Here is a 67,500-nt window from a genome sequence, read left to right as displayed (position 1 = left end):
TCACCACCTACAGGTGAAGTGAATAACATTGCTCATCTTCCAATGGCACCTGTCAAGGGGTGGGATATATTAGGCAGCAAGTGAACAGTCAGTTCTTGAAGTTGATGTGTTGGAAGCAGGAAATATGGACAAGCGTAAGGATCTGAGCAACTTTGACAAGGACCAAATAGTGATGGCTAGACGACTGGGTCAGAGCATCTTCAAAACAGCAGGTCTTGTGGGGTGTTCCCGGTATGCAGTGGTTAGTACCTACCAACAGTGGTCCAAGGAAGGACAACCACTGATCCAGGGACAGGGTCATGGACACCCAAGGCTCAATGATGCATGTGGGGAGCAAAGTCTAGCCTGTCTGGTCCAATCCCACATAATATTCCTGAACCAATCCATCCATGACTAGCATTTGAAAGATTTGTTCGCGACAAATTGTTTCGTGAGTCTTGCAAAACAAATTATTAATACAGTGGTACCTCGACCTACAACTGTAATTTGTTCTATAAGAACGGTCGTATGTTAAAACAGTCGTATGTCGAAGCAATTTTTCCCATATAAATTATGAAATCATGAAGGGTGAAAATAAACAAAATACACAGCACAAACACAGTAGATATGAAAAAAATATGGATAAGCCACGAACTACGTGCACACACGATGTAGGTCGCCCACTGACTGACTGCTGACTGACTGCTGACTGACTGACTGCTGACTGGCTGCTGACTGACTGCTGACTGACTGCTGACTGACTGCTGACTGACTGGCTGCTGACTGACTGCTGACTGGCTGCTGACTGACTGCTGACTGGCTGCTGACTGACTGCTAACTGACTGCTAACTGGCTGCTGACTGACTGCTGACTGACTGCTGACTGGCCGTCGACGCACCAACTGCAAATTTCCACGGTCGTATCTTGAAGCAGTCGGTCGCAAGTCGATACAAATTTTCGTGACTATCGCTACTCGTATCTTGGATTAGTCGTAAGTAGATGCAGTCGTAAGTCGAGGTTCCATAATATGCACAGTTATATGTGTTTCTGAGGTTTTGTAAGTTGTTATGGGGTTTTTAGTGGTTTAGTGCAGTGGAAGTATTCCATTGCAAGAAAAACAGTTGACATGGCAGAAACAAGGTTGGGAAACACTGCAATGGGACTAATTTGGTCTTTATAGCAGGTCCAATTGGTTGGGGCCCAACACGCTAATGAATCATCTTATTTACATAGGGGATCAAAGCTGCAGGGAAGCTGGAAGTGGGTTTTCACACCCGCTGGAGGAGGTACAACCAAGAAGGACGTAAAACCACCGCCCAGGAACTTGCATAGAAACATGCAGGGTTAAAATCGGGGCTACGGAGATGCTTGGTGAAGCAGGAAAACAAAAAGTCCTTATCTTTGTTTTTTTTATTCTTTCCAGTCAGGTGGTTTCGCTGTCATTAATTATGAAGCAGTGTGTTATTAATTCATAATTAGAGATAGGGTTCAGATGAGGGTAGCAGCCTGAACACAGCCAGCGCAGAGCTGGCGGTGCTGGGGCTCACAATGAGATGACGCAGGTTGGGTCCCGTAACAACCAAGAGACAACATAACATGATACTAGGACAGTGCTCCAATTATTTCTCTTTTTCACTTCTTCACACAGCTTTCTCACTTTTACACACACACACACACACACACACACACACACACACACACACACACACACACACACACACACACACACACACACACACACACACACACACACACGCACGCACAGAGAGAGGGGGGAGTAAGCGCAATTATCTCCTTTTTCCCTCTACTGCGGCAGAAAGGTTAATTAGAAAGGTCTGAAATAAACAAGAAATGTAGAGAACTCATGGATGGATGGATGGATGATGGATGGATGGATGGATGGATGATGGATGATGGATGGATGGATGATGGATGGATGGATGGATGATGGATGATGGATGGATGGTAAGATGATGGATGGAAAGAAGGATGGGTAGATGGGTGGACTGATTGGTCATTGGTTGGCCAATGGGTGAATGGATATATGGATGGATGGATGGATGGGTGAATGGATGGATGGATGGATGGATGGATGGATGGAAAGAAGGATGGGTAGATGGGTAGACGATTGGTCATTGGTTGGCCAATGGGTGAATGGATTTATGGATGGATGGATGGATGGATGGATGGATGGATGAATGGATGGATGGGTGGATGGATGGCTAGACTGATGGTTAATTGGTAGGCCTACAGTTGGATGGACAGGCCGACGGATGCATTGACAGATGGATGGATAGATGGGTGGATGGACAGATGTGTGTACTGATCTGGGTCATTGTTGGCCAAATAGCGGATGCACTTCATCAACCATGATTAGGATCATGGCTGGAATGGCCACTTTCTCTCTCTTTCTCTCTGATTCCCCATCTCTCTCTCTCTCTCTCTCTCTCTCTCCCTCTCCATTCAATGCAGCAGCGGAGCGACAGAAATTTAACGATTCACGCCCAACAAAGAGTCAAAGAGTTGATGTAGGAAAAAGAATAGGGGATGTCACTCATCAATTTAGTTGTCAGTGCAGATCTCTGATCACTGACTGCTGTGCGTGTGTGTGTGTGTGTGCGTGCGTGCGTGCGTGCGTAGGCACGTGCGTGTGTGTGTTGAATAATATAAAGCGAAATCCGGAAATTAGGAAATGATTAAATAGGGTCACTCAGGAAATTTCATTCAATTTGAATTTGAGAATGAATGGAAAAAATATTCAACTATCAAGATAAAGCCTGAATACCACTTCACAAGAACGTCAACTTTGACGGAATTCGTATCAGCTACTCCACCATGAAAGAGAAATTGTTAAATACGGTGAGATTGTTTGTTCTCGACCAGTTGAACCTTCATGAAAAAAAAGAGAGAGAGAAAGAAAAAAAAATATATATATATAGTAAGTAGACAAATTTGACATCATAATTTAAAAATGGGTCTCGAACAGCTAAAACCAGTGATGAAAAGTTAAAAATTGGAGGGGAAAGTTATATATATAGAAAGACCAAGTTCTATCCATGTATAGTGACTGATGTTGTGTTATTGTATTATTGTTATTAATGGAATCATCATAGGAAAAGCGTGGCCATGAATGAACACATTGATTTCATATAACAAACGAACGTGATCATGGACCGTATGGGAGAGCAGGGTCAGTCAAAGCAAATTAGCGCCATCTAGTGGACAGAGTGTATAATGCATTCATATTATTATCATCATTTTAACGTTATTTATCACGGGGTTTTTTGTCACTGACAGAAAGAGATGGATATGCAGATAGATTTATAGCATACGTTTTAACATTATAATTTCTTTTTGTAAAGCATGTATTTGCAAATTTGAGTTCCTTTTATCCCTTAAATTCCTCATTTTGAGCATGTCAGTTTCATCATTCATGATCACTAATCATGATCAAATTTGGATTGATACACTACAGAGTTATTTGATGCTATACATAGTGATTCATAATTTGTGTTAAATATGACATGTTTTGAATAGTTTCATGATAGCCTGCATCTGAATGCCTTGGTAGATGTGGTTCATAATAAAGTTTATGAAAACAATTCCATGGTCAGTTATACAATTGTGTGAATAATATTTACTTATGCTGTCGCTTGTGCGTAGAATCAAACTTCCTAGAATATAATATCTTTGCATTTCTGGCTATGTGTGTTCTGTATTTTGGACTATTTTTGTGCATTATATATTTTTTAAATTGCTTTCTTCTTTCTCTTAAGCTATTTTTATGCAAATTGTCTGTATAAAAATGCATACATTTATATATATATAATCTAATTAACAACAACAACAACAACAACAATAATAACAATAATAATAATAATAATAATAATAATTATTATTATTATTATTATTATTATTATTATTATTATTATTATTATTATTATTATTATTATTATAGACTACCTTCTATTAATGTAAAGCTCTTTGAGCTGCATGTTGTGTATGAAAAGTATTGGCAAAGGTTATATTCTTCTTATTATTGTTATTATTATTATTATTATTATTATTATTAGTAGTAGTAGTAGTAGTAGTAGTAGTAGTAGTAGTAGTAGTAGTAGTAGTAGTAGTAGTAGAAGTAGTAGTAGTAGTATTATAATTATTACAAACCCTGAAGCTCTAAAAGCCTGTCTGGGAGTGCTGGGATCACTGCCATCGTGGGGTAATTGGCAGCAAAGTGCAACTTTACAGAACAGCCACTATATTTATATTTTGTTTTGTTCACTGAGAAACATGGCGTCCCTAAGAAGCCTCTGTGCACCATGCTAATCCTCAAAGGCCAGGGTGCGAGCTGCCAGACCTCATTATTTTCATACTGTTCCCAGATGAACAATACACTCTCTGAAACGATGGAGTGAGAAACAAGATAGAGTCTGAGTGGCGGGGAAGTAAATCTCCATCATTTCAAGGTCAGTTGGCTCTGAAGGCAGTAAATGTGAGCTGAATGTTAAAAAATATCAATAAACAAGAGTCCAACCTGTCAAATGTCATAATATCTAAATGTTATTAAAAAATGTCATTATTTTCCTTTGAGATGTTTTAATTTGAGATACCTGAAAGAATGAGTAGTCTGTCATTTGCGTATCTTAGATCAGTGATGTTCAAAATAAGGGGTAGATCACTTGGGGGTCCAAAATTATTTAATTTCATTAAAACAAGAACATTAACGAAACCTTGAGTTTTCTTCTTGCTTATCGTTTTCAAAAAATCACGCCTGTTATATCAAAGTGGTAGAACATCCGTCTTGGGTGGATTACATTACAAATTCCAGACTTCCCTTTAAACTTCCTCCCTGTGGCGGACCCCACCACAAACAATAGAAACAGCATATAGAGAAGCATCGTCATAATGAAAATACATTGAATGGGTAATTCTTAAAAAGATGCCAGCTGGAAAAACTATCAAATGTATATATTTTTTACAAAATCATATTGCGGATTACCACTTTAATTACTGCATTGGTAGAGGCTCCCCAGCAACACAATCTTAATTATTTTATTTTTATAATTGTTCAACTGCTTGACAGCAGTCCACAATCCGTACCATCCCTGTACAAATGCATTCTGTGAATCAATTCTAAGCATAGAAATAAGATTATTTTACTGAATAACGAATAACTATTTGATTAAACATGCATTAACCAAATTTAAAGGAGCTGCACAAGCAAAACCGACACGATTATATAGCTACATAGTAATATAGCTAATGCATACATACATATCTTTTTTCATTGTGATTATTCGGGGCAGTTCCGAAGCGTTGTGGATGGAGTTTGAACTCCTTGCATGCATACGCAAATTGACGCGTGCACGGATCACGTGACAGCACTTAAAAATCCTTGCATCCGTGCGCCTGCAGGAGCGCGCACACTTAAATAAATATAAAACTTCAAATCATTATTAGGTTAAAAGGTTATATACGGTTCATTTCTTTCAAAAAAAACCCCCTCAGATGTAATGTAGTGGACGTCTTTGTTTGGTTGTAATTAATATAAGAAGACTGAGTTAATATGAAGAAAGTTCTATTTTGATACAAAGATTTAAGTTTATTTATTTACAGGTTTACCAAATTATTTTTTGTGAAGGCAGTTTTCTGTTGATTTAAAGAGTGCCATAAAATAATTCTGCTTCCCGAAATGGCTGAATAATCGTGATAAATAATCACGATCACAATATTCAGTAAAATATTTGTGATTATTATTTTAGCCATAATGCAGCCCTACTTCAGAATGATAACCAGAATGATAAGTTGCGGTGTAGGAAACCCACCCACAGCCACAAACACCGCCCGATCATAGAATTACTGTAACCACGCTGGAAGGAATGAACTTCTGCAGTCACAATACACACCGGAACAGAGAGCCAAAGCACACACGTCTATTGAACTTTAACGAAGGACCACCTACACTGGACTTTGCGTATTGCTGCCTGCAGCTATATTTGATTATAGTTTTTTTCTCCCTGTATATGAATATATACATATATTGTACTTATAGACAGTTTTTCTGATGATTTTATTTTATCCCTTTCGTCCTACTTGTTTTTCGGTCTTCCATATTTTTTTTATACAGAAACAACTGTGAATAGAATATGACAATAGATGAATAAGGTTTTGATGATCCAGTGATCCAGGATCTGCAGTAGATGTTTCATGTACTTTATATAATCTGTTTTTCCCCCTTCTTTATTATTATTGTGCAGTTCAAGAATATGCTCCTGGGGGGGGTCTTGTCAAAATTGCCAGTAAAGTGAAAATTAGGCTCAAAAGTCACCTGGAGTTTCAGTTGCTCCGGACATTGAAGCTCAAAGATCAAAACTCTCTAGTGTCGCTCATTTGCACAGCCATGGGCAGACCTCGCCCTGTTCTTACACAATGAAACGATACTTACTGGCTGTGTGAGCTGATCACTTGCACACATGTATTTAGCATCACCATTGCACTTGAATGCAATGGATTTGAGTCTTTGTTGCAGTGATGATGTCTTGGTCCGTCTGGTTGAATAAAAAAAGTCTTAAATTCTACTGCAGCACATGTCCCACTCATGGTAGAATCAGGATGTTAACTATATCTAGTTGGTAAAAAACATAGAATTCATGGGACATCATTATTCAAATGCTAGTATTATTTTTTGTCCGTTTATCAAATATTGACACTTTTCTTTCTGGTTTGTCAGATTTCAATGTTCAGATTTGTTGTGTATTCTCTAATTTGTTTTTTATCTTCTAGTTCATTCTTAGGTTTATTGCATACTGCCATTTTCTTTTTTCCACATTGCTATTTTATTTAGTTATTCTAACAACTTAATTATTGCCTATTTCAATGTGAGTTGCAATGTACACCGCAATTTCCCTTTGTGGAAGAACAAAATATTTTTGTATCTAATAATCTCTTATGAGACACCAATTTATTGAATATCCGTTATGCTTTTGGTCAATTTATTAGCTTTAATATCTGTCAATTCCTTAAAACAAATTCAGATTTGGGATTTACTCCAACTTGAACTCCAGAGGCGTCACCTGGGAAAGATGTGGACCTTGTCTGGCGTGAGGTGTTTGGATTCCAATGTCTGCCAGTCCCTGACACACCCATCCCTCCCTTCCTTCCCTCCTCTGGATGAGCCTGGCCTTATCATCTCACACACCTCACGCGTCCTCGCATACAATTATCCCCCAACCTCCAAAAACCTTCGATACCTCCCACCCTCACCCCCAGTGCCTTCATTAACATGAGCACAATAGCTACAGGCCGAAGGACACCAATGAGAGAAAGAAACGAAAAACAACAACCAAAGTGTTTTAAGGCACTGGGAGATGTAGACTGGAATGCTGGGCTTGTATGGTCAATCTTTGTGTTGGAGAAACGTGTCCAATTCTTCTATTGTTTTAGGTGATGTGGAACATTTGGGATCATTTGGAAATGGGGGGTGGGGGGCTGGTCTCAATGGCCCATTGCCAAGTGACCCATTGATTCACATTGTGGTTAGGTCACATAGGTTTGAATTATTTACCCCAAAGACGATCTTGGTCAAACTTCCCTATGGATCCCTGGATAAGACTTTCTACTACAACATAGATACACAATACAGAAAAATGGTCAAGGAGTGAAAGCCATGGGTGGGAAGATGATTTATTGACATTCTGCCGTCCAGTACAGTACCAAGGCCTTAAGTTAGTGATAACATACACACACATAAGGCAAAAGCTACAATGTAAGTAATGGTAAACCTTGTTCCAAAAAAAAATAAATATGCAAAGCACAAATTTAAAGTGAAAGTGTAATTGTGAAGGCAAATTTAGGACTGAATCTGTTTCGTATGTAGAGAAACTGAGCTTCCATAAAAGGAGCTTCATAATGGAAATGCATTTAAAAGCCCAATAGGTAGTATTTAAAAGGGGAAATCATACAAAAAAAAAAACAGAAAATCTTTTGAGTCAGTTACAAATGAATAAACAACATCTGCCACAAGTTAGAGAAGGTGATTAAATCTTTGAGCAGTACATTCAGTAATGTGACATTATATTTAGTGCAAAAACAGTACCTCACAAACCAACCCCGCCACATGTTAGTCTGTCTTAATTACAACGCTCAAAAAGGAAAAACATCAACGCATTTGTGATACAATAGCAAAAAAAAAAAAAAAAAAAAAAAAAAAAAAAAAAACAACAACCACAACCCTGAGTCACCCACAAACTCTGATCCACTGAGTGAATTCCTGACATGCCTACATTCAATAATCAAAAGTTTTTGTATATAGATAAAAAATATATATATACCTTGCACCACATTTTTGGCCTAGTCAAAGATCGTAAATCCTAAAAGGTTGGTCAACAAAACGGTTTGGCAAAAAAGGTATATACATGTTTTGTTGTCACCCTGAAAAGGGCTCTGGAGACAATGTGAGGCAGGCATTTAGAAAAAAATGTAAAGAAACAAAGTAAAAACAACCTCAAAGAAAAAGCCATCAGAGCAGTGACTTTGAACTGCCTTTTGCCTGCAGGGCTTCATGCAGGGCAGGAGTGGAAACACCGAAAACCTCTTTTCACAAAGGTGCAAATGTCCATGAAGTAGCAGTGAGTGGTGGTGGTGGTGGTGGTGGTGGTGGGGGGGGGGGGGGGGTGGGACAAAACCAAGTATTTAGTTGCAAACTAAAAACTACAAACCAAGTGGAATACGCCTGGTCAAATGTGCACAATTTTCGAAAATCTTCAAGGGATTCTAAATCAGATTTCTCCCAACTACCCCTTTGTTAAACCAGACTTTTCTTTACCCATGAACCAACGACACGCCATGGTGTAAAGCTCGTTTCCACATATAGTAGGTGGAGCGCGGCGTGAATGGGAAGTAGGACCTGAATTCTTTGAATGTGGGGAAGGATTTCTCTTCAAAGCGTTGCTGCAAGAACAGCTTGGCCTTGGCCTTGAAGTTGGCCAGAGCAACCACATCCATCACAAACGTCTGCTCGTCTATGGGAGTCTGACCAGGGAGGGAGTACCTCAGCAGCGGGCCATTGGGGGAGGCCATGGGGAGGCCTTCCACAACTTTTGGGCTCCCTTCATCAGAGGCCCTATTAGGAACATTTAACCTGACCTCAAACATCTCACCTTCCACTTCTGTGGTGGGGCTTCCCGGAATCTCAGGTTGATTCACATCTGCACGGCCACTGATGATTGGGTATTTCCTGTTGTGCCCAGGATTGCGGCGCCACAGCCAAAAGAAGCAAGGGGACAGGGATGGGTACCTAAGCTTGAACTTGGCCAGGGGCATTCTTGACCTCTGTAGATGGAGCTTTGCAGCATCTCTGATATGCTTCTTACTCAAGTAAGCCAGTCTGGACACCTTGGAATTTCTCCCATAAACTCCCATCCTGGGAACAATTGATTGATTGGTGTTGGCCTGGACTGGGGACAAGTAACTTTTTGGGCTCTGGCTCTTGTCTGCATCTGAGCTCTCTTCACTGCTCCCGCCACTGGTTTTAAAGCGTCTATTGAATAGCATGGCTTCCCTCCTCCAATTGTAGTAGGTTGATCTGGAAATTCCTGGGAAATTTCTTTTGAAGACCCTGAAGGGGAGGGAGGTGTTCATGGCAATGCAGTTCTGCAGGCACCGCTTTGCCTCCTGCATGTGGGACACATTATGGGCCCGCTCTCCTTCCAGCTTGCCAAGGTTAAGGCCAAACATACTGGCCACACTGACATGCTGGTCCGGGTAATCCTGCCTTGCCTCAGGTGAAGACCAGGACTCCTGCTCCGTGCTCTCGCCGGGACTTACTTCTCCAGCAGAGGAGGTGGTGGAGAGATTACCTCCAGAGATCATTGTTAGTTCCTGCTTCCAGTTGTAGTAGGTCGACCTGGAGATCTCTGGGAAAAAATGCTTGAAGGCCTGCAGGGGGATGAGCTTTCCCTCCTGGTAGCAGGCCTGCAGGAAATGCTTGGCTTCATACCTGGTCGTCGATTTTTTGCAATGCTCCTGGCTCTGCCTTCTCCAGCGGTAGAAGGTCCTCTTGGTGATGTTGTATTTGTCCTTCAGATTAGAGTAAGACACATGTGAATCTGGATTTAGCAGCTCCACACTCTTTTCTGTTTGGAATATCTGCTCATTGTTGGGTTTTCCTAATTTGAGGTCACTTTCTTTGACCAATCCTACAAAATGATTGGGCTTGAAGATGGACCCGGACTGCAGGGCACCAGACCACATTATGTGCAGGGTCACCGGCTCCAAATCCTTGGGCAAGGTGCGGGGGCGTATGAGTCTGTTGAAGTAGGGTCGAATCTTCAGGTTGAACATGGGGTAGATGGAGTAGATGTTACACTGAAGGACCGAAGACAAGGCGTACACATGCCACATGTTGGCGTAAGAGCCGGGAAAACAGGAAGCCTTGACGTCGGCATCAAATATGGCTTCCAGTACGGCTATGGGCAAGTTGAGCATGTCCTCGGATTCCTCGGCACAGAGACTGAAGCGGGCCGCCTGAAGCATCATCTTGGAGTCAATCATCCCACACAGGTAGTACCTCTTCCACAGCAACATCTCCACCACGGTCCGAACCTGTTGAGGAAATCATTTGGGATGTAATCATACCCATTAATTATTAAATATCAAATAGTCCCGGGTTCTATCGCATCATTCCAAATAATATAACAACAAAAAAAACAAAAAACCCTCTTTCTCCATCTGCCAAAGGGTTAAATTTAAGGCCAGTAATTTTCTTCACGTTAACATAAAAACAAACTGAAGACACAATTTTTACAGAACTTCTTCGATGCCATTAACTACTCAGAAGACAAGAAAATATGGCTCATTATGCAAATAGTGTAAAATAAACAGTTGCTGCTCACCTGTAGCTCTAAACTGAGGCTGGTGGTGCCCACCAGCAACATGCTGGTGGCATCGAACAGCAGGTTGCCTTCCCCTTTACAGGAGAGTGGCAGAAGGTCTCCAGGGGCGTCGGCTGGGTACAGGCTGTGGGCGGCTTCATCGATGCCGGTCCACTCAGGGAACTCTTGGCAGGGGCCGTTGGGAAGCTGGAAGGGGGCGAGGACCCGGTCCACCTCCAAGGCCACTCTGGTGAGGGCGTCCAAGCCAACATCGTCCGTGGCCTCCTGGAGCTCGCCCAGGACCGACAGGACCACCCCGTTCCTCTGAATCATGTTTCGGCAGGATCCAAGCAAACAGGGAGCTGGGGAGAAGATGTGTATTAGACCTGGAAAAGGTACAAATAATTGTAAAAAAGAGAAAAAAAGCTATCAAAAGCTCATTGTGGAGAGTTGGACTTTAAATCTGGCGGATTTAGAGCACGTTTGCAATGAAGCGACTGTGCAAAATGTAGTACTACAAAGCAGGAGTAGAGTAGATTAACATTTAAATCCAGCCTGGTAACAAGGTTAGCCTATGCAGTCCATTATCAGGGTAATCTTTAACAGCGAGTGAACCCAAGCATATTTTAACGTAGCTTTATATATTTAAGAAGGAAATAACCAATTTAAACACACCTGGCCCAGCAAGTAGTGGCAATCAGTAAAAACAATCACAACAGTACGAAGTGGAGGCCACACATTTAAATTTATCCATGTCGCCTTTGCGCACTTTCCAGCATTTGTGGTCGGGAATTTTAACAGGGTGCATTTACCTTCATTCAAACTTAATGTGAATTAACCTTGCGAAAAAAAAAATAAAGTAAGTAAAAAAACTGAAGACTTATTTGTAGAATTTTAAAAGAAGTTAACTAACCAAGAGAATGAAATTAAACGAATTCACTCGGCCACCAGCACCAACTCCACACAAAAGTAGATGTGGTCGGTTTTCTTTTTTTTTTTTTTTTAAATAATATAAATAGGCAATTAATCTTATTGTTGTAAGCACCGTGTTCCTAAATATAACAAAACAAAATATATAATATTCAAATTACAATTGAGTAATCTAAGAAACACATTCAAAACCACACGTCCCCATGTTTAAACCACACCAGCACTGGAACACTTAACCTCACCTCAAGCGTTGGATGGAACGAGGAGGAGCGCGTCTGGGGGAAAGGCGCACTTTAGGACGGAGAGGAGAGAAACAGTGTGTCCCCGATCCAGGTCAGTCCATCTTGGTCCGTGCGTGTGGAGTGGGTGGCGGAGGATCTAGGGGGGGAGTGATCACTAACCGGCACCACCCTTCAGGAAATTGTCAATCACAAACACCCCCACTCCACTCCACCCCTCCACCTCCAGGGTCAATTTCAATGTGAGACTCTGGACTGTGTGTTAAAACAAAAGCCAAAGTGCCGTGTCGTGCGGGGGCCTTTCACCCCCCAAACACCCGAAAGGAGGGAGGGAGGGAGGGCTCCCCCGGTCCCGCAGACATGCGTTGGCTTCTCCATCAACGTCAACACGTGGGTTGCTTTTCTTCCTTTTTTTGTCTTTCTTTCTTTGTCTCTCAAAGCAAACTGAAGATGCCAATGATGTCAACAGTTCAGTTTCAAGGTTATTTGTCAAAATCCTCTCAGCTGTCAAAAAACAAAGTGATTTGCATGAAGTTAGAATAACAAAAAAAAAAAGTTGTTTTAAGTTGCTGTAAACCACTTTGATTCTTGAGTCGGTGCCATGATTTAAAAAAATTATATATATACATATATATATATATATATATATATATATATATATAGATATATAGATATATAGATATATATAGATATATATAATATATAAATATATACTGTATTTATTAGTTACTGTACTTAAGAAGGCTACTGTTACTAAACTAGACTTTAAACTTGAACTCTACTACATTTCTCAAAAAAAAATCCATATAAGTCGTTACTTTAACATGGGTCTTTTTTTCTGACACGGTTCCACTACTTTAAATCAGGATTTACAAATGTAAAAATCATGCTGCTTTAGGACTTTGGAGCTTTTCAACTTGTACTACACTACATTTTAAAGATCTGTCAAACTGCTAATGTATGATTGCTCATTGACGATTAATTAGTTCCATATGATTTTCAATAACTGACTGCACCCATAAGGTCGCAGCGTGACTTGATGGTGCATTCATAATCCTCGGATTTTTCAATCGTGTATTGTAACTCTGATAGCAGACACTTTATTCGGTAAAGTCTCTGTTATATCAGGGCACATGAGCAAGTAATCATATACGTATACTTATCTTGTAGTTATTTTGTGTCGGGGTAATTGTACTTTTACTTAGAGGTAGATGCTTTGTGGATTAGAGAGAAGGGCGTGCAGACAGAGCAGGCAGGAGGTTTTATTTTGGGGGGGTGGGAGAGAGAGAGAGAGAGAGAGAGAGAGAGAGAGAGAGAGAGAGAGAGAGAGAGAGAGAGAGAGAGAGAGAGAGAGAGAGAGAGAGAGAGAGAGAGAGAGAGAGAGAGAGAGAGAGAGAGAGAGAGAGAGAACGGGCTTATGGGTCTTTTTCTGCTCTTTCTCCAGGGCATTAGTTTTGACGCCTCCTCTGCTCCCGGCCCTCATTCAGGATTTCGGTAATCAGGGCCTTTTGTTCTACCCTGACACACACACACACACACACACACACACACACACATACACACACTCTCTCGCTCTCTCTCTCCAGGGGACAACAGCATTTGTCACCCCACTGATCTTCATCCTAAAAGGAGCCGGCAGACGAGCTGGTGCCTGGAGTTCACTGGAGTTCAAGACCCAAAATCAGTGTTTAGATAGTATTTTGATGTTGACCACTGGTGTTTGTTGTCGTTCCATGCAGATATGATTGATACATGCAGTGCTGGTTACACACTAGGACTACACTAGGAGGTGGAATTGTTGCCTTGAACATGGAGCCTAGCAGGACATCTTGGGGTATTAAAACACTTTGTGAAAAAGAGTCAAAGCTGTAGATCTAGGAGAAGGTTCCTTTGGGTCGAGACTTGACTTTGAACTTTTCATTGACCTTTTCCTTTTCTTCAACATCAAATTCTTGCAAAATAGAAATAAACTTAATTTTGTTTTCCCAATCAATAAAATGATCCTCATGTTTTTCAATATATTCAGTAGGATATTAAAATCAGGCCCGAGAGGTCACTTCACAGGATGTCCCCTCAAAATGGTCATTTTCATCAGCGGCCCTTCTACATACTCATACTCATATAAATAATAAAAATAAAACAATAGGCAAATATACAGAAATAGCTCAATTTATCCACCTTTATATTTAGGTGCTCACATTAACAGAAAACTCAATGAATGTTTGATTCGATGTAAAATAAACATGTTTTAATATAGTAGTAGCTTAGCTGAGCCTGATCTAAATGGCTTTGTTTGTGCATCCACCTTCTCTAAATTCACTCCCAACTCCATCGCTTTCTACTGCAATGAACTCATGTAAAAGATAAGTGGCCCTTGATGGCAGAGACAAAACAGGAGCTAAAACCGTCCTTCCTTCCTTTCTCGTCTCTGTCGTCCCTCCATCTTTCTTCTGCAGATGAGCCGTTCTGTACCTCCACTGTTTAAAATGCAAATGAGGGCGACACCGGCGGTGGCTCCGGCGGTCTCTCACCTGCTGTGTGTGTGTGTGTGTGTGTGTGTGTGTTTGTGTGTGTGGGTGTGTGTGTGTGTGTGTGTACACATGGACACACACACACACACACACTCATTGGAGGGGGTAGTGAGTGAGAAGTTACAACTGGAGGTCAGAGGAGGAGAGGCCTCATTGTCTGTCCTTCCATTGTGTTGTTGAACTTGGCTTTGTTCGCTTGAACGACACAGAAATTACGCTGTTCATGATTTACACACAATTTGGATCGAATTGACTCAGGAAAATGAAATGTTTTAGCGGAACATAGAGCCAGGCACGTTGTATAACAAGAATTTACCCAGTGCTATACTATTGCATTTTGTTTATTTTTTTATACATCTGACGATTTCTGTTTTGTATTTTTCAGGGAATTCTTGGGCTATTTGTATATATCTATACAAACATCTGCTCAAGCAAATAAACCATAAAACAAACCATAAACCACCTGTGGTTAAAAAAAAGTGAGAAGTCAGAACTGAAAAAAAACTGCCAAACCAACAACCCAAGACCAGAAGTTTGAATGTGCATGTTCTTTTTTTTTTTGTCATTATTCTCTTTTACTGCTTAAATTCCTCAGGTTTATACTACTTAATAAAAAAAATGTTCAGGTTTATTTTTACATTATCCTGCCATATTTTTTATTTATTTTGTTTAACCTTAATTGTCTTTAATTGCCAAATGTATCTTATTTGATCTTACCGTACCTTCATATTTATCTTATCATATCTTATCTTATCTTATCTAATATCCGTTATATTCATTACATTTCCTTGCGTTCTCTTTTATCTTATCTTACCTTTATCCTTATATTCGTCTTATCATATTTGATCTTATCTTTATATTTAATCACATTTTATCTTGTCTCATCCTATCTTATCTTACCTTTATATTTATATTTGCCTTATCCAATGAAACGTTATCTAATCAAATCTTATGTAATCTTATCTAGTTTTTTTATCTTATTTTATCTGATCTTATCAAAATCAAAATATGGAAAACAAGTGCAACTGGAAACAATGGGCACATCTCGCAAATGTCATAACAATCCAGTTAAAATGATGTAACTTGAGATGTGTGTTCTAATAACATTCAGACCACAACAGCAGTATCCTGTGTTGCACCACAGAACTTTGGAGAACAACCACAATCAACACAAAAACCAACCCCAGAAATATAATTAATAATAATATACAAATATAGAACATAATATATAATAAAATAAACTAAATATAATTACAATTATAAAAACGAAGATATATATATATATTATATATATATCTCTATATATCTCTCAGTGGCGGGCTGTGAATTTTACACCTAGGCGTTCAGTGGCGTCCTACCTAAATTAATCCACCTCTTAATACCAACATTGTGACAACATGCTTAAAGACACCATTAATATTATACAGAAACGCAGTAGAACAGGACATTGCATCACAGACAGGTATTTTATATAGCAAGAATGAATGCCATTATTAAAGCAAGAAACCTAATTAACACAATTCAACAGGTTTCCTTTCACTGCAGTCAGAGCTGCGCCACATACATATATAGCAGAAGCATCAATATTAACCTGATATGATGACAAAATGACAAAGATAAAGCTTTGAGGCCCCTTGAGTCCCCTTGCACTCCATTTAGTCCAGATGGCAAGACAGGTGCGCCATCGTAACACCTTTAGTATTTTGCCTGACGTCCCACTAAACACTTTGTTTAGTGGACAGGTGACAATGTAAGTCGGTGTTGTTCTCAGCAAGAAAAGGAAGAAGCTCCAAATAGTTGCCTCTATTTGTGGATCCAGCGCTTTCATCATGTCCCTGAAATGAAAGTTCCTGTTTACCCAAAAATATGACACAATCAATCAGTCCTTTCAATATTTCCCTATTTTTCTTTACCTTTTCGTTCCGTTTCCCGGCGCACTTGTTGGTTGAGCTGCCGGTCCACTCGGGTTTCCCCGAATGTTATCAAAAGCGCCGTCGCTTGCCGTGCTTTGGTGTCTCGTCGCTGCCTTGGTCAGAAAACTCAAGTTTGCAAACCCAATGTGGCTCCAAACAACAAGTCGATCCGGTGCAAATAACAGACATTCCCAGCAATACAATTTGCAGTGTTCCTCGGAGGCTGTGAGCCAAGGGCACCGCTCGTAGTTCGTGATTTGAAAGTGGCGGACAAATCCTTTCCCCTGCTGGGACAGGCTTGCAGGCTGCGGTGTTGGCCGACCTTTTCTTACGATGTCCAGCTTTCCTTGAAAAATCCGCCATGAAAATGGTGTTAAAGTTATATCTGCGACCGAATTAATTTCTTCTTCTCCTTCAGCCATTGTGAGTTGAAAAAACTATTAAATAACGGAAATATTTTAGCTTGTGAAGGTCGCTGCGAATGCAGTTTAGCTAGTTCTAAGGCTCTCTGCCCATCCAATCAAAGAACGGGAAAACGCCGACGTTATTGAACCCCTGCGAGATGGCTCTGGTGTCGCCAACTCGAAATCTGATTGGTTAAAGGAAGCTTCGTTGCCATTGATTTTAAGTTACAAGCGCCCGCACTGTTGATTCTGAAGGCCTCAAGGCAGATTTCTTTGACATGGCAACACATGATGGACGAAATATGATTGGATAAAAGCTCTAACATAAACATGGCAGCAGCGCAAACAAGAGAAAAGCTATGAAATGAAGATTATAAACATATGGGAATAATTAAATGAAGAGAATAGACATTTGGGAATAATTTAATACATATTCATGAAAATAAATATTTAATGTAATATATATTTAAATGCAAGTCAGTGATTCTGATAGTGAAATCGAATTAAAATTATAGAAAAATTATATATGTATGTGTGTACACACACACACACACACACACACACACATATATATATATAAAGGGGATCTTTTACATTATCCTACTATATTAGGCTTGTGCACATACATTTGGGTCTCTGATGGGCCTACTAACCGCCCTCCATCTGAGTAACTCCACCCACAGCTGGAGTGCGACTGGACCCGCTGGCATCGAAGCTAAGAGCTAATCAAGTGCTCTGTTGCCTGCGGAGACCAGCACAAATCATTGATACCAACTGTCAGTGACAAAACTTCAGATAATAGAAAGTCTTTAAAGAATTATACTGCTGTGTGCTTCTTTCTGTGTGTGTATTTGTGTGTGTGTCCATAGTAGGTTGACTGTACCGTAGGCTGTGACGCACGATCCGCTCCACGTTTCTCCAAACAAAACCATAGATGTATTTATGTCATTTATTTAGATTTAATTTACGACATTTCCGCAAGTGAATGAAACAAAAATGCCCCGAGCCCCGCCGTATCACGCGGCGCTCCAAGCTCAGGACACCGCGATGGAAGTGGGAACAAACTTTTAAATGAGGCCTTGTAGATCTAATATGACTGAAGATTCAGCAACTGGATTGCTTATTGTTGCCTCAAATTTGTTGAGAAATAGGTTATGGTGGACGGATAAGGTGAAATACGAAACGAAACCCGGAAGCCATGCTCAAACGCCATTGGCTCACAGGCCTCGGGAGGTGGCTCCTCCCACTGAAACAGCCCGTTTTCGGACAGGGTGTTCGCATGTTTGAATGATTGAAATGCATCATTTAAGTGGTATTTTCAGTATATGAACATTAAAATCATATTTTGGGGACCTCAGAGACCTATTTATTGTGAAAAGGAACATAATAGGTCCGCTTTAAAATCGCTTAAGTGTCGACTAGTTTAAAGTTTAATGCTGCGTTCCATTGAAGTCAGAACTTGTTGCCTGCTGCTCACTGACCGTTCAAGTTTTGGTCATTTCGGTGAAAAGTCAATGAAGATGATGTCACTTCCCGTATTTGCCAATATTCTCCATGTGCTGACACTACACTTTGCTATTTTCTTATTATTTCTGATTGAAAGCTTGGGAACAAATGTAGATATTACTCCTCAGGAAGTACATGTATTAACCAAGAAAGGTCTCAGCAAAGAAACATTCAGATAATTCATAATTTATTCAATAAATGTGGTCACCGGAAATAATATACTATATTTGTATATGCAGTATATTAAGTCTGAATCAATTGGTGGGAAAACAAGAAACACTGAACAGAGATACTCTCAGAATATTCAATTCTAAAAGTTGAATTAAAGACCAATAAAACAAAGCGATAAAAAACAACAACATGACTTTTACATATTTAGAAATTGAGAGGCATTTGATCACTGCTCACACGTCACAAAAACAGTCGGAACCGATGCAGTACCAATGTCTTTCTAACCATGATGTTTTATATTGGGCAAAAAGTCTGAATGGGAAAACCAAACAGACAAATCTCAGGGGATTTGCACAATAGAAAAGCAATTTGTCCAAATTGGGCTCTGCGTATGTAATCTCCGGTTGATGACACCAAGACAAAATTATGTTATATATTTCATGGATATTTTGAATTCCAAAACGGAAGTTGATCAGTGTACATATATATGCTTCTGAGACGGGAACCCAGATGCAATGACAATTAGTTTAAACTCAATCTAACTCTAAATCCAAATGAAAAGGTGCCCTGGGCTGTGGTTCAGGGCCTGGTCACCAGGGGGCCCCAGAGAGCCCGATTTGAGCGATGATTTAGCAGCGATTTATCTTGTCTTGTCTTGTCTTGTCGGATGTATCTCGTCCGGTAGTTGATATGCTGTTTGCGTTTGAGTTTCCCTTGCTATGGCCTATTCTTGTCCAGGTTCCCAGGCGTGTTTTTCCCACGAGGCGCGGTGACGTAAAAGTAGGAAAGTGGTGTGCAGAAAAGACACCATCGAGAAGCTAAAGCTAACAAAAGCTACAGCTAAGTTTGAATCAACTCCACTTTGTACCGCTGTCACTGGTCAGAGTGGACTGGTCACATAACTTGAATTATGAGTACGTCCAAAATTAAAATTTTTTGGCAGGTTTTTCTTTACTCCAATAGGAGAACAAGCATTCAAAACAGCTTTAAATAGCATCAAAAGTAAAGCGCTGCAGTTACCAACAGGGCGATTACAGATAATGCAAATTGAAAGTGGCAATTTGTTGCACAGTCACTTTCTGATATTAGTCATTAGTCCTTTAGTTTCGTCATCACTATGTTTTTGTCTTTTCGACACAAGCATAGACAACACTGACGTCACTAGCGTCCTCCGCTGCTGTCCTTCCGTTTTTATAAACCTCAGAATACACCACGTCCACATCCTGAGGCTGGAACTGAAACACCAAACAACATTATGTTTTGATATGTATTATATTCACAGAATACGTTTTCAATAAAACAGTGGCGGGGGAAAATGGCAGAGCCAAGGCAGCTTCTTACGTTTTCTTTCGAAGGTGCGTTGATGGTGGTGGTGTTGATAAAAGCATAAGTCACATAATCGTGTGGTTCAGCCTACAATGAGACGGTTGAGAATAAAACCCACAAATTCCAGTTAGAGAGAGGAGAAAGAATCAGTGAAAATACCTTCTCTGGACCACTAGAAATCTACTTTTTCCATAAATAGGGAACAGATGACTAATGGCCCCAGTAGAACCACAGTTCTGCTCTTTGTTACACAGTGTAGATTTTCTCCATTTTGACTATTTGCTGAAATGAACTATTTACTGTTTAAACTCATCTTAAAAGGCAGTAAAGTGATTTACCATTAAAGTGCTAATCCATAACATGGTCTGTGTTGGGTGGATACACTACAAGTCCCAGAATTCCATTTAAGACTGCAACTTTTACTTATTTTCTCCAAATGCAATTTGCTTATAGAGGATCACATGCATATCTCAAACAACGTCTGATTTGGAGATCTTAAAAAGTGCTAGCTCAAGAAAAGAATCAGTTATGGGATCTTTTTTTTTTTTTTTTTTTTAAACAAAACAACCTTCTCATGGATTACCACATTAATAGTAACTCAGTGTACTAATGGTAATGTGGAGAAATCTGGATTCGTCACTCACCTGGCTGCCATCTGGAGTTGGGGAGTTGAGATGGCTGATTCCGCTCATACCCTGAAGAGAAAATAAAAACACTGATATTAGACAGACAGACAGACAGACAGACAGACAGAATCAGTCTACTCACAGTCTTGTCAGCAGTAGCTAATTGTCTCCCTGAAATGGAAATTGAACTCAGTGACTTGTTTTGAATTGTCTTGCTGAACTATCCATCCGTCTGGCAACATTCTCACCTCTGGATTTCCTTCTGCAGATTATGAAGACAACAGCGAGCAGCAGGCACAGCGCTGCGGCTCCCATGGCCGCCGCTGCGATGATGGTCGTGCTAGAATTTTCATCGTGAGAGGAATTCATCCCTGAACCTGAGGTAGAAGAACAGGGATTAAAAAGAAAGAAACAGAAAGAAGGAATGGAAAGATTCTTTGTACCACATTGTCATCATGGTTGTACGCTACAATACGTTATTCAGTTGATCCTATCTATCTATCTATCTATCTATCTATCTATCCATCTATCCATCTATCCATCTATCCATCCATCTATCCATCTATCCATCTATCCATCTATCCATCTATCTGTCTGTCTGTCTGTCTGTCTGTCTGTCTATCCATCTATCCGTCTGTCCATCTATCTATCTGTCTATCCATCTGTCTGTCTGTCTATCCATCTATCTATTCGTCTGTCTGTCTGTCTGTCTGTCTGTCTGTCTGTCTGTCTGTCCGTCTGTCTGTCAGTCTACCATCTGTCCGTCCGTCTGTCCGTCACTCCGTCCATCCATCTACAAAAAGTGCAGACATGTACTGTACAAGGGGGTTAACCATGTGAGGGTATATTGATATAGAACTATTAAAATACCCTCACACTAACTGTTAGTATTTATTGGGCCATTGTGTAATGAATGATCACAATAACTTTTGGGTTATCCAACAACTTGGATGTTTTGATGCAGGTAGTTGATTTTGTGTCATGTATTTAATGTTTTGAGAGTTTTGCCAAAACAAATTGTCATTTTGGCCAACGTGTTCAAGTTTCGGCCTGTGTGTTAATTGTATTGAAATAGTGAATTCTGCTGGGACAAATGTGCTCAAGCGATCAAGAAAAAACTGTTATTACACCAATGATGAAATTATGGTGAAAAATAAATGACCAATATAGGAACATGTGGTAATCGAATATCATAGCAGCCCCCCACCTGTCTGTGTAAAAGCAATGTCATCTGATATTAACATATTTCCATTGGGGTCCTCTATCTGACACTTGAACTCTGAATGGGCTTGTTCCGGCAACAGCGTGGTGGTCAGGTAGGTGTCACAGTGGGTGGGGCTGGAGATGTGGTGCCGGTCGTCCTGCTGGAGATCGCTGTCTCCCTGCAGCCACCGCAGCTTCAGGTTGGTGTTACACGTTCCATCCTTCGTGATTAGGGAGCAGTTTAAAGTCACTTGACTGCCAGGCCTCAGCTCCGGAGGTGATGGAGGGGAGGAGGATACTGTGAGGAGGGCAGGGGGTGTGGATAAGTCATACTTAAAGATACATTAGCTGAAGAAATTGTAATATGTAATAAAAAGAATATGTAATAAACCGAAAATGGAATCGAGAGCAGAGATATTCGGCAATATACAAATAAATGAAAAGAAAATTTGGCAATATTCAGGCAAACTAAAACAATATATCAACTCTGTATCAACAATTCAATTTCTGTCAAAAAGGGGAAATTGTGCAAGCAAAATAAAATGCTTTTTTCTCCCTGGGTTATTGTTTATAGGTTTATTTTCATTGTTTCATCATAATTTGTTAGGTTTATTATATATTCTTGGTTGTTATTATTGTTGTTATTATTGATTAATTTCTTACGGGTTAGCACTGACAGATCCACGGTATTTCTATCGTAAAATGCTCCTTGCCCATCAAACTGTCGACATGTGTACGTCGTGGCCTTCTCCGGTGTGACCTTATGAAGAGTCAGAGAGCAGTTGGGCTCCAAACTCCATGTTTCCTTGTCTTTGTCCTCGAGCTTCCCCAAATCCACCAGCACAAACGTCTGACCTCCTGCCTGGTACAACCACGTGATCTGACTGCATTCATGCAGATTATCACACGGAAAGGTGACGCTACCTCCAGCATGTTGGTATAGCTCATACCTCACACCTAGGAAAGATAGATAGATGGATGGATGGATAGATAGATAGATAGATGGATGGATGGATGGATAGATAATTAGATAGATAGTTGAGTGGATAGACAGATAGATAGATAGATAGAGTAGATAGATAGATAGATAGATAGATAGAGAGTAGTTAGATAGATAGATAGAGAATAGATAGATAGATAGATGGATTGGTAAATAGATGGATGGATAGATAATTGGATAGATAGATGGATAGATGGATAGATGGATAGATAGATGGATGGATAGATAGATAGATAGAAAGATAGATAGTTGAATCGATAGATAGTTGAATAGATAGATAGATAGATAGATAGATAGATAGATGGATGGATGGATAAATATATGGATGGATGGATGGATAGATAATTGGATAGATAGTTGAATGGATAGACAGATAGATAGATAGATGGATAAATATATGGATGATGGATGGATAGATAATTGGATAGATAGTTGAATGGATAGACAGATAGATAGATAGATAGATAGATAGATGGATGGATAGATAGATAGATAGATAGATGGATGGATAAATAGATGGATGGATGGATGGATGGATGGATAGATAATTGGATAGATAGATAGATGGATAGATGGATAGATGGGTAGATAGATAGATGGATAGATAGATAGAAAGACAGATAGATAGATAGATAGATAGATAGATAGATAGATGGATGGATAAATATATGGATGGATGGATGGATAGATAATTGGATAGATAGTTGAATGGATAGATAGATGGATAGATGGATAGATGGATAGATAGATAGATGGATAGATAGATAGAAAGACAGATAGATAGATAGATAGATAGATAGATAGATAGATAGATAGATAGATAGATGGATGGATAAATATATGGATGGATGGATGGATGGATAGATAATTGGATAGATAGTTGAATGGATAGATAGATAGATAGATGGATAAATAGATGGATAGATGGATAGATAGATAGATGGATAGATAGATAGAAAGATAGATAGATAGATAGATGGATAAATAGATAGATAGATAGATTCAGGTCTACATTTGACATTACACTCTTAACAGTTCTCCTTTTTTCCTTCATTTTGTGTTCACTGTGTTTTACGGTGGCAAATTGACCTTGAAACAACGTCCTAGTCCCACAAAACAAAGTTACTTCATTTTGCCAGATTCTGGATTTGCCAAAGCAATGTCTTTTCAAATGGAATTAATAGACGACCAGTGAACAGGTTAACACTCAGTTTGACTGAAACGTACGACTATGTCAGACCAAAGACCCACGGCCCAATAAGTGAAGTAATAACAATAATAATAATGATTATTATTAATAAGCAACAATAAGCTCTAATAAGTGATCAGACTAAAATACTGGATGACTACACCAAATTAACTATCAGATTGGGAGACTCGGCAGAAAGTGTCACTATTCACGAAAGAGTAGAGAAAAACTTATAAATGTATATGATTTTTTCTCATTGTACTGGCATAATTCTGAACATATTATTTATATCAGTTATTAAGATTTAACCAACCAAACCAAAATATAACGATAATCAATAACCAAACAATAATCATCTGCGAGAGTGATGGATGAGTAAATCCATGGAGAAAGGGAAATGGACCACATGATCCGCATTGACTGAATAACTTCTGAATCATAACTGTACCTTCAACTTGGAGAAAAAGAGTTAGGAACAGCCACGCCTTTGCCAAAAAGTCCTGCGGTTGTGTCTTCACACTTTTAAAATGTTTTACACAAGGAAACATGGTTGCAACGAAAGAGCGTCGACCTTTTCCTCGAGCTTCTGGCCAAAATACCAACAATTGTGTGTGGCTTAAATTCTGACAGATTTTCATCCGGTTTTGGGAAAGAGGAACTTAACCGTTGGCCAATCAAATCTTTTTTCTTTCAAACACTTCTATTTTTACCAGAATGAGTGACATTATTTCATCAGATAACACAGAAGTTTGTTTCTCAAACTTGCAGTCGTAACCCCATGTGGGTTTACCTGATATGCAAACTGGGTCACAATAAATTTCTGAAAAATAAATATTTTTTATATTTGTTTATATATTTATTTATTATTTGCCATTAAAAATCTCTATTATTATTATCATCAGTAGCAGTATTTTATTTAGTTAATTAATTATTTTAAATTTTTTTGGTTACAAGAATAATTATTTAACCTTTATTTTAAGTCATCAATAATCATTGCGGTCACCCTCATTTGCATTGACGTTGAGATGTACAGACTTAAAGGGAAAAACAATAATGAACTAAAGTGAAATAAAAAAGATAAATCTGTTGAAATATTTTCTTTCATTAATATCATATCGTATGATAGTATTATTATCATTACTGTTAGTATTATTGCAATGCCTTGAGTAATTATCACTTGTTTACATTAGCTCTACAATACCACTGTTACTTTGCACTATTTACGACTAATAAAAAAATGTGTGACTTTATCGTACCCTCCACCATGTTGATGTTGAGTTGGCAAGTTAAAAGTCAGCTGCTCCCTCTGTTAACCTACTTAAAGGTGCACATATATTTTTGATTGTATTGTATTTCATTTTAGTAATCGGGTAGTAAATGCAAGTAAAAATGTCCAGTAAAAATGCAAAAATAGGAACAAATAATTGCCATAGAGTGAGTCAAACTTTATTAAGCCATTTCATTCCTCCACCAGACCACACCAAAAAAAATCAAGACAAAAAGGTGTAAGAGGCTTCTTCAGTATGTAACAAAAATATCATATTGCTAGGGTTTTTTTTCCCAGATCAACTCTGTTCTATGTAACAGCAAACCCAAACTGATTTAATAAGCCTTTTATGCTCAAATTCACACATTCATAGAACTAAAGACAAATAAAGACTGAAAAATACTTTGATTTTTCTCTTGGCCACACAAACAACCTATCAACCATCTAAATGAAACGGCGTCACATATAGTACATATTGCATTTTCTTCTTAATGGCTGGATTCTTTAGTTGCCAATAACCACATTTCATAGGCAAAACCGTGACTTAAATTAAAATAGGATAAAAAATAAACATTTGTCGAGTGATTTACGGAAGCAAAATTTACACCGGGCACACATTCTTTATTTCACTTCCAGTTTGTCTTCAACAAGCCCTGTCCCTGGAGACCAACCAATAAGAGCAGCAGATGCAAATCAATGTCCTTTAAAGTGTCTATGGGAGGAGTTCAGGTGCAATACATTCAAAGTACTTCTCCCTCCGATTTTTCAGTGTTTTCTCGCTTTCCACCGTTCTCGTAAATTGATTGATAGTCTTCATAACATGAACCCGAATCTCACACAATCCTGTACAAACGAAAAACAACAACACTCTTGTTCTCCCTTGTTCTTGGATGGAGTGTTTAAGCTGATGGCTGGGGGGTATTGCAAAATCAAATATTGATATTGATAAGATACACAAGAGACAGTTGAGAAATCAATAGGTCAGGGGTATTATAACTTAGTAGGTAGAGTTTAAGGACTTTCACAGTCTATAAAGGTCACATAGTTTTACTATAATTACATGATTGCAGTCACATATTAATTAACTATAATGCTGCCTTTAAGAACATGAACAACAACATTTTAACTAGATCACAAAGCAAAACCCCAGACAACTTCTATATCACAATATCAATATTATATTGATATACATGTATCGCCCACTGTATTTCACCACATGTGCCAATAACTGGATTAGAAACAGAAACAAACCAGGTAAAAATAGATCTTGTTACTAGAACAAGAACCATAAAAAAAAAAAAAAAAAAAAAAAAAAAAAAAATATATATATATATATATATATATATATATATATATATATATATATATAAAATCTAAAACTTTCCCAATTTCATATGTTTGGCAGTGATAGTTGGGGATACAGGGATTTATTGTTTCTTTTAAATTTCTTGGAATAAAAAAAAAACATACACACATCACAACTTCCTGGAACTTTGTCTTTCATCAGACCGGGACTCCAAAAACGTGTAGAGCTGCAGTATATTATATTTCACTCCAGGATTAAGAGGACATTCAATTTAGTGGCTAACCAAGACAAATCAGTTGATAAAAATACAAAACAAAGATACAAAACCTCCCAACGCCTAAATCTCACTTCCCAGTGAATTCACTGATACAGTACACGTTGCATTTTTTTCATCTGCGGATAAAGAAGTAGGATATACAAGTCAAGGAGTGCTTAGCATATACAGTATATAACCATATAACTGCAAAATATGCATGAAATAAACAATTTTTGGTTTCTCTGCCAGGGAGAAAGAAATGGCATCACCCTTACCACATTCTGTATGTCTATATCTCAGACGTCTTCCACCTTTTTGTTCCCACAGAAAACCATAAGGCAAGAAAAAAAGGATGTTATTTTTAGTTGATCTATCCAAATAAAAGGGTTTAAAAAAATTGTAATATATACAGCTGCAGCTCAATACTGCATGTTTTGACAAAATATTAAATTTGTGATCTGACGCTCAGTGTTTAGATAACAATGCATCAGAGAAACCTGCAAAAATACCATGTGGAGAACAATGCACCCCAAGGTTCACACCTCCCAAATTGGAATTCTCCGTGTTATTATCCAGAAAAGGGGCGTTTGAATAAATATCTTGTTTCCGGCTTTTAAGGACAAACCTCCTGTAATGACACAACTTTAACGTAACCAACTGAAGTTTCCGATAAGTATCTCCGATATTGGAACTGTTCATGTGATTGGACAATAGCAATAGCTAAAATGTCCGGTTAAAATAAATATTTCATCTTGTTTGTACCCCCTATCTGTACAGCGAGGTTCGAATTAGGGTTCTGGCTTGAGTTGGAGAGGTCGTCATAATTCATCTGGGTTTTAAAGTGCCTCGGGTAAGGGGTTTAGGAGGTTAGACCTATTTAAGAACCTTTCCGAGGCTGGAGGTGTGGACCTCTTTGAACACCCTTCGGAGGCCCAATGTTTGGGGGGTTTGGACCTATTTCAGAATCCCCTTTCAGAGGCAGGAGGTCTGGGGGGGTTGGACCTCTTTCAGAGGCTGCAGGTTTGGAGCTGAACCCGGTTCAAAGGCTGGAGGGCTGCTGTACCTGCTGCTGTAGCTGAGCGGTGGTGGCGGCAGCGTGGTGGCTCGGCTGCGGCGTCTCGCAGTCCTTGGGTCCTTCCTCGACGCCACGGGCATACATGAGCACCAGGGTGACGGTGGCGAAGGTGGCCGCGTTAACGGGGAAGGCCCGGAGCAGCGTGGAGGTGAGGCCCCGCGTGAACACCATGTAGCCCTCCTTCTGCACGCTCTGCCGCACGCAGTCAGCGATGCCGCTGTACTGCCGGGCGCCAACCAAGCCGTCCGCCTGCAGCCGCGACTTGATCACGTCCACTGGGTATGTGGAGAGCCAGGACGCGATGCCCGCCATGCCGCCAGCGAAGAGCAGCTTGGGGATCATGTAGGGGTCGTCGGGCTCACAGCCCAGCGAGCGTGTCAGCACGTCGTAGGCCAGGAAATAGACGCCGAACCCGGGCATCTCGCGGATCAGCGTGGTCACCATGCCACGGTTGACGCCGCGCAGGCCCTCGCGCTGGTAGATACGCGCCAGGCAGTCCAGGGAGTTCTTGTAAAGCTTCCGGGTGGAGGACTTCTTCTCCCCGGTGCCCTGCATCTGCATGCGGGTCTTGGCCAGCTCCATGGGGCAGCAGATCACGCACTGGATGCCGCCAGCCGCCGCCCCGGCCATGAACTGGTTGGTGGGCGTGTCGTGGCCCAGCAGCCGCATGGTGTTGCCCTGCACACCAAACACGATGGCGTTGATGAAGGTCAGTCCCATCATGGGCGAGCCGATGCCTTTGTAGAGACCAAACATCTGTGGGTGGAAATAAAATAATAATAATAAATACAATTTATTTTAAAACTGTCCATCCAAAAAAGCTTTACAGATTTCCAATCCATTAGCCCGCTAAGAGGCCAGGCACATCCAAAAAGCAATTTTCATTGATGGGAATGTAGCTACACTTGTGAAAAAGAAAAAAGAAAATGCCAAACCGGTGTTACAAATGTATTACACCTGAAGCTGCGTTCTGAAATTTAAATAGGAAACATTTTACTGAAGCTAAGAGTTACCTCTCTCTCTTTATGATTGCTTTTGTGAACATAAAATTTACATATAGTAAACAAGCTCCCCTAAATTCTGTGCCATGGCCACGAGCCGGAAAAATCACAATTGGGGAAAAAAGCAAGAAACCAAAATGAAAGACAGCCCCAGAAGGAAAACAAACAGGACTGGCTCCAAGCATATTAATATTATTATTACATTATTTCAGGCGTCAAAACAAAATGAATCCCGCTCAGTCACATGACCACTGGTTTCAGGTCACACTGTCCTCAATGACTTCCAAAGGTTATTATGGTATATCCTTCAACCTGACTTTGGTTTTGGTTCAGAACAAAAAGGAACTTGGCGCCTAGAAGCGTGTTATTTTCTAGAGGCCACCACGTTCTGCAGTTAGACAACTTTATCACAATGGAAAAACAAATAGAACTGAACTAGGAGTCGTTTAAAAGGAATTGAAACGTGACAATGGTTCCCAAACTTTGCTTTTATTCAATATTTATACTGGAAATAAGGAGTCAAAGGTACTGCTTAAAAATAATCCCATTTGTGCCTCTCTTCTACCTATTTTTTTAAATCCATTTCAACAAAGGCATTTCCTCTCACTGCCGAGCCTCCGTTTTTATGGAATGGAAGAGATGAACAACTTAGGTATCTAGATGTGCCAATGAGCACCTATTTATGGCCAAAGTGAATTTTTCAAGAAAAAAAAGACTTGTTGAGGGCAAAGAAAAACCTGACCTTCTTCTTTACTGCAATGTACTATTACAATACTTGATATAACATTGTTGCAAAACTTCAACTTTTTTTTCCAGTTCACTACTCTTGAATGGAGTATTTATTAGAGTATACAGTATATACACAGTATATTCAATCGTATGTTTTAGGTTCATTTTTTATTGTTGTACATTTTTTTAAGTATTATTTCTTGTTCATTATTAGGTTGCATTCTGTTTGTATTTCTCGAAAATAGTAATATTGATATTTATGGAGATTGTTCGATATACTGAAAAGCCGTCTCATCGAAATCGGATTGTTATCGAATGGAATCGTGGTCCTTTGAAGCGCATGGCCTGCTTATATGCTTCCAATTTGGAGGCTCGTCCTGTATCTTAAAATGTAATTTTGAGTTCAAAGAGGAGGAGGACGTACAGACTCCTGGCGTATGATGGACTGGAAGCAGTGGAAGGTCCCGCGGTACAGTGGCTTGTCCACATTCTGGACCTGGAGTCTGACCTGGGGAAGCACACAGGTAATTTTGGGGTCATTTGGGGCTAGTCATATCACATAATATCATATAATGTCATATAATATTATATAATAACAGAGAGGAAAGCAGAGCATTAGTGCCTTGCAGATTACTGTACATGCAAACTGTGCACTGTGGTGACATCACAACTGGACTATTAATGCGTGAACATGTAAAAACAAAAAAAAAAAATTAGGCTCTTTTACAGTCTTACGGTGGGGTATAGAGACGAAAAAACTTTTTTTTTTCCCTGGTTCAACAGCAAAAAAATAAAGAATAAAAATTATAAACTACAGCCCACACAGAGACAGGCAAATTCACCTGGACTGTACTTACTCCTGCGTAATGCTGTGCAGAGGTAGTTTATCCTCATTTTACATACACAGCATGACTTTTTTTCTGGAAAAATGAAGAGAGTCCTTGTTACAGGAAACAAGGACTTATCCTAAAATAACCAACTGACCCTACAAGGAATGACTTAAAACGCAGTCTGGAATAGAGGAGGATGGGGTCAATTAAAATAATGAATGAGCAGCCGAAAGAAAAAGAAGAAAATAAATAAATAAATAATTTAAAAAGTATTAATAACAATATATGTTTATCATTTTTTTTTTTATATAAAAAAAATAATGATAATAATAAATAAAAATAATTAAAGATCAAAAATATTATTATAAGGATTATTATTAATAAATGAAAAAATATAAAATAAATAAAGAATCATCTTCAGCTTCTCTTCTGAAGTCAAACAAATCAATCTTAAGTGTACAGTAGTATTTTTTTTATTTTTTGTTGGTTTGTTAAGATTAATCTTAAACACAAATGATATTTCATTCTATATTAGTTATCAGATAAATCAGGTAAAGCGGTGGAATTTAGAAAACCTTTCCTACCTTCACTGTATCAAACGGGTGTCCAACCAAGACTCCAGCAGCACCTAGAGACAAAGAAAAACAAAATGAATGACATAGATATCAAAGGTACATTTTATTTGAATGGATAAAGAGAGGGGGGGTATTTTCTTTTTCATACAACGAGGCCAGTGACCTTTATTCTCCTTAACCCACTGATGCCACATAAGGCATTTGGCGTGAGTAACTTTAGAAGCGTTTTCTCTGAAAGTAACATGATACCATCTTATTCAGGAGCCAGTTTGGTTCTTAGCGTCTGGTGTAATCCAACCTCAGTATCAGGGAATCATAACGCAGTTCACCAGTTCCTTTTAATCCATCCCAGATAGATAGAATCAGAACAAATATCTGATTATTTGGGCAGGGAGATTTTCATATTGATTATTTGTCACTGAAATGAGGACACTTAGCATGAAAGAAAGCTTAACAGTCTGCAAAACAAAATACACAAAAATAGCCATAAAATAAATAAAAATAAATGTCTGCGCAGGATGAATTAAATTAAAAGCTATGGCAGGGGCTTAGTGGCAGTACGGTTGTTAGTGGGTATAAAATATAATTTATAGAGATGGATACACTGTACAGTATGAATAAATATGTAAACAATAATAAGGGCATGATAACAACGATAACAATACAAATTACTATGCTGTCTACAATGTTATTGCAGTGTCATAACAATATATTGCACAGGGATGGAAACGAAATACCAAGTCGTTTTTTTCCATGTACATCAAACTATTTCATAACAAAACAATTGCTATGAAATAGCAATTGTTTGGAGAAACTTAACAAAACCGACCAACACAAACACCTGCAATTATGGCACCAGCCGCGTCCCACGGGGTTAACACTAAACCACAATTAGTTAATCCTCGCTAAGCAGCCGCTCTGTCACACGGCAGCCGATCAGCACCAAGACGGTGTGTATGATGGAGGCCCAGGAGGAAGACACTGGCCCTTTCTCAATCTGTGTTCTTGTCTGTACTTGTGTTCTTGTGGACTTGTGAAACGTCATCAGTCGCAGCCCAAGTACTGTTCCAATTCAAAGTACGCATCAAGCCAAGTCCAGTCCAAATGCCCAGATGTGGACTTGCTCCGCCCATTTTATTCAGGATGCATCGGTGGTGACTTGTGTGGACTTGGGACAGCCAAGTATCCCAGAATGCATTTCGCAGAATGACCGTCCTGTGTCTTCCGTCCCCGGGAGTCTGTACTCCCGAGTTCAACTTGCCAAGTCTGAACTACCAAGTCAGCAAGTCCGGACTTCGCGTACTTGGTATTGAGAAACGGCTACTCACACATATTTCAGATCATGGACGTTTCATGGGGGAGTGGGGGGGCACCCATCAACCACTGGGACTTATGTAAGCAGTGATGTGATTGGAACAGGAAGGTGTGTGCGTGTGTGAGTGTCTGTGTGTGTGTTTGTGCGTGTGCGTGTGCGTGTGCGTGTGCGTGTGTGTGTGTACTTTAATGCCACGTGTCTCTGGTTCGATGTTATTGTGCAGCAGCTCATAACATTCAAGCTATTTTCGGCAACCACTACATACCACCTGCGTTACATTCATTTCTTAAAAATAAATAACATTCCGGATCAGTCAAAGTCACAGAGTTGAAAAAAAATTGAGAAAAAAAACACAACATTTCCATTAAAAATAACAAATAAAATACAACTGGAACATGTTGGACCTGATCAGACCCATGTTGACCTTGTAGTCACACACACACACGCACACACACACGCTAACAACAACAATGGATGTCAGTATGTTGTAATAACATTGTAATAACCTAGACTTGGGCTATTGTAATAAATAAGTTATGTCATTATTAATATTTGGTAATAATTTATACCCAACTCAACCATTGTTATCATGTCTGTATTGCTGTATGCATATTCATTCACCCTGTACACAAATATATCTATTTTTACATTCATACCCACAGCAAATACTAGCAACCATACTGCAACAGCCTTTGCATTTAATTCATCCTGGGAATACTCGCATTTTGTATATTCTGGATTGTTGTTGTTGTTGTTGTTTTTTAGACTCATATACACAGTAGCCAGGTAGTTCTGACTGCGGGGTCCGAGGGCGGCTGAGTTCCAGCCCATCGGGATGAAGGTGGATTTCGGGAAACCCACCAACATGTAAACGTGCACCGGCATTGTATCACACCACGCCAGGGTTAGGCTTAGGGCTTGGGTTAGGGTTAGGGTTAGGGCGACGCCTACCCAAGCCAACCGAGCAGGCGGAAATGGAAAAACCGCTGCGTGGGTCTCGCCGTGTGTCCCCTGTCCCCACCGGCACTCACCTCCGATGCAGCCAGCCAGGAAGTCCATCACTGATATTCGTAGAATGAAACACCAGTCTTCCCGTCTATTGTTATTGATGATAACACACTTAAAATAACAATAACGTGTGATTAATTGTGATCAGAGCGACGACGCGCCGCTGCGCCTTCCCGTTGCTTTGGCGCTACTGTTACGTTGGCAACGGGCAAAGCCGAGAGGTGACGCGGGGGCGGGGCTTAATCGCAGCAGCCAATCAAGGTCAGTATGACACGCCGACACTCCCCCACTGAACGTGCTTTACCCCCTTCTCCCATTGGCTGCTGGTAAAAAAAAAAAAAAAGTATGTCGTCACGCTGCACGCTTCGAATAGGCTCGGAAATCGCGCGTTCCCCGAACCCTTGTCACGAGTGGCATTGTGTCATCGTGTCACATCATATTCGCTCTCCTATTTCAAGATTCAAGTGGTTTATTCGTCACATACATATACATACTTTCACAAATATTGACAGCCGGAGATCATGCACAATAGTTACTACTACCACCAATAGTTACTAAACATAATAGCTTACCTAGCTAACTGACTGAAACGAACTGATTCCTCAAACGTAGTGCAGTCAGTGAATAGAATAATATAAATAAAATATAATGAAAAATAAGACTCAGAAAGATAATACAAACGGGGGGTACAAAATAGAAGGGAATAGAGTTTTGTATATGGGCTAGGCTATTTGTATATACACATATGTACAGTGAAAATATCAATAGTATAGTATGCAACAGTACGACACAGCAATACAGCGCAGTATGCGGTAACCCAGAACGGTGATATTTTCACAGCGCCCACAGTGAAATTGTGTTTGTTTGGCAAGTTTGTGAACGCTACAAGCCGCAAAAAAAATGGTGTCAACGCAATAATAATAATAATAATAATAACGTCATGTTCTGTGACGTCATGCCTATCCCCGCCCCGAAAGCCGCCGTGCCTTCGTACTAGCAGGAGAGGAAGAGAGGTTTCCCTGGGTTCCGGCCTCCGTGCAATGCAGCAGTACCCACTTCAACCATTGGCTGCTCCGGTGAGAAGTGCGTCATCAGCACCGTGTGATGTTTTGCTTTTCAAGCGTCGGTCGTGTCCTCCAATGATATGAGTATGAAATAATGGTCAACTGTGTCCATTGTGAAATCCAGCCCAGGGACTGTATTTCATTTATTATGACTGTAATCTTACTATGGTATTGCTCACTTGGAAAAAAAATAAAATAAAAAAAATATATATATATAATCATTTTGCTTTATGGGGGCGGAGTCAAGGTTTGGCACCTCCCGCCGTCGCGCATTGCTCGTCCGCAGCCTTGTCCCGTGCAAGGCTTGCCAGCGTGCGCCGAACGTCACCTTTAAGCGTCAACTGCCATTCATAATCTGCAGAAAGACGATGGAGCGGTGTTGATCCAGGCTGAAAAAACAACAGGAGGATGCACATCGCGGACTTCGTGGCGGGCTCCATTGCAGGTAGCGTGACAAGGTTGTTTGTTTACGTGCGGGCGGGCGTTTATATCCCTGAGTGTCCGCTGTCCGAGGCAGTGCAGCTTGCAGCGGGACAGTTAAATCAACAAAAAGGTCATGTTTTTCCATCAGGCTTGTGTTTTTATTCAACTTCAAATTGTATTCCTATCTTCTGGTTTCCACTTGGTGTAAGCAGTCCCCTTTAAATGCCCATGAGATAAAATAAATGTACATTCTGTTTTCTCTCTTGGAACGTCCTAACACGACCGGAGCAGGTGGCTGAAGGTTTCCAAAAATGTGACTATTTTAAAGAAAGGTTCTTGGATCTTGAATGTTTGAAATTAAATCTGAATTTACGCATCCACATAATCTTCAGCATCAATCAACGTTTCTGAAGGTATTTTGTAGTTTATACCTGATCTAGACAGTCCCTGTTAATGTCCCACAAGACATTGCCACATTGACTTAAGACACCTGTAGGTTTACAAAAAATATAAAAAAAAATATATATATATACACACACACACACACACACTGACTGTGCATATATACACACACTGTGTGTATAAAGGCTTCAAAAGGCAATTGTCAATTACGTAGTTGAATATATTAGTTCTAATTTCGACACTTTCTGTGATCATTGATATCAGAAATAAAAGAGATTCCTCGTTCTTACCTTTACCAATGTTCTGTGGGGAAAAGTACCAGTTTTTATTTATTTATGGTCCTAAACCTTGCGTTTAGGACCATAAAGGAGAGTGCTAACAGTTCCTTACCAGCAGTACTTCACAATTGAATAAAGAGTACGAAAAGTAACTCATTAATGTAATGCAGTTTGTTGTATGATCGCCAAAAAAAAAAAAAGTCCTCGATTAACTTGTCTGTGAGTTTTTATCCTGTTCAGTTTATAAATTGACTCAATTCAAGCGGACCCACAAGCCTAATAAATGCTATATACTGTATGTATGATGTTGTATGATTAAAGATCTTTTTTAAGTAAATTTTTCACTCTTGGAATGTCCTAATATTCAAAGATTGAAGGGAATGTTAGGCGTGTTTGGAGGGTGTCACCTTTACTCTTGTTCTTCCTCCGTGTGAAACCTCACAGGGGCATGTGGCGTGTCTGTGGGCTACCCCCTGGACACCGTTAAGGTAATCCCAAAGGACCAACTATATTTCAAATCATGTCCAAATGACACAAAATATTGTGTATTTTTATGATAATAATAATAATATCACAGTGAACTTCCTTCTTTCTCAGGTCAGGATACAAACCCAAAAGCAGTTCACTGGAATATGGCAGTGTGTCACAGCAACATTTTCAAAAGAAGGCGTAAGTACAAGGCTTTGCCTACAACTTGTTAAGGAGGCCCTGCTGTTCACTACATTCCATGACCGACTTCCGTGTGTGTGTGTGTGTGTTCTGTATGTTGTAAGATTTGTGTGTGTGCTCTGTATGCTGTGAGATCTATTTATTCCGCAGTGACCTTTTATATATATTTTTTGATTGCATTTCTTTGCAAAGGCCATTGTGTTGCCCTGGTATAAAATGCGCTTTATAAATAATGTGTGACTTGACTTGACATATTATGCATTCTAGTCATTCCAAGGTACCTGTAAATCAGGGCTGTACGATATGGCCAAAGATTTTATCACAGTATGTTTTATATATTTATATTGATCGATGTTGATAATTATCACTATCTGTGTGTATATATATATATATCTCGATTGACAGTTTTAAGTGTTTTCTCATGGCTTTGGCTTAAGCACTGAATAAATAAAATAAAAATATGTAAACTAAGAAAATTAATTATCCCATTCAAATTTGTATGCTATTATCTTCATCTTTATCTTTTCGTTTCCTTCTGTGGGCGACGATCCTGTTGTTATTGCTCCGTTTATTGCTGTTTTTGTTCTTCTTGTTCTTCTGCCTTTTTGAGTCGGCCTCTTGGAGGACTTAAGATTCTCAAACTCACAAAAGTTTGCACACTCGTTTGTACCGGTGTGCCATTTGATATTTTATGGATCCCGTGCATGGGTGTGGCAAAATGGCTGCCCACGCCCCCTACAAATTTTCAAAAAATCAAACCTATTTACATTTTTTTCTACAAAAATGCATGGAATTCGGTACACATATGTAACGTCACTAGACTTTAAAAAAATAAATAATTATATATATATACATATATATATATATATATATATATATATATATATATATATATATATATATATATATATATATATATATATATATATATATATATATATTTATATATATATATATATATATATATATATATTGCTGCCGCCACCGAAACCCAACAGGAAGTTCGGCCATATTGAATTAAAGGTGCCATTTTAGTCACTTTTTGGTAATTTCTATGCTTTGTACTTTCGCATACTCCTCCTAGCCAATTTGCATGTTGAGGACCCGGTCGTTGCTGCTTGCAGCTGTAATTACTGGACAATTCTGGTGAAAGACGCACTTTCACTTGTACACACAGTGAAACACTGGAGGAGAGGGAGACGCGCCGGTGCGTCGTGCGTCTCAGCCGACGTGGACTTTGCACAGTTACCGGATTTTTTCTAATGTTCGTTTACTGTGCAACAAACTGGATAAACTTCTATTGAACTTTATTGCTCATCACCTGTGAAATGATTCGCTTACATAAGACAATTTAGATTCATAATCAATTATTTAATTATAAAATAAATACACAATTGAATGGCAATTTCATCATTTGAATAGTTTATTTTGTGAGTATTCAAATTTTGAACATGTTCCAGCCCTAAAATATATATTATATTATACACATCATTGTCATCTGAGTACAGTCCCAAAAGTTGTTGGATCTGCGCTCTGTGATTATATGATGGGACGTTTGGAGCGGACCGGGGGATTATTTCTGACCGTCTGTACGATTGGCTGTTCGTGTCACGTGGTTGTTTCTCTGCTGTGCGATTGGCTGTTCGTGTTGTCTTTGTAGGTAGAGTAAAACGGACTCTGTATCGAAAATAAATCTCATAAATGTATCATCGTTATCAAGATTTTATTGTGAATATTATCTAGATCGTTTTACAGCCCAGTCTTCTCTAAATCCATTGTGTTCCTGACGCTCTGTTTAAATGGGTGGAGCCCCCCTCCTGAGGCCAAAAGTTCTGTGAGCCAATCGGGTTTGAGCATGGCTTCCCGGTTTCGTTCTATGAACTCTGTAACCTTCACTGATTTCACCTTATCAGTCCACCAAGATCTGTTTCTGAATAAATTTCGTCCATATATGCCATCTTGGCCTGCAGCTTTCCTGGTGTTCACACGCATCATAGCCCTCCTGACATCAAGCTCAGACACTGAGAATTCATGCTCATCCCCAGTGATGTAACTCCAATTAGCTGGCAAGCTAGCGGTGTTGTGGCCAGACTCAAACCGCACATAAAAGGAGTTCAGTTCGTTGGCTAGGGAGGCATCCACACTCGTGGCTGCGGAGGGGCTGCTCTTGTAGTTAGTAATAGTTCGCAGCCCAACAAGCGTCTGGTGTTCTGTTGCTCCATCTGTAGCTCCACTGTCTCTGTACATCCGTTTGATGTCTTTTACTGCCCTCCAAATGTTGTATGACGCCACTTTGTAATTGACCATGTTTCCGGATACAAGACCTTCGTTGTATGTGGCTGTGAGCATTCAGAGCGCCACAGATGGACTTATCAACCCACGGTTTCTGGTTTGGGAATATCTGAACTTTCACCGTGGGAATGATGCTGTCCGCTAACGTAGCTATCAGGCTCACAGCTACTTCCGTAAAGTCACTGACGTCACTGGAACTTGATTGGAACATGTCCCAGTCTACGTCAGTAAGAAAGTCCTGAAGCGCCGCCTCTGATCGGTCCGACCACCGCTTTACGTCCCTCGTCACCACTGGTTCATGCGCAATGCACAGCTTGTAAACGGGAACCAGGGAAATCACAAAGTGATCTGATTTCCCAAAAGCAGGGAGCGAGATGGTCTTGTATCCGTTCTTGTACGGTGTGTAACAGTGGTCCAAAGTTCTATCTCCCCTGGTGGCACACGTGAAGTGTTGATAGAAATTAGGCAGAACTCCACCACAGCCGTGTCAGGATGTGCATTTTGAAGTCCGCACAACACATCAAATAGGTCTGAAAGTGCTGTATCAGTGTCCGCTTGCGGTGGAATATAAACGGCTGTGATGATAACCTTGCTAAATTCCTGGGGGAGATAGAATGGACGGCATTGGATGGTCAGCTGTTCCAGGTTTGGCGAGCAGGAGTGGGAGAGAGTCTTGGTGTTGTCGGGGTAACACGAGCGGCTGTTTATCATGAGGCCTCTACCCTTGGATTTCCTGATGATTTTCGGAGGACAAGGTGATAAACAGAAAAAATACTAAAATGTGTGTTGTCGACACACGGAGCACCCGCGCAGGCAGCTGGAAGGGCCATTTAAACATTAAAACCACCAATAGGTGAAGTGAATGACATAGATCATCTCGTTCCAATAGCTGCGCCGCGACCACGATCACTGTAAGGTGGCGTGGCCATTTCCAACGCTGGTGTAGTGAATACTGACAGACTAAGCGAACGAGACTGACAATGGTGATGCGATGAGATGTATACAGTGTATATAGTGTATATAGTATATATAGTGTGTATATATAGTGTAGTGAATACTGACAGACTGCGGGAACAAGACTGAGAATGGTGATGCGCAATGAGATGTATATAGTATATAAAGGGTGATGCATGCTGAGATGTTCGTCGCGGTATTGTACGCAACGTACAATACAGACTGGTCAGAGCTGGTCGTAAGTCCGAACAGTCGCTAAACAGGTTGCCACACCTGATGCTCGTTGGTTGGGCTAGTGAGCATCAGGTTTAAAAACCCCGTCCACACACTCAGTCAAGAGTGGAGCCCCGTCATGACATGTTCCATCTGAACCTGGCGAATTCCACCTAGCCTCATCTCTACAATAAACTGGTGTTACCAACCCCCCATCGTCTGTCTCTGTGCCGGAGGTCCCTGAGCACGCCACTTGGGTGGAGTAACTGCCACAGTCGTTAAGTGAGGAGTACCTGTATTATGTATATATGTGAAATATTACACACATTTGGCATTGTTTGTACTCAGCAACCGAACGGCAAACAAGTAGGTCGTTAAGTGAGAAGTACCTATATATAAACACATGGAATAATACAATTCAAATTTGTCTAGAACTGTAACAGTATTAACAGTTTGGTTGAAAACATCAATATCACTGTAATGGTGGTAACAAAACAATGCCACAACAGCACTCAGTCCGGAATGAAGAGCTAAGATATCAAAAGGAGTTTGCTAACAGTTATATGTCCTAATCAAACCAAAAGCCACGAACATTGAGCTCTCTTCACTGGTGTAGCTTAGTTTTCAAGCTTTGAGCCTTTCTTGACAGTTAACCTGTATCCGCCTCCATGATGATCTTTTGAATTGCTTCGAAAGGCGTAGCGGAGCTTTGTAGGGTACTGCATGTTCAAGGGATAAAAATAGTCCAAACAACATTGCAGACGCAAAGGCAGATTTTGAAGCGCCACCACACCCTTGAGGACTATTCCGATGTCAGTGGGTTCGCTGCTGGTAATGTCTTTCACAACATAGATCCCCACTGTCGTTCCCTCTATGGCACTGAAGATATCGGTCTCAGCCATTTCCTGGTGAGAAAGAAAAGATAAAATTATTTAATGATACATTCAATTTTTGTTTTTCAGACCTCATTGGTGTCATTAGGAAATACACCGATGGGTGAAGTGAATGACATTGATCATGTTGTTCCAATGGTACCTGTCAAGCTGTGGGATATATTAGGCAGCAAGTGAACAGTCAGTTTTTCAACTTGATGTGTTGGAAGCAGCCAAGTTGTAATGGCTAGACGACACCCCGAGGGTCTGTGTCAATGGAGTGGGTCCCTTTCATCAAGTTGATGTCACTTTACTGAACACAATGAAATTATACTAGTCAAAAAAAGTTTACTTACATTGTCATCAGCATTTTCCAAATTACATGGAGGATTGGGGTGTTTTAGAACTAAACTTGCATTATCTCCAATTGTTCACAACATAATAATAATAATAATAATAATAATAATAATAATAATAATGGAACATTTGTTCCAATCAAGATGGCGGCGCTTGCAAACGCGCGGCTTGGCGTCTCTCCAGCTTTTCAAGAGAACTTAGTTTTGGATCACCCGTTCAACTTCGAACAGCTCCCTCCGGAGCTGATCAGATCACCGCGACCAGATGGACAATTCTTACCAGAAAGGCTCGTAGACGCGACCGCAGGCAGAGACAGGGTAAGCGAGGTGGAGTGCATGCTAAGCTAAGACTAAACCCGCACTGAACTGCGGCAGCAGCACCTCCTGAGCAGAGGAGGCGGCTTATGCATTTATGTAAACAAAACTTGGTGCACGGACTGCGTCACTCTTGATGCCCATTGCTCTGCTGAACTGGAGTATTAAATCGTGAGATGTAGGCCCTTCTACTTTCCACGTGAGTTCAGCTGCATTGTTGCCATTGCTGTGTATTTTCCACCTGATGCCAACAGTAAAGCGGCAATGAAGGAACTTTCCATTGCCATGAATAAACTTCAGACTAAACATCCAGATGGGGCTTTTATTGTCACTGGAGACTTTAACCATTGCAACCCAAGAACTGTTCTCCCTAAATTTCACCAAAATGTTACTGGCTTCACAAGAGGCAGTAAAACTCTAGACCATTGTTATACTAATGTTGCTGCTGCTTACAAAGTCACACCCCTCCCCCACCTTGGTCAGTCCGATCACATTTCTCTGTTTCTCACGGCAAAATACTCCCCTCTCATTAAACGTGTGAAATCAACAACAAAGACCTTTAAAGTCTGGATGGAAGATGCATATCCCACTCACCAAGACCAGCGCCAACACACTGACTGGAAAGGGTTTTTTCCTGATGCCACCAAGGACTCTCATACCAACATTCGCACAGTAGCCAAATCTGTCCTGGACTACCTCAACGAGTGTGCAGAGGGAGTGACGACACATAAAACAGTGAAATTATTCCCTAACCAGAAACCCTGGATGAACACAGAAGTTCGCCTTCTCCTCAAGGCCAGGGACGCAGCCTTCGGGTCGGGAGACCAGGAGGCCTACAGCTCTGCCAGATCCAATCTGAGGAAAGGAATATCCAGGGCCAAACACAACTACAAGCAAAGGATTGAAGAGCACTTCAACTCCTCCGACCCCGTATGTGGCAAGGCCTACATACACTCACCTACCAATCCCCATGCAACTCAACCCCCCACCCTCCTCCACTTCCCTCCCAGACGTGCTGAACCACTTCTACGCTCGATTTTATTGGGAAAACAAAGAGGCAGCCTTCAAGTCAGCTGTTTCACCAGACAAGGACAGACTCTAATTCTCCACCTCAGAGGTCTGCGACATGCTGAGCAGGGTGAATGCTCGGAAAGCTGCTGGCCCTGATGGAGTCCCCGGACGTGTGCTGCGAGCCTGCGCAGAGCAGTTGGCTGGTGTCTTCACTGACATCTTCAACATGTCACTAGCCCAATCAACAGTCCCCCACAGTTTCAAATCTGCCACCATTATTCACCATATAACACTCTACAGCCAAAGAACTCAACGGTTTCGCCCTGTTGCACTGGCACCCATCATTGCAAAATGTTTTGAGAGGCTGGTCCTCTCACATCTGAAAGCTTGCCTGCCCCCTTCACTGGACTTGTACCAATTGCCTACCGACGCAACCGATCAACAGAGGATGCTATCTCCACAGTGCTCCATCTAGCACTCACCCACCTGGATAGCCCCAAAACATATGTAAGAATGCTGTTTATTGACTTTAGTGCTGCATTCAACACTGTGATCCCCTCCAAGCTGATCTCCAAGCTCAGCCAGCTTGGCATCACCAACTCACTTTGCAACTGGATTATGGACTTCCTTACTAACAGAGCCCAGGCTGTTAAATTGGGGAGTCTCTCCTCCTCCACTATCACCCTGAACACTGTGCCGCAGGGTTGTGTGTTGAGCCCTCGGCTCTACTCTCTCTTCACTCACGACTGTACCCCTGTTTATGGCTCCAATGCCATAATCAAGTTTGCAGATGACACCACTGTGGTGGGCCCGATCAGAGATGAGGATGAAACAGCATATAGGATGAGGTTCAACATCTTACTACGTGGTGTAAAAACAATAACCTGAAACTCAACACCAAGAAGACCAAGGAGATCAGTGTGGACTTCAGGAGAACCAGGAGCAGGGTACACACCCCGCTCCATATCAGCGGTGCTGAGCGCGTGTCTAGCTTTAAGTTCCTTGGGGTCCACATCACAGAAAATCTCTCTTGGTCCCTCAACTCCTCCAGTCTGGTGAAGAAGGCGCATCAAGCGCCTTCACTTCCTACAGACCCTTAAGAAAGCACAGCTTTGTCCTAGGATTCTATCTGACTTCTACCACTGTACCACTGAGAGCATACTTACAAACTGCATCTCTGTCTGGTACGGTAACTGCAACGTTGCTGACTGCAAGGCACTACAAAGAGTAGTGAACTCTGCCCAGAGGACTATTGGCTGTTAACTCACCCCATCCACAACACAAACCATGACCGCTGCTTAAACAAAGCCATATCCATTGTCAAGGATGACACCCACCCTAACCATGGACTTTTCACCCTTCTCCCATCTGCCAATTGATACAGGAGCCTGTGCTCCCACACCAGCAAGCTCAAGTACAGTTTCTTTCCAGAGGCTGTAACACTGTTGAATAAACCCTCTAGCACTGGACCTAAAATGGTTACCTGCTTATCTGCTGCATCTCACTTTCTGCAATGTTCACCTGTTTACATTTACTGCCTTGCACTCTAAAACTGTTTACACTCATTACTGCATGGTCTAGCACTAGACTTTTAAATGGCTACCTGCTTATCTGTTGCATTTCACTCTCTGCAATGTCTACCTGTTTACATTTACTGCTTTGCACTGTTTAACTGTTTACACTCACTACTGCACTGTTTCATCAATTGCCCTTGCACTGCTATCACCAAAAAACTGCACTTTTTAAAACTTTTTTTTATATTCCATAACCTGACCAAAACCTGCACAACATACATAGATATACTACATGTACAGTGCTGCTTGAAAGTATGTGAACCCCTTGAGCAGTTTAGATGTTTCTGTTGTTTTACCATGATTTTCTTATTTTATCATCACCAGTTTTTATGTATGAAATGTCATATATGTTTATCAATTGTATGTACTTGTTTAGTGGGACTTGTTTAAGTAGCCCAAAAACGACATGAAACATGGAATTAGTGTATGTGCAAAAGTAAGTGAACCCCCGGCTGCATTGGTTAAGTCAAGCAGGTAACAGACTCAGTTGAAACACATTTGGGTGTTTGTTTAATCATTTAAGCAGACCAATGAAATGAGACATCCTTGGGAAAGGATTTGGCCTACACTAATTAAAAGATAGAGGAAACCAACCAAACCACTGTGGTCCCATACAAATCAACAATGCCGAGAGCAAAGGAGATATCAGAGGACCTGAAGAAGAGGGTAGTGACAGCCCATCAGTCTGGGGAGGGCTATAAGACCATCTCCAAAAGATTCCAGTTCCATCCATCCACTGTAAGACAAATAGTTTACAAATTGAGGGCCTTCAACATGACAGCAAGTCTGCCTAGAAGTGGACGCCCATCAAAACTATCACCCAGAAGCACCAGAAGAATAATAAATCAGATAAAGGCCAACCCACACATCACCTCTAGAGAGTTGCAGACCTCTCTGGTAGCATCTGGGACAAATGTCCATGCGTCTACAATCAGACGAAAATTGAATAGCTATGACATTCATGGGAGGGTTGCTAGAAGGAAGCCTCTGCTCTCAAAAAAGAACAAAGCTGCCCGTTTCAACTTTGCTAGAGAGCACTTGGACAAACTAGATCCCTTCTGGAAGTCCATTCTCTGGACAGTAGAGTCCAAAATTGAATTATTTGGTCACAATCAAAACCACCGTGTTTGGAGAAAAGCCAACACTGAAGAAAATAACCTCCTCCCAACACTGACGCACGGTGGTGGAAATGTGAAGGTCTTGGGCTGCTTTTCTGCTTCTGGACCTGGACGACTCCATATTATCCAAGGAACCATGAATTCTCAGGCATATCAACAAATTCTTGACCAGAATCTCCTGCCATCAGTCAGGGAGTTGAAGCTGGGACGAAATGGATTATGCAACAAATCTTCCATTCCAGCAAAACTACAAAGGAATGGCTTCAGAGAAAGAGGATTCGTACTCTGGATTGGTCCAGTCAAAGTCCGGACCTTAATCCAATTGAAATGTTGTGGCAAGACCTGAAGAAGTTGGTACATACCAGATGTCCCTCCAACCTCTCTCAACTGGCTGAGTTCTGCAAGGAGGAGTGGGCAAAAATTCCCATAAGCAGATGTGAGAGACTGGTTAGTGGTTACAGAAGACGTTTGGTTGAAGTAATGGCTGCGAAAGGAGGAGCCACAAGCTACTAATAAAAGGGTTCACATACTTTTCCACATGTTCAATTTTCAGTTTTTGTGAAATAAACCACCTTTGTTGAATTAAATAATGAATATATTTATTTTTGTGTGTGTGTCCATTATTTGGAAGGTGTGCTTTACAAACTGGGATTTGGATATATGTGTAAATAAGGTTATTTTAATGTTTACAAAAACAGTGATCGTGTCTGGAGGGTTCACAAACTTTCAAGCAGCACTGTATATATAAAGTATTTGTATAAAATGTTTATTTATACTCTCTGTACTCCTGACAACCTGTATTTATAACATTACACTGTTGTACATAATGTCTTTTGCCTACATAACTGCACAGAAAAACTGTACTCAAATAGAACTTTTGTATATAAGTGCTTCTTTTGCACTTCTGGTTAGACGTCAACTGCATTTCATTGGTTCTGTACCTGTACTCTGCTAGTGACAATAAAGTTGAATCGCATCTAATCTAATAATAACTGGGATTTATAATAGCGCCTTTCACAAACCCAAGGACACTTTACAATGGAAAACGAAACAAGACAAGGTAGATAAATTGAAATAAATGAAGAACAGGAAAAAAAAATTGGAAACCAAAAAGGGTCAGGGGCAGTAGGCCTCATTAAACAGGTAGGTTTTGAGGAGGTTTTTGAAGGTGGCCAGAGATGGAGCATTTTGAATGTCAGTGGGGAGAGAGTTCCAGAGGGTGGGGGCCACCACACTGAAGGCTCTGTCCCCAAAGGTTCGTAGCCTTGTGCAGGGGGTGGAGAGCAGACCCGTGTCCGAGGACCGCAGCTTCCGGGAAAGGGCGTAGGGGTGGAGGAGGTCTGTTAGGTACTGTGGGGCAAGGGCGTGGAGGGATTTGTAGGTTAGTAGAAGGGTTTTGTAGGAAATACAGGTTTTGACAGGGAGCCAGTGAAGATGGATGAGGGTGGGGGTGATGTGCTGCCAGGGCTTGGTGCGGGTGAGAACTCTAGCAGCAGAGTTTTTTGAACATACTGGAGCCTGTCCAGGACTTTACTTGGAACCCTGGACAGGACTCCAATGCAGTAGTCCAGACGGGAGTTGATGGAGACGTGGATTAGTGTTTCTGCCGCAGACTCGGAGTGATGGGTGGAGTCTGGAGATGTTCTTGAGGTGGAAGAAGGCAGATTTGGTTATGGATTTGATGTGAGTGAAATTAAAGGGTTGAATCGAGGATGACGCCTAGATTGTGTACTTCAGGGGATGGGAAAATAGAGCAGCCATCAACAACCAGGAGCAGATCTCCAACCTTTCTGAACAGTGCCTTGGGATCCACAACCATGCTTCCTGTTGGTGAGATAGTATTGGAACCAGGAGAGTGCTGTGACGGAGAGGCCAAGGTAGCCGGATAGACGGTTGAGGAGGATAGTGTGAGAGACTGTGTCGAAGGCAGCTGGGAGGTCAAGGAGGATGAGGATACTGATGTAGCCTGCATCAGCAGCAATGAGGAGGTCGTTAGTGATTTTAATGAGGGCGGTCCCCGTGTGAGTTCTGAATCCAGATTGAAGGTGTTTGTGAAGCTCATGGTTGGAAATGTGCTGTTAGATTTGGGTGGCAACTGCTCATTCCAGGATTTAGGAACGGAAGGTTGGAGATCGGGCGGTATGGTTGGGGTTGTCAGATGTCACATACTGTTTAAAGGCCTCAAGGTAGACAGTGAGGCAATATCTTCTGTAGAGCCTGTCCAGCTGACGGTCGCTGGCCTTCATGGGGTGGAGTGCAGAGGTGTACCAGGGGGCAGGGCGAGTGAAGGAGACAGTCTGGGTTTTGAGGGGGGCAAGAGAACTGAGGCTGAGGGAGAGGGCAGAGTTGTAATGGGCAACCAGGCCATCCTGGTGATGGTGCATTTAACGCATTGCCTGGGCTGGGGACAGGAACAGTGAACAGGACAGCTCCGTGGTCAGAAACAGCTAGGTCCAGGCACTGAACATGGGAGGGAGAGGTGCCAGTGCTGCACACCAGATTGAGCAAGTGGCCTTTTTGCGTGGGTGGGACCTTGAACGTGCTGTGTAATATTAAAACAGTCCAACAGTGACAGGAAATCCATGGCGTACAGCTGGTGGAGTCCACGTGGATGTAGAAGTCACTGAGCAGAAGCGTAGATTGGGAAATGGAACAGATAGAGGTACATAGTTCAGACAGCTCAGACGTAAAGGTGGTGGAGGCTTTAGGGGGGCGATAGATGAGGACAACCTGGAGGTGAGCTGTGAGAGAGAATGCAACACATTCAAAAGAGGTGGTGTTTGGCACAGAGAGTTCTTTGACCAGGATGTCTGCTCGGTGTATAATAGCCAGCCCACCACTATGACCTATGGAGCAGGGCTTTTGTATGTACACATATCCGGGGGGACGGCTTTGTTGAGTGTAATAAAGTCCTGTTGAACTTGCCAAGTTTCTGTTAGACAGAGAAAGTCAATTTTCCCTTCATGATGATGTCGTAAATGAGTAGTGATTCATTGCTGAGAGATCGCGCATTCTGTAGCATAAATGTTGCACTTCTAACTATGGAAGGTGAGGCAGGCGAGTTGGGAGGAACGAGCCTGCCAACACAGACCAGTGGCTGCAGGACAGAGTGCACATGGGATTTGTTATGATGACGTTGCCTCCGCCGATTCGACATTATGGATGGAATAGTGCGATCTGAGTAAACAGACTTACAGCGAGCAGCCCTGTGGACATGGCGAGGGCGGCGCAGTAGTCCGATGGATTTAATGTCGGCGAGGCAGTTTGGTGTGGAGTGACAGGAGAGGTTCATGAGTTCCAATGCGGAGTATTTGAGGAGCACCATCTCAGCAACAGGTGAACACCATCTCAGCAACAGGTGAGGACCTATCTGGGCTAGCGGTGGTAGCGGCGCTAACTAGCAGGGAGGGCTAGCAGCGAGATGACAAGACGGCAGGAAGTTGATCCACTCTCAGCAGAAAAACCAAAATAAATAGCCTCAGGTAGTTGCAGCATTGGGCCAAAACCGAAGTAGCGATAGCCAAAAGTTCGGGGAGACGAGAAACACACGAAAACAGACACGCAAACACGCAGTTGAGAAGCGGCAGAGACTCGCAGAGGAGCCAACGCCCACACCTCCGAATCTCTACAACGCAGTCATGTGCACCAAACACGCTGATTGGTGAAATTGTCCAACGTCATGGCAGGGCGCAGGATTTGATTTTCATATCCATATTTTTGAGTTCTAAAATTTAAATGTGACACTGCCCACTAGTGAACACGTGATGTTATACACAATCGTACGAGTATAAAAGCAAACAGCCACGCGAATGTCTGCGAGCGTGCAGGAGAAGTATGGCCTATTCATTGCACTCCACTCATCACTGAGTTACTTCCTGTGGCTGCTGCTTTTTTCAAGGCGAGTGGGTTCTTCAAGGGAATGGCCTTGCCTGTCACCACCATCTCCATCACATCCTCAGTGGTGTTTGGCACCTACAGGAACTGCTTGCAGTGCCTGGCTCAGCTACGAGGGGGCCCTGGGTGCTCAAACTCCAAACTGGACGTCTTCCTGTCCGGGATGGTGGGAGGCGTGGCTCAGGTAATTAACAACTTTAAAACTGATTTTGAATAAAATCAAAATGGCAATAAACCATTTATGGTCAATTGAGCGAGATTTTTCTTTTTCTTTTTTTATTATTGTCTTGTTAACGCCATCAAATAAAAATGCACTTCAAACTACGAACATTATCTGCATTTTAATTAATAAGGCATGCAGGCCTTAAGGAATTACGCACCTTTTTATGAACGTTTGTGATTTAGTGTTCCCGTACGCACCTGTTTAGTCATTCGATTGATAGATACTTTATTCATCCCTGGAGGGAAATGGTGGTGTTACATTTACTCATATCCAAACAGTAGGCAATAATAACTAATAATACTAAGGTAATAGAATAAAATTAAATTAAAAATCGATAAACCTAACTAGGACTGGAAACATTGGTATTATACATTAAACCTTAAAAATCAGCAAATAAGCAATAAAAAAAAAAAAAAAAATAAAATAAGGCTAAGAATAATCAAACAACAAAATCAACAATATGAATACAAAAAAATATATATAACTAATAACTATGGAGAAAAAAAAATAAATAATAATAATTCCGTATGGCAACTCGCCATGGTATAACATGATATTCTCAATCGATAATCATCGTGTCTATCTTTGTTTGGGCAGATATCAGTGATGTCTCCGGGAGACATCGTCAAAGTGCGGCTGCAGTGCCAGACAGAGTCCACCCGGGGGCGCCCCAGCCCCCCCAGGCCCCGGTACAGCGGCCCGGTGCACTGCCTGCTGAGCATTGTGAGGGAGGAGGGAGTCCTGGGGCTATACCGAGGGGCCCTGCCGCTCATGCTGCGTGACGGGCCCTCCTTCGCCACCTACTTCCTGACCTACAACACCATGTGCGAGTGGATGACGCGCAGCGGAAAGGCGGGGCCCGGTGAGGGAGCACTCAGTGCATGTACGCACGCACACACACACACACACACACACACACACACACACACACACACACACACACACACACACACACACACACAGTGATGGGGTGTAGAAGGTCTTTCAACTTAATAGAATAAACAACATTTTCCTTTATTTATTTATTAATTTTCTTTTTTTTTTACAAAAAAAAAAAGTATAAATGCATGTATCTCAATATTTTTTTCATTTGTCATTTACCCACATATACTGTGTGCTCCAGGATGTAAAACACAAGCATGACTACTACTGTTTTCACACCAAAAAAACACCACATCGGGTGTCCTGTTCAGAGGTGCCTCTGATTAAAACCATTGTCTGCTGCTAGGCCATTTACCCGAGACTGAGAACCAGGTTTTTCCTTTCCCGTTGGTGACAAATGCCAGATGTTAGCGGGTGTTACTGGGTTTTTGGTGCAGCGGGAAAGGGGTATACTAAAGTAATGTAAAATAGCAGGACTATATTCAAAGAAATGCTGTAGCTGGCATCAGGTTTGTATTGAACTAGGTATAATCAGTTTGCGTTCTTTGGAAGATGACACAAGCTGCTTGAGATTTACCATCTTCCCAAATGCAGAGACGGAATAGTTTATTGTTTTTCCGACTCTTTAAATATAAATTAAATAACTTCTTTCAAAAGCTGGGCAATGCTAGGCTAATTAGCGACACGCAGTTGGTATTAGGGCTGAAGGATTTTTTTGAGTCCTGACGGAGCCTCTTCCAGAACAATGCGTCTTTTTTAAAAATGTTTTTACCTATTTTTATTTTAATGAGCATGAAGCTGTCCCTCAGGACATGTGGATGTATGCGCGCAACATTTTTATAAAAAATAATACACTTCTGCTGAAACGCTGCATATTTTTCGATCGTTAATTTTTTAATTCACACAATTACAAGGCCTGAAGTCAAATCAATCATTCAATATTCTGCTTTGAATAAAGGTTTTTCTTTTGAAATAAAAAATAATAAATAAAAAAATCTTTATTCAACTATTGAATTAGTTGAATAAAGATTTTTTTATTTATCTCAATTCATCATAACACATAGGCCTGGCCTACGGGAAAGAACAGTTTATATGTTGACTGTAGCCAATGTTGTATTGGTCATACTATAGAATGATTTATTGCTTGTGTTTTGTGAATAAAACAGAAGATAAGGAACTTAAAAAAAATTGCATACTTAATCCCAATCGCAATACTGGTCTTAAAAACATCCCAATTCAATTATTTTCCCAGCCTTAGTTGTTGTGCTAATCGTAGGATAACTCACCTCAGTTTCACACGGATTTTGAGCACGAATAAAGACACCGTGGTGCAAACAGAATCTCCTTAAGAGAAATAAAAGACGTTAAACCTTGTTTAAACATTATGGCAGTTTTCCAGCTCGGTCTCTTCTAATCGCAACAGGAAACAAATAAGTGCATGTCAAATGTAGTAGCGCCCTCCATTGGATCATGATGGAATTGCAGCCATAGTATTAACCTGTTAGACTGTACACAGTGATCATTTATACCTTTCATACCTTTACCAACCATTTGTCCTCTGCATAAAAAAGCACTATATATTCTGTATATTTCTATATATAAGGCAATTTCTGTACTGTACATTTTTTATTGAAATTTATTTTCCGGCATTTCTTCTGTAGAGAAATGCTCCAGTTCTCACCATGACCTCAAAATGTACTTAACTTATTCTGATTCTAGAGTGACGCTACTGTGTTTCACTTTGGAAAAAAAAATAAAAATAAAATAAAAATAAAAGCAATGCTGATTGCACTCACACAATGCTGTATTTCTGTATTTATTTCTCTGTTAACTTTGAATTGTCAGAGTGGAACGGGGTGATGCTGGCGGGTGGTGTGGCAGGCATGGCGGGCTGGACGGTGGGGACGCCAATGGACGTGATCAAGGCCCGGCTGCAGATGGACGGAGCCAGGGAGACGCGGCGCTACCGCGGCTTCTTCCACTGCGTGGCCGAAACGTTACGGCTGGAGGGCGCCGGCATCTTCTTCAGGAGCCTGGGCATCAACTGCCTCCGTGCCTTCCCCGTCAACATGGTGGTGTTCGTCACCTACGAGCTGCTCGTCGGCCACCTCCGCGCCAAGCCCGACGCCGTCGACCCATCTTTGGACCGAAACCTCCCTTGTGTAAGTACGCGTTGTCAATAGTAGACCGGCATGCCCGTGTTTCTGTGGATGTAATACACCTGACCACCACGAGGGCTGTCAACAAAGATCACGTGCGAATATTCCTTCTGAAAAAACACATACATTTGAATATATTTGAATGTATATTACAATTTTAAAGGGTGTGGGTGTGTGGGTGTGTCTGTGGGGGCAGGGGGGGCCATTAAACACTGTTCCAATGCGGAACAGGTCTGCAGCTCCGATCAGGGCGATCTTTTCTCCAAACAAAGCCTATAAAAATGGACTTTTTGTTCTAGATATATCCAATTTACTCAGTTTCCTGCTGCTGCGGCGGCCTGGTGATTGGGAACCTCTGTACTAGAGGACATTTAAACTCTGTCGGTGATGGTCGGGCAGCTTGGGACCACGTACCTCAGCTGAAGCTCGCAGATGAAATCTTTAAATCCAGACCCCAGCGAGAGGTTAATCGGCCGCATATCTTTGCAGACACAACGGGTCAATCTATCTGTAATTGGCATTTGGCAGTCAGCTGGTAATCCTGGCGATGAAAGCGGTCATTCGTGCCTGCTTTAGCAATAGTGATGATGGAAATCTCACGACGCCACTGGGTTCTCCCCAATTCACGCCGTGTAAAAAGCAGCGTTTTAATGTACCTCACTAGAGGGCCGGCGGTAATTAAGCAGTGTAAAAAGCAGCGTCCCGACAGTTTGTACGCTGCATTTTATGGCGTTTCGAAAAAGAAAAAACGTGACATAATTTGGCAATTCATGCTTGCCATGCACGGAGCGGCGCACAGACAAAGCTCATTTATTTGCGCACACAATACAGGATGTATGAGGACGTATGCGGCCAACATTTTTCAAAAAAATTATTAATTTCTGCTGCATTTTTTTCCCTGAATGTTAATCTTCAGATTCTAACATCTTTTTCTTTTTTTTCAACAATTCGAATAGCATTGGAATACCGAACCATCGTTTGACAGCCCTGAAGACCGCCAGGGGCTCGTAGGGAACACTTCTGTTCGGGTTCGTAGAATGGCAACCACAAAAATCACAAATGAATGACTGTTGAGCAATGTGTCACCTTCAGAGGAAACTAAATCATCTGAGGAAAGGCCGAATCGCTCTCGGGAGAGAAACGGGGAGTAACAAAAAAATAAATGTGTGCAAATGAAAGCTGCTATGATGAACGGAAAAGATAGTTTTTAAATACACGGGATAAATGAAAAACACAAGATATGGGGTTAAAATATATAGGCAATTTGTGAGACAGTTTCCTGTCGTTGCGTGTTACAGTGCCCCTAGCTGCAAGTGTGGTACTGCAACTGGAGCGGTGCGGCGCATCGCCTTAATAATTTCCATTCAACACGTTTCAGAAGGCGACATCGGTACTAATGTAGGGTGTATTATGTTTCGCCACTTTGAAATGTGTCACATTTCAAATTTGCAACAACAGCAGCGAAATGTGGTGTGCTGTTATTTTCTCATCTGTTACCTATTTTTCTTACCTCGTTTCCAATATCTGTTCATGGAGATGCAGCTGTTACTAATAGGGAATTGTGGTTCATCTCTACCACTCTCTCATGGTAAATATTTTATATATATATTTTTTTTTTAATAAGTTTTCCTTATCCATGTTAAGCTTATGCAGTAATGCAGGAAACCAAATGAATGTTGACAAATTCTCAGGTATGACCCTGATACAGATTGATGCTAAAGGACAGAGCCTTCTGAGCCACCCACTAATACTAATGTGTCATAAACGTATTTAATTGAAATGACATATTGATTTGAAATGATGTATTCTTGGTTCTTTGAAACAGGTTTATTGGGAGGTGATATGTCCAACAACCCTGCATTTGTAACCTGTAATCAATATGCAATAATAACAATCTTATAAAGAAATACAACTGAGCAGCATTGTTATTCTTGACTCTGTTGATGAAGCAGCATCTTAAAACGTAGTACTTAGTTTGGAACGTCCCAAGTTCCTCTTATGTGACTTGGAGCCAGATTTGGGCGGACATGGCTTTTCTTCTGCCATGTAATTGCCAATGCCAAGAATCCTGGGAAACACATTTGTGCCACATTACGGGATGCTGCTTTTGGAAAATCACATTTTTCGGTGTTTTGAGCCAGTCACATTCCACTTTGCTTCAAGGTATTCTGCTGCAGGGAGCTGGTTCGGCTCCACTTTGTTAAAGGCATTTCGCTACGGGACGGCCCCAATTTTGCGAAACTTCATTCTATATCTTCAATATAAATTGACGAGGCCAACAGTGCAACATTTTGATCTTATTTCAAATAAGGAAATTCTGTGAATTAACTTCTGTTGAACATTTAGACAAATGAATGAGTCGTCTAAACATGGTTGGTTTAAGGAATGGAAACACACGTGAACACCTTATTTGAAATATCATCCTGTTTTATTTCTGTGATTATTCAGCCTATTCTGATTTATGTGTTTCATGTAAACAGACTGACTGTGAAAAGGTTCTGTATTAAGACTTTTAAAAACATATTTGTGTTATATCTGCAAAACATTTTCTATGGTGAAAAATGGTCCACTCATCCTGTAGAGGATGAGTAAGGTATTGCAAACATTACAATTAGCTACAATTATTATTTTGTTTCTCAATCACCTGAGAAACATCATGATGTTCCTGTATTTTGATATTGTAGTGTATAAATCCGGTCATATGCCATAAAACCGGGGTTCCCACACTTTTTCATGGGACCCCCTACAATTCCTCCGTGGACCCAAAGGGGCCACGGGCTCTAGTTTGGGAACCCCTGCCATGAAAGAGCAGAGCCGTTTCATCACAACATCTTAAAAAATATAAATAAAGCATAATGAATCCGTCTGCACTCATTCTAAGATTTTTCATATTTTTTCAAGGTGCCTTCTGAATTATAAATTTGTTTTTGGGGTCCTTCTTATCCCACCCAAGGTTAACATGAATGTAGGCTCTTTCATCTTAAAACACAAAACACAAAACAAACCAGTCAATCCTATTTTACAGACAAAAAAATACACGTGGCGCAATTGTGTTTTCTATGATATAAGTAATGATTGTGTTAAAAATAGAGGAAACCTTTATTTACAAAACCTTGATTTACTCCATTACTTTGTATTCAGGGAATAATTATATTTACGATATTCTGGTGCAATGAGGCAATATTTAAAAATAAAAACATATTGCTGGTAGTAGTGTAGTATTAGTATTTAAGTAATATATTTTTAAATTGATGACATCTACTTTACAATAGACCAGTGTTTGACTATTAGTTGTGTTCCATATTATAATGGATGTAGTGGATAAGTAATTCATTTCCTTTGTGCTAGAGGGTGTCAGCTGATGGTGACCAGACCACAAAACTTGGTTCTGGCTCCTGTCCAGACCACAGCGATTTGCCACATGGTCATAAACAACATAGTACTTACACTTAATATGCCCGAAGATATTTTGAAAATGTCTGGATAAATGCGATCATGGGTCCCCAGGCTACACTTTTTATTAGCGCCTCTGTAACTGCACAAATTACAGACTGCAAGTAAATAGAGCAACGGAAAAGCAAAAAACTGCAAAAATGTTTCGAATATACCAGACAAATCACGGTGAGTACACACTTAAACACCAATGTCAAGAGGTTCCCATCTAGAAGTCACATGATCGCACCTGGGGCACCTGGGCACAAGGACTCCTGCCTGGAAAGTAACTGCCCCTCTCAGGTGCAACCACTTTATCTTTAAAGAAGAGAGGCTATACTTATACCTCAGTCATGTTGTGTGTGCCCTGTAAGTGAATTTCCTTATTTAATATTTGATTTACCTTTATTGCACACCATTTCTGAGATTGTTTGATGTTAAAATGAATGCTTTCTCTTGCAAAGCTTAAACCACTCACCACATACTGTATACACCTTGAAAGCGAAAATTAAACAGCTCTGCATTTTTGAACCTTAGACTCCTACCTCATCTATGGCTTCTCAAACACACTCAACCTACCCCACTAGCCATTAGATTTTGAATCTTACATTTGCCCGACCTAACGTGCACCTGACAGACCCGAGTATTATTCGCGGTAGGAGGCAAAGGACACTTCCAACTCACTTTAAAACTGAAATCAGCCTTCATTACAAACCAAGATGGAGGTCTGCCACATCAACATGCACAATAGACACACATCTCTGTGACTAGTTCTTCTTTAGCCGGCAGCCAGCAATCCAGCCAGGCTTTAAGAGAGGCCCAAAATCCTGCACAGCGAGCAACCTAGGAGGAACAGGTTAAACAGATGGAGCTGCATGAACTCTGCAGGCAGCAACATGAGGAGGAGGAGGCAGAGATATATTACAGGAAGCTTGATGACCAGGCTCGTGAGGCTACTCAAGGCTGCCTCACTCGCTGGAATGCCTCACTAACCACGTCAAGGGCAAAGAAGCTCAGGCAGGCTGAACGAGATCTGGAAGAAGCAAAGATCCTGTCTTCATTCATTCAGGAGAAACATTCCAACTCCAATGAAGAGATCTGTGTGAGTTCCAGCCTCTCTTCCTTCTGCTTCCATTTAAGATGGCAACATGCCCTCTGGTGCCCGTAATCCATGCTTTGAATCTGGTAAGGAAAGTGACTTTCTTATTTTAAAGATGGCCTTTAATAGCCTTCTTAGCAATCAAACTCATCTGTCCGAATAGTATAAGTATCAGATCGTGCTTGAAAGCCCTAAGAACCCACATGCGTATAATTTGGCTAGAGCTTATGTCTACGACCTACAACCATACACTGCTGCAATGAGCGTTGGATTACAGGTATGTACAGCCTTGTCAACTGATTCAAAGTGAGATTGCTCTCATCCTTAACTCACCTACAGTGAGGACTGGGGGTGTTGATGTTTTTGAGGAGTTTTCCTTGTCTGTTCAGTCCTTGGTTGGATTGCTAAAATCTATAGAAGGAAGAAACTGAATTGAACTTAACTGTGGTTGGCTCGGTTGCTTGGAAAATTACATAGCACCTTCTGCGATTTCTTCATTGAACACTGCCTTAAAAGGGGCATTCTTGGTGATGGAGTTCAACAGTCTTACACTCTGGAAGACCTTTCACCATGTCTGCAGGCCAAAGGCTGTGCATGTTTCTTGGCACAGAGGGCTGTTCTGAACTCCACAGACTGTAAAAGGAAAGAAGCGTTCAGGAATAGGACCAAGCAGGCTCCAAAGGAGAATGTTAGACAGGCCACATGTACATGGCTTAGGAGAGTCTACCTAATATATCAACTTCCTCGTCTTCCAAGATGGTCATCAAAATAGCTGTCAAACCAAAGTTCCTTCCATACCGCCCATTCTGTAACAAGAAAGAACACTATCTCAACAGTTGACCCAAATTCTCCCAGCTAAAAACTGCTAAGCGAGTTTTTTGGATACAGGAAAATAATCGGTGTTGGAAGTGCTGTGGGACTCATTCTGCTGAACACTGAAGCTCCTGTGGAGCTTGCAATAAAATCGACTTAACTATTATTCATGACATCTTTCTTCAACGAGCAGCACATGCATGATGGTGAGCTCGCCAGATCCAACAATTTACCTTGATCGTCCAACAGGTCCCCTCATGCTGAAGGTGGTCCTAGTGGTGCTGCATTGTCAAAACAAACAACTTGAAACATATGCTATCTTTATGACGGCTCATTATATACATTACTATCATTCATATTGTGAGTTATCATAAAATACAGCTTCACAGATTAGGCCGCCAGTCAGAGGCAAAATGAAACATGTATTAAAACAACTCCTTATATGAAGATGTGTTAGAACACGAGATACAGCCAAGGCAGCTGCTAAGTATGTTGAGAAAAAACGGACACTGTGTGTAACTACGCAACCATTTCGAAACAGGCACCGAAACGGCTAATCTGGCACACACACAGCTGGGAGCCTGAAACTAGATACTTGGTTGATGGGAAATAACTGAAAGAAGGGACCGCCCGGCAAAACAGGGCGGGTCGTTTGTAACAAAAGGAAATTGCGGGAAAAGTTTGACGGACTTGGGTGAACCGTCTGCTAGATGAGACACGCAGCTTAGAACTCACTATGTCGACGTATAAAATAAATCGCGAAGTCATTGGGTGACAGATAAATAGGTTTCATGATAGATTTTCAAACCGTCCAATAAACTCTCCTTAGCTCAAAGTTCCAGTGTCATCGCATCATTCCAGATTAGAAATATTGAACACGACACAACCAATCAAAATGGAGTATTCAGCCCCTTACTCGGGCATGCAGACACTTCAGCCAATGGGAGAGCAGACCGCTGGGAGGAGAGAAGTTATTGTGGAGAGTGAGAGTGAGTGCAGCAGCGCTCACTCTCCGAGAACATGCTCTCCTCATATTTTGAACTAATAATAACTAATTTGCCAACAATACAGTAGCTATGCATTCCCCAAAAAGAAAAGTCTTGGGGGGAAAATAAAGAATTGAAAATCGGTGCGTGGACTGATTTTTGCTTTCACCGGCAACGCTGCTGGCTTACCACTGTAACAAAATATCTTAATCTATGTGATCACATAAACATATATGCGCACACACAATGAAGAATACAAATTCATGTAGCTTCCAGTCACACGCTTTTATTTTAGCACACAGGCTTAATTCTTTCCCAAACCTTTGAGATTTTGTCCTCCCTTGGGTTCCTGCCAAAAAGCTTGCCCCATCCTCAAAGCTTGCCTTATCTTGGCCTCACCAATTATTTTCTGCACCTGTGATGTCAAGCTGACTGTATACTCTCTGTATCTGTGTCGTCGACACTGACCATATATTCTCTAACTCCCTGAAAATAAACTGTTCGTCTCAGAGAGCTGCTCTTTAGCAGATCTCTGATCTGACCCTTGTACCAATAAAAGCAACGTCTGTCTGCCACTTTATTTAAGACCACTAATTGACAAACTGCAGATTAAAGTGACCCTTTAATTTCTGTAACAATTTGGTGTCACGAACAGATTCGAGCTGCGTCCGGGGGGACCATCGACGACGGAATGGTATAGACTAAAATCCTCGTTTGGAGGACCATTCTTCGGTGGGACTCTGGGGCGCCGCCTCGATCTACGTTCCCGAGCTGGGTAAGACAGATGTTGTACGGTGGGAAAGAAGGTTTCTAATAAATAAATAAATTTAAAATCAGATCTAAGATCAGGATTTATTTTATGAGCCAAATACCAACGGATTTTCCGAAAGTGTTTTATTCTAACCAAGGTTTAGAAGAAACCTGGAAATATATATTTACTTCTATTAAGATCATAATGTACATGAAATGAAATGTGGTTTCCACAGTTTCATTGAGATCGTAAAGTACGTGAAATAGGAGGTGATTTATCTATTGAGACGGTAAATGGGTACATGAAATAGATAAAAAGGGAGAATAAACACAAATTGACACAAAGGAAATCCCTAGGTTCATTAAATAAATTATTAAAGAAATAAATACAATTATAAAAAATAAAATAAAATAACTAGAAGTAGCCTATTAACACCATGGGTACCAGTAATAGTAAAACGCTACAGAAGGATCAACAAGTAAGGGAATTGAAGGAATGTTACAAATGTATAAAGGGAAAAGATGAAAGAACAGTGATAAGTTTGGTGGAATGGGAAAGCTTAGGTTTTCCCACAGGAGGAAGCTTTGGTCTAAATCAGCTACAGCAGCTGAAAGTAAGATTACAAGACAGAGAAAAGAAAAAGAGGAAGTACAAGGCTGATTGGTGGGCTTTTGGAGAGTGGGTAGAGGAAGCTAATAACAGAGAAAAGAAAAAGAATAAGAAGCAGGGAGAGGAAAAGGGACAGAGAGACGGGAATCAGGGAGAGAGACAGGGCCAGGAAAAGCGACAAAGAAAGCAGAAAGCATCAGCACCACCACCGTATACTGCTAAATAAATGTGCTTCTTTGTATCCTATGTTCCTTGTGAAAATACTGGATCTGGACCTGGACTCCTATCCTCCCGTATGGCGTCAACCTCCAAATTTACCCAACCACTTCATTAACGACGAGCCTAACATCATCAACGCATACATACCGACGACATCAACACACCAACAACATACCAGCGATCGACATCGACAGGGACGACAACGAGACACCACAAGCCTACGTCCGACGCCTGAAAGTTGTTTTCCACAACCACAGTTGACTGGTGAAACCTGAAACACCACATGAGACTCATCTACACTCCGCATTAATCAGCGGACTGATGTTCTCACTCGGTGACATGTTGGAACACTCGTTCGTTACCTGGAAGACGGCGACCCTTGCTGACACCGTTTTCCACGCTGAACACGCCTATGAGACACACCAAAGGGACAAAGACCGTAAACAAGATCAAAAGAAACAACGTGAGTCTCAGACCCAAGGTCAGCAAAGTCCATCCAGCCTCAGCAAAACACCTCAGGCCAGACCCAACGAGGCGGGGGATTCCGTGGAAGCCGTCTCAGTTGCCGAGGCCGAGGAGGTCACAGCCTAGGCTGCAACACCTGCTATTGCTGCGGCCAGGAAAGACACTGGGCCAGCACCTGTCCCACGGTGTCAAAGAGACGACCATAGGGCAACTGGGGTCAAACAGGTGAATCTGGACAATATCAGAGTTGACGCCGGGAGGAGAGGACCCCAGGGAAAGACCCAAGCCATGGCTCTGCACACCCTGATCAGTGCAGAGCCACTTGTTATCTGCTCACTAGCACCATTCACAGAGTTTGTTTTTTCAACAATCTTTCAGCAGCAGAATTGTCACAGAACCAAAAGCCCCCGACTTTTCAGTACCAGCCAAACAAACAGTAAAAATGCAGATACAGTGGCAATATTCCTGTGCAGAGAATAGAATGTATGTGTTAAGTGTTGTATGAATAACTGTTGTTTATTGTATGGTCTGAACTGCGGACCATCGTCTGACCCACGACTCGGCCAGTGAACAGGGCCCATAGGAACTAAGGTGCGCAGAGCCATTTTGAAAATCTGTATTATCGTGACTGTCTGGGACGTGGTAAGACTTTGGTAGTTGTAGAATGTCTGTTTCCTCCTCGTGTGCACTGTATTTTGTGTTGCAGTTTGAGTGCTGTTGGGATAAAGATGACGGAAATATTATTGTATTGTGAGGGAAATAGAACGACACAAAAAAGTGGATAAGAAATGGACTGTTAAAAGTCACGAACGGAGATAGGAGGAAGTGAGCGACTCGAGGGTTGGAGCATACTGAGAGAGCTTTCTGGAAGAGATTCCAACTGCATGTGCTTTGCTGATGACGTGTGTGTGTGTGTGTGTGTGTGTGTGTGTGTGTGTGTGTGTGTGTGTGTGTGTGTGTGTGTGTGTGTGTGTGTGTGTGTGTGTGTGTGTGTGTGTGTGTGTGTGTGTGTGTGTGTGTGTGTGTGTGTGTGGGGGGGTGGGTGGGTGGGTGTGGGTGTGTGAGACTAACCCCGCCAAGGATCCACAGCTTAGCCACTACATAGTTTTAGATTATAACATTGATTTCCACCCACTCCAAGCTACACACATTTAGCATAGACAATAGTGCTGATTATTAACTAAAACCCATATATAATCATGACTGAACCAACTGACCCCAACGGAACCAACGGAACCATCTGAACCACCAGATCTGTCTCCCCCGCTCACCAACATCCCTGCCAACCTGTGGACAAAACGACACCAGCGCCATCAGCGCTGCATCCACGAGGAAGCCAATTCCACTGCCAAAAGCTAAGTGCTCACACCCAGTGATTACACCCAGCCGAAACCGTGAGCTGCAAAGCACATTGTATCCATTGAATCCATTAAAACGACTCTGTCAGAGGGACCCTAGTATTCATACTAATCACAACATTACTAATCACTAATCACAACAACACAACCGCTAAAAGATAATGGGGTCTTCAAACCTACAACCCGAAAACCGATGGAGTACACGTGGCCACATCGCCATACATCTGGGACTGCATGATACACTGCACCCATGTTAACCAAAAAATAACACAATCAGTAAATGCCCCCTGTGTCTACATACGTAGATGCCTTTGGAGTTCCAAGGGAGGTCCCCTCACAAATTTAAGGCACAAAACCAATTTTCAAGTGGATTTGCGTCTATACAATACTTTGTCCCTGGTTATTGACAAAATGTCGATTAGGTGAACTATTATCTATATATTATCTATTAAGTATTGATCTATTATAATCAACAAGGCTTTGCCAATTACATGTTTCAATTGTTCAAGGCCCTCGGTGAGCAGCTAGACGCAACTTCAGTGGAATACTGTCTGGCTGGACAAAATATTAGGCAAATAGGGAGTCCTACTATCCAAAGCTGGTGTTATTATACTCGTTATTTGTTTTATTTGTTTCTGATGTTCATAGGATGTTGTGGGGTTTTGGGATGTGTTTTTCATTTTGTTATGCATTTCTGCATTCGTTGTTATTAGTTTTATTCTGCCTTTCTTTGAAGCCTCTTTTATTCAATTTAGTTGAACAAAGAACTCCTTCACAGAGCTTGTTAGGAGCTTCGAACATCTGGACTCGGCCAAGATAAAGATAAGGTCTTATCATAAGGCAACCCTCTCGCTATGCACATGTACCTGCCCTGAAGAATATATGACCAGCTTGCTCCGATCATCCGTGCTATGATTTTGAATGTTGTGGGGGTGCAGCAATCGGCATTTTTGGCGCAACCTGAATTTTCCTCTTTGTTTCCCTCCTTAGATACGCCCTCACCCCTGGCGGAGCTGGAAATGGAGATCTGTGGGCTGCGGACCATGGTCTATGGGACAGGTCCACTATAAGAATGGAACTCCTCAGAGTTAGATATAGAGGTGGTGAAGAACTCAACATTCCACCAGATGACCCTTAGACCGCACGCCCCTCCAGTCCGATCCCCCTCTAGCCGGGCTACTCCCCACCTTGATATATGGTCATCTTTTTCCTTTGCCCCCCCATCAAAAGGACTTCCTGGGTTTCCACTGGGTATTACCAGACATCAAGGGCTAGGTTTGTTCTGATAACTATATACAAACAGGGTCATTTGTTTACATAACATTTATTTCTTATGTAACGATCATTTATTTTATTAAATTTGTTCCCGCTTTATTCTTAGTATACATTTACATGTACTTATTGAGGATGGTTGTTGGTTTGTTTTCTGTGTGATGTGCTTTACGTATATATTTTGTTTCCCACGTGTGTTTCATTTTTAACATTGTATTTTGATGTTTTTACATTTCATGTTTTAGTATTTACATTTTCCACATTTTTTTTTTAATTATTATTCTCATGTTTATATGATTAAAAGGGTGGAATGTAACAATATATCTAAATTCATGTGATCACATAAACATATACGCACACACACAATGAAGAATACAACTTCATATAGCTTCAAGTCACACACTTTTATTTTAGCACACAGGGTTAATTCTTTCATAAACCTTTTAGATTGTGTCCTCCTTTGGGTTCCTGCCAAAAAGCTTGCCCCGTCCTCAAAGCTTGCCTTTTCTTGGCCTGACCAATTATTTTCTGCACCTGTGACGTCAAGCTGACTGTATACTCTCTGTATCTGTTTCGTCAAACTGACCATATATTCTCCAACTCCCTGAAAATAAACCGTTCGTCTCAGAGAGCTGCTCCTCAGCACATCTCTGATCTGACCCTTGTACCAATAAAAGCAACGTCTGTCTGCCACTTTATTTAAGACCACCGACCCTTTCATTTCTGTAACACCGCTATGTTATGCGGCGAGAAATAAGCAAACAAAAAAGGTTAATATTGAAATACATTTCCAGAACATACACACTGCATTTGGTGAAAAGTATCCGGGCGGGGATGATGGAAGGAGAGTGATTTCGGAATTGCTGCGGAAAGCAGGGAAAATGTGACCCACCCCATACTTAAAGGTAATTTGGCGGCTTAAGAGTTTTTTTGGTTTTTTTTTGCCTCATTTGAAAGTGCAGAGAGCTTCCAAACAAGGTGTCACTTGTGCAAATCAAGCAGATATTTTTAAAGCTATGATTTGTTAATGACAAGGGTGCGGCAAACAATGTTTCTGAGATAATCACCTTCAAAGAAGACCACTGCTTCTGCCAGCGGGAGCTTCCAGCCAAATCACCAGAGACGTCTCTTTAGTGTGCTGCCTCTCATTTGCACTTGACTGCATTCTAAAAATGACAGATTAATGAATGCTCATTTAGAGTAATGTTGATAGGCTAATTTAGACTTAATAGGCTGTAGGCTACAGGCTGTTTTGTGGCTCCAGACAGATTTTCTTTTTTTCAAAAATTGATTGAAAAGGTTGCCGACCCCTGCCTTAGGGGATTAGTCTTAAACCAGCTCAAGAGGGTACAACCCCTGGTACTCTGAGGATCTGATCACCCACATCTAGTTATTGTAAGATAACCTATACATCTTGGCCCTTCTGGTGCCCCATCAGGAGTTTGTACAGCCCTCGGATGGGCTATTCAAGGTCCTACTTATCTGAACCTGTGTACCATGACGGGACAATGGTGCTACTTCACTGCTTCCCCTTCCACAATAGCTGCGGGTGAACACAAGAGGAACATTTTTACATTATCACATTACATTTAGCAGACGCTTTTATCCAAAGCGACTTACAATTATTCAAACACCGACGGACGCAGCCATCAGGAGCAATTAGGGGTTAAGTGTCTTGCTCAAGGACACTACAGCATGCTAGCAGGAGGAGCCTGGGATCGAACCAGCAACCTTTAGATTGCCTTCCTTCTCCACTTTGTGACAAGGACACTAGGAGATCAGAACTAAGATCTCAACCCTGTCACCCTAAATCTGCTTTTAAAGGGGGGGCAGGATGCTTCACTTCCCCAGGCTGTGTATGCCAGCAGCCAGCTAATAGGGAAAGACCCTGGCGGCATTCTCAAATCCTGGCCAACCACTTCTGGGTGAGCTTTATCAGGCATCACCCTGCAGACCTTCAACCAAGACCAAAATGTTACACAGACAAGGAGAAACTAAAACAGGTGCAGATTATTATGATCGTCAATCCCCAGCTTCATCGCTCCCTGTGACCTGTTGGAAGAGTGACACTGACCTACACTGGAGCAGACGGCCATGTAAGGACAGCCGAGATCACAGTAAACCACCAAACTTACCTCTGTCCAGTTGCACGGCTAGTACCTCTCCCAGAGATCAAGGAGGATGAGTAATGGGATTCTGTGTTTCAAAACATCAGTTTTCGGGGTGGCTGTCAAAGGAGTTACATGATCACACCTGAGGCAGAGAGGATATCACAAGCACTCCTACTGCCTTCCTCCTTTTGTTCTTTCTTTTGACCTCAGCCATGATGTGTGCATCCTGTAAGTGAATTTCCTTATATAATATTTGATTTACCTTGATCACACACCATTTCTGAGATTTTATTTGATGTTAAAATATACACTACTCACAAAAAGTTAGGGATATTCGGCTTTCGGGTGAAATTTCAGGATGAAGATAAAATGCACTATAACCTTTACAGGTGAACTTAATTTGACCTTCTCTAAACTTTTGAATGCACATGTCCAACTGTTCAATGTTTCAGTACTTTTTGCACAACTTGCTGTTCTCTAACAAGGAGCTGAACGGCAAAATTCACAACAGGTGTTTGATCCATGAATCGACCAATACATTTCCTGGTTCAATTCGAATTGGTATTTAAACAGTCCTCTTCATCATGCTGTTCACATTTTGACATCATGAGACCACCTAACAATTGATCAACAGTACCTTGCCATTGCGAGGCTTCAAACAGGATGTTCTCAGAGGGAAGTCGCCACTGAGCTTAGAGTGTCACAGATTGTCTTAAGCAGGCTGCAACAGAGATACAGAGAGACTGGAGGAGTGACAGAAAGGCATAGAAATGGACGTCCTTTGGCCACATCCCACACTAATGATCGCTTCATTGTGAACAGTGCCCTGCAGAACCGGATGATGAATGCCACTCAACTCCAGGCACATTTAAGGGAGGTGAGAGGCACCCAAGTGTCATGTCAGACCATTCAAAACCATTTACATCAGCGTGGTCTGCATGCTAGAAGACCTGCAAGGGTACCTGACCACACCACCAGGCACAGCCATCATTGTCTTGCATGGGCCAGCGAGCATTTACGCTGGACGAGGGACCAGTGGCCTCAGTGCTGTTCTATGATGAAAGTCGATTCACGTTGAGCAGAAATGATGGCCGCCAACGATGTTGGAGACGTCAAGGAGAGCGCTATGCATCAGCCACTGTTGTCACCAGACGAGCCTTTGGTGGTGGTGGTGTTACAGTGTGGGCAGGTGTGTCTAGTCAATACAGAACTGCCCTACACTTTGTGAATGGTACAGTAAGAAGGCCATACTACCTGAATAACATCATTAATCTTCATGGACAACAATGCTCCAGCTCATCGAGGTCGCATCACTAGGGAACGGCTGATGGAGACTGGGGTACCTCAAATGGAGTGGCCTGCACTTTCTCCAGACTTGAATCCCATAGAAAACCTATGGGATCAGCTGAGTCGCCGTGTAGAGGCTCGTCAATTTGTACCCCAGAACCTCAATGACCTGAGGGCCACCCTTCAAGAAGAGTGGGGTTCCATGCCTCAGCAAAAAATAAACCGACTTGTGAACAGCATGAGATGTCGTTGTCAAGCTGTACTTGATGCTCAAGGGCACATGACAAGTTATTGAGACATTGACATTTTTTGTTGTGGTATACACACCACTGTTGTTGGCTTTTGTTTCAATAAATAGTTTGAGATGAGGAAATCACCATTGCATGATTCTACTTAAATGCCCTACTTTCATGATATAATATCACTGTAGCGTGAACTTTTTACATTTTCCATAAATGTCACCCGAAAGCCAAATATCCCTAACTTTTTGAGTAGTGTATGTTCTCTCTTTGCAGATCTTAAAACCACTAACCACATATACACCTTGAAAGGGAAAATAAAACAGCTCTGCAGTTTTGAACCTTGGATACCTACCTCAACAACGGCTCTCGCTCAAACACACTCAGCCTACCTCACTAGCCATTAGATATAGGATCTTACAAAAAAGTAATTAGAAAAACTGAAGATTTCCATCCACTTTCAGTTCGACAGAACTATCACAAAACACTTCCACAACCATTAACCAATAGGCCTATAACCCCTCAGTATCAACCAATACACCAATCAGCCACAACATTAAAACCACCACTAATAACGACAAATATTGTGTAGCTCCCCATCGTGCTGCCAAAACAGAAACAAGACTCCACAAGACCTCTGAAGTTGCCCTGTGGTATCTGGCACCAAGACGTTAGCAGCAGATCCTTTGAGTCCTGTAATTTGCGAGGTGGGGCCCCTATGGATAATTCTTGTTGTTCCAGCCCATCCCACAGATCCTCCATCGGATCGGACCCTAATCCCGGCCATCCACATAATGTAGAAGAAAATGTGATTCAGACTAGGCCACCTTTTTTTATTGCTCCATGGTCCAGTTCTGATGCTCACGTGCCTATTGTAGGGGCTTTCAGAGGTGGACACTATCTAGTGGCA

The 67,500-nt window shown here is 41.4% G+C and overlaps 3 protein-coding genes across 6 annotated transcripts; 1 reads left to right on the top strand and 2 right to left on the bottom strand.

Annotated features, from left to right (window-relative positions):
- Positions 1–8,799: 8,799 nt before the first annotated feature.
- vrtn (vertebrae development associated) lies at positions 8,800–11,183 on the bottom strand (the record flags this gene model as incomplete). Its single annotated transcript, XM_080024465.1, has 2 exons — positions 8,800–10,581; positions 10,872–11,183. 2 exons carry the CDS (start codon positions 11,181–11,183, stop codon positions 8,800–8,802), a joined length of 2,094 nt encoding a protein of 697 aa, XP_079880591.1.
- A 15,360-nt stretch (positions 11,184–26,543) lies between these two features.
- Positions 26,544–33,423, bottom strand: LOC307244948 (mitochondrial basic amino acids transporter-like). 4 transcript variants are annotated; one of them, XM_080020353.1, is made up of 6 exons: positions 33,274–33,423; positions 30,937–30,980; positions 29,947–30,030; positions 27,781–28,548; positions 26,993–27,028; positions 26,544–26,854 (listed from the first exon to the last, which is right to left on the bottom strand). In XM_080020353.1, exons 1-5 carry the CDS (start codon positions 33,299–33,301, stop codon positions 27,014–27,016), a joined length of 939 nt encoding a protein of 312 aa, XP_079876479.1. In that variant the 5' UTR covers positions 33,302–33,423; the 3' UTR covers positions 26,544–26,854; positions 26,993–27,013. The 4 variants fall into 4 exon arrangements, with proteins under 4 accessions (XP_079876479.1, XP_079876481.1, XP_079876480.1 ...); XM_080020355.1 differs by adding an exon at positions 30,365–30,442 and having other exon boundaries at positions 26,544–28,548; positions 33,274–33,342; XM_080020354.1 differs by adding an exon at positions 30,380–30,442 and having other exon boundaries at positions 26,544–28,548; positions 33,274–33,342.
- A 1,200-nt stretch (positions 33,424–34,623) lies between these two features.
- slc25a47a (solute carrier family 25 member 47a) lies at positions 34,624–54,651 on the top strand. Its single transcript, XM_079996681.1, has 7 exons — positions 34,624–34,759; positions 35,862–35,905; positions 36,015–36,086; positions 48,690–48,869; positions 49,506–49,770; positions 51,636–51,952; positions 52,906–54,651. Exons 1-7 carry the CDS (start codon positions 34,723–34,725, stop codon positions 53,014–53,016), a joined length of 1,026 nt encoding a protein of 341 aa, XP_079852807.1. The 5' UTR covers positions 34,624–34,722; the 3' UTR covers positions 53,017–54,651.
- The last annotated feature ends 12,849 nt before the right edge of the window (positions 54,652–67,500 follow it).

Source organism: Zeus faber, assembly GCF_960531495.2.
Source record: "Zeus faber genome assembly, chromosome: 2".
In the NCBI taxonomy this organism is placed as follows: domain Eukaryota; kingdom Metazoa; phylum Chordata; class Actinopteri; order Zeiformes; family Zeidae; genus Zeus; species Zeus faber.
Note: the sequence above shows the minus strand (reverse complement) of the source record. Positions and strands in the feature narration are given on the sequence as shown.

Excerpts from the sequence above, each read along its gene's own strand:
- LOC307244948 (XM_080020352.1), bottom strand. The coding sequence starts at position 33,301 with ATGGACTTCCTGGCTGGCTGCATCGGAG. Across the intron at positions 30,981-33,273 it reads CCTGGCTGGCTGCATCGGAG|GTGCTGCTGGAGTCTTGGTT; the intron begins GTGAGTGCCGGT and ends CTTTGTCTCTAG. Across the intron at positions 28,549-29,946 it reads CCATCATACGCCAGGAGTCT|ATGTTTGGTCTCTACAAAGG; the intron begins GTACGTCCTCCT and ends TTCCACCCACAG.
- slc25a47a (XM_079996681.1), top strand. The coding sequence starts at position 34,723 with ATGCACATCGCGGACTTCGTGGCGGGCTCCATTGCAG. Across the intron at positions 35,906-36,014 it reads ACCCCCTGGACACCGTTAAG|GTCAGGATACAAACCCAAAA; the intron begins GTAATCCCAAAG and ends CTTCTTTCTCAG. Across the intron at positions 48,870-49,505 it reads TGGTGGGAGGCGTGGCTCAG|ATATCAGTGATGTCTCCGGG; the intron begins GTAATTAACAAC and ends TTGTTTGGGCAG.